The sequence below is a fragment of the Quercus lobata genome, chromosome 8 (genome assembly GCF_001633185.2).
Source record: "Quercus lobata isolate SW786 chromosome 8, ValleyOak3.0 Primary Assembly, whole genome shotgun sequence".
NCBI lineage: Eukaryota > Viridiplantae > Streptophyta > Magnoliopsida > Fagales > Fagaceae > Quercus > Quercus lobata.
The window spans coordinates 47133851-47204313 of record NC_044911.1 but is presented as its reverse complement, the minus strand read 5'-3'; the positions used below and the strand labels follow the sequence as shown (position 1 = coordinate 47204313).

The 70463-nt window shown below is 36.9% G+C and overlaps 6 protein-coding genes across 10 annotated transcripts; 3 read left to right on the top strand and 3 right to left on the bottom strand.

Moving 5' to 3' along the window:
• Nucleotides 1-21380: 21380 nt before the first annotated feature.
• LOC115957706 (granule-bound starch synthase 1, chloroplastic/amyloplastic-like) lies at nucleotides 21381-26546 on the top strand. Its single transcript, XM_031076019.1, has 14 exons — nucleotides 21381-21725; nucleotides 22116-22493; nucleotides 22917-22997; nucleotides 23111-23209; nucleotides 23326-23415; nucleotides 24172-24235; nucleotides 24328-24428; nucleotides 24527-24636; nucleotides 24709-24952; nucleotides 25055-25231; nucleotides 25335-25526; nucleotides 25645-25731; nucleotides 25834-25962; nucleotides 26118-26546. The coding sequence occupies exons 2-14, from the start codon at nucleotides 22131-22133 to the stop codon at nucleotides 26232-26234; spliced, it is 1854 nt and encodes a 617-aa protein (XP_030931879.1). The 5' UTR covers nucleotides 21381-21725; nucleotides 22116-22130; the 3' UTR covers nucleotides 26235-26546.
• Nucleotides 26547-27922: 1376 nt separating this feature from the next.
• Nucleotides 27923-29141, bottom strand: LOC115957705 (60S acidic ribosomal protein P1). Its single transcript, XM_031076018.1, has 4 exons — nucleotides 29032-29141; nucleotides 28794-28869; nucleotides 28299-28514; nucleotides 27923-28189 (listed from the first exon to the last, which is right to left on the bottom strand). The coding sequence occupies exons 2-4, from the start codon at nucleotides 28857-28859 to the stop codon at nucleotides 28136-28138; spliced, it is 336 nt and encodes a 111-aa protein (XP_030931878.1). The 5' UTR covers nucleotides 28860-28869; nucleotides 29032-29141; the 3' UTR covers nucleotides 27923-28135.
• Nucleotides 29142-35442: 6301 nt separating this feature from the next.
• On the bottom strand, nucleotides 35443-36303 carry LOC115956978. The gene has a single exon (XM_031075234.1). It carries the CDS (start codon nucleotides 36301-36303, stop codon nucleotides 35443-35445), a length of 861 nt encoding a protein of 286 aa, XP_030931094.1.
• A 7714-nt stretch (nucleotides 36304-44017) lies between these two features.
• LOC115957704 (WD repeat domain-containing protein 83-like) lies at nucleotides 44018-51436 on the top strand. 3 transcript variants are annotated; one of them, XM_031076016.1, is made up of 10 exons: nucleotides 44018-44235; nucleotides 46166-46269; nucleotides 46421-46676; nucleotides 46774-46876; nucleotides 48890-48997; nucleotides 49076-49200; nucleotides 49430-49537; nucleotides 49638-49683; nucleotides 50028-50159; nucleotides 50896-51436. In XM_031076016.1, the coding sequence occupies exons 3-10, from the start codon at nucleotides 46468-46470 to the stop codon at nucleotides 50977-50979; spliced, it is 915 nt and encodes a 304-aa protein (XP_030931876.1). In that variant the 5' UTR covers nucleotides 44018-44235; nucleotides 46166-46269; nucleotides 46421-46467; the 3' UTR covers nucleotides 50980-51436. The 3 variants fall into 3 exon arrangements, with proteins under 3 accessions (XP_030931876.1, XP_030931875.1, XP_030931877.1); XM_031076015.1 differs by lacking the exon at nucleotides 46166-46269; XM_031076017.1 differs by lacking the exon at nucleotides 46166-46269 and having other exon boundaries at nucleotides 44020-44235; nucleotides 49091-49200.
• A 4095-nt stretch (nucleotides 51437-55531) lies between these two features.
• Nucleotides 55532-60574, top strand: LOC115955833 (crooked neck-like protein 1). Its single transcript, XM_031074197.1, has 7 exons — nucleotides 55532-57054; nucleotides 57151-57216; nucleotides 58581-58725; nucleotides 58814-59032; nucleotides 59480-59699; nucleotides 59821-60016; nucleotides 60125-60574. The coding sequence occupies exons 1-7, from the start codon at nucleotides 55904-55906 to the stop codon at nucleotides 60234-60236; spliced, it is 2109 nt and encodes a 702-aa protein (XP_030930057.1). The 5' UTR covers nucleotides 55532-55903; the 3' UTR covers nucleotides 60237-60574.
• Nucleotides 60575-66238: 5664 nt separating this feature from the next.
• LOC115954922 (probable RNA-binding protein ARP1) lies at nucleotides 66239-69025 on the bottom strand. Of its 3 annotated transcripts, none has more exons than XM_031072922.1 (7): nucleotides 68576-69025; nucleotides 67683-67881; nucleotides 67418-67550; nucleotides 66930-67047; nucleotides 66764-66800; nucleotides 66435-66678; nucleotides 66239-66345 (listed from the first exon to the last, which is right to left on the bottom strand). In XM_031072922.1, exons 2-7 carry the CDS (start codon nucleotides 67869-67871, stop codon nucleotides 66257-66259), a joined length of 810 nt encoding a protein of 269 aa, XP_030928782.1. In that variant the 5' UTR covers nucleotides 67872-67881; nucleotides 68576-69025; the 3' UTR covers nucleotides 66239-66256. The 3 variants fall into 3 exon arrangements, with proteins under 3 accessions (XP_030928782.1, XP_030928783.1, XP_030928781.1); XM_031072923.1 differs by having other exon boundaries at nucleotides 67683-67871; XM_031072921.1 differs by lacking the exon at nucleotides 68576-69025 and having other exon boundaries at nucleotides 67683-68485.
• Between the last annotated feature and the right edge of the window lie 1438 nt (nucleotides 69026-70463).

The window sequence follows — 70463 nt, the reverse complement described above, 5'->3', positions numbered from 1 at the left end:
TCAACTAACCGAACATGTTTTTTATTTAAAAAATACAATAAAATTGTTTTTTCTTTGTATTCTCAAAAACAAGTTTTTGAAAATAGAAAATAAAAACTGTTATCAAACATAACCTTAGTGTTGTCTAATTCCATGTCAATTTTTCTATAAAATTTGCAAAATTTTACTTATATTCAATTTCATTTAAAATTAGTTGTAATGAAACAAGAGGATGAGGGGCTAAATTGGAATTACCAAGGTTGGAATGTTGTTTTAGAGAAAACCCATGTCAGGCGGATTTCGAGCAAACATGATAGATTCAAAAATCAGTTAAGTCATAAAGTCTAACTTGTATATCGCATTTTTATCAAAAAATAAATAAATAAATAAATAATTGATCGCATAATATGATAATACTCACTCAAGCGGAGTTGGTACTTGAGAGAAATTAGAGTCATTATCAATTAGTTGTTTTTATACTGCAATAAATTATCAATCACAAGAATTAAATCATTAGTATATATAATTATTTTTGAAAATAGAACAACACTTTGAATTGTTGAACTTCACTATTATTGAATGGTTATAGATGTACTTGCTCTTGCAGTTTATATTACAACTTTGGACGAACATGTTCACCTATGGATGTTATTAAAATTAGGTACCGCAAGATTCACAACAAAATGGAAGATAATAATTTAATAGACTTTTTGATTTTTTTTATTAAAAGGAAATTGTTATGAAATTTAGTACAAAATTAATCGTTAAAATAACTTCATGTTCCATTTTGATATATAAGAAATTATTGAGTTTGAATTTATTAAGAACAGCTCTTTATGACTTTTATTTTGTCTATATTTTTTAATAACCGAATAAATGCTAGTTTTATTTTTCATCTCAAAAAAGAAAAAAAAGAAAAAAAAAAAAAAAGCTAGTATGCTTGTACAATGCGCAAATTAATTAAAATTTTATACAAGAGATTTTTTTTTTTTTTTTTTTTTTTTTTACAAATATGGTATATGATGTTTGTACGTGACATTCTTTATATTTATTTGGGGGGAAAAATCGATTTAACAATATTTTAAGGAGGGTGTAATTAGAGGATTTTATTCAAACTCTTCATAGAAATTAATCTGAATAAGATATTTGCCAAAGGACACCTAGTTTAGTGGGTCTTTCTCCAATTGGGTCAAGTAGTAGTTCCAATAAATGTTCACAAATAATCTTTGATGGCTAGCCTTGAAATCTCTCTAAATTCATTACTGTAGGGTGAAAGGCCCAAGATCGTATATTAGGACTTGGGCTTTATCCAAGGATATAAATGGGTCCGAGGAGAAGCAAATAATTATTAGATATTTCCAAACCAGGTTCCATAAGTAGAGAGCAAATTAAAGGTTGTCCGAGGAGTACATCTTCCTCGGACTTAATGAATATGGTTCAAAATATATAATGCAGCAATTAAAGTGACCTTCTAGGAAGCTTCAATGACAGTGATGTGCTTTATGGACATATGAGAAGGAAGAAAACCTAAAAATATCTAAGGGAAGGCTGATACCACCGCATTAAATGCACTGCAACTATTTTTCTGACTGTATTTATGTGGAGAAGACCTCTGAACAGTACTACCTTGACTATCGCAACTCACAGAGAGCTAGAGAGGGTGTCTGATGGGACAAGTACTCAAGTAGGGATTCGGATGATCAACAAGTAGAGGTTGAAGATGATTCAAAAGAGGATATATAAGGTGAAAGACTCTTCATGGAATGGGGATCGGAAAATAGAGAGAAAAAATAGTATAGCAATCTAAATCATTTTGATATCCAAGAGTGATTATTATATGCAGGTTTAACTTCCTCGGACTGAAAGTTTATTGATATTAGCATCCTTTATTTATGTTTGATCGTCATGCAATTCAATACTAGCCGTTGTTCAACTCATTAGAACCTAGTTCTTTGATCCATTCTCTACAAATTCATTGTATTGGGCTCATTGGACCAAGACTCCATACATTTTGGGCTTGAACCCCAAAGTACGACCCTACAGTTACTATTTCCAGTAGATGAGTCTATGTATATATATATTACTTTTTTTCATGTAAAAAACAAAATAATATATATCTAGACTTCCAAAGATGATTGTTAAAGGGAAAATGCTTAGGAATAAAGAGTTTCTTAACTAATATAACAATCTTTCTTTTCCTTCCCTTATCCCAGAAAACGCCTTTACAAAAGGGATTAAGGATAAGGAGCTCTACAATTAATAGATCATGAAAGAGTTACTCCAGGAGAAGCGAACTATGCAACTCTAAAAGAAAATAGCATTTCAAATGTATACATGTCTTGGGCTTTTGTGGAGTCCAGTTGTGTTTGATCCGGTTGACGACCAAACCCAACCAAAATAATGTTGCGTGGTTTTTAATGGGAGATTTTTTTAGGTTTAGTCCATGGAGCGGAGGCTTGGGCCCAGGAAAAAAAATTTAGCCCGTTTTGTAGCCCATTGTGAATCCTGTGCGCAGGATGTAAAAACTGTTGTTTTGGTGATTAGGGTTTGTTGTTGTTGTTTTTGAGAGAGAGAAAAATTGTACTGCCGCACTTGTATTTTTACTTGATAATAGTGAAATCCCTACAACTTCGTGAATGTAGGCAAATTGCTGAACTATATAAATACTGTCTTCTGCGTGTGATTATTTTTCTTTGACATGTGTTTTCTCTATTTTTTTTATTTATCACAAATTGTGAATTTCGTGTTAATTTCCTATGACATGGATTGCAAAAAGTTCTGAGCTGCAATATCTCATAAGAACTCGTAAGGTTCTATAATGAATTTATTTTCATGGGAAACCTATTACCTATAGGGTAAAACCATAAAATGCAAGGAGAAGAGCAAAACTGAAATAAAGAAAGACGTAATATATACTTATATCACTGTTACAAAATATATAAAAAAGAAAGCAAATATTTTTTTATTTTTAGTGGGGAAGGGAAAAATAAGATTGAACCAGGAACATCACATAGCACATTGGGTGTCACTATCATTGCACTGCCACTTGAATAACAAAATATAATATTTATAATTTAGACCACGGACTTAACAGTCCATGATATACCAAGAACAACCTCCTCATCTTCAGTTGTTGATGCAGAATTCTTTGTAGAAATACACCTTCCAGAATCGAGGACCACCCAACATTGCAATCGCTAATTCCAAAAATGTTTTGTTGTACACCATATTTTCTTCTTTACTTTTCAATATGCAAAAATTGATTTGCAATGGTAGGATTTATATAGGCTTTAAGATGTGTAAGAAAACCTATAAATAATGTTAATTTTGTGATGATACAACAAATAATTTTAATCATTAAAACAAACGCATGACTCACCATATGATATAATTCTCATTCTATATAAAGTAAACGTAAGGAATACACAACAATACTTTCTATATATTTTTTGTTTTGATATATTTCAAAGTGCAACATCATCCAGATTATTTCCTTAAAAGCAAGACAATGCCAATATCATATTTTTTGTGAAATTAGCAAGTTTTTTCGCCGGAAGTAAATTTAACAAACAATAAATTAACTGTAATAAATTAGCTTTCCTTGTTCGTATTTGAAATTATATTACCAAAGATGCTTAAAGGTTTTTATTTGTACTCCTTAGTGTTATTGAATTTTCTTTTTTGAATAAAAAAGTATCATTATTGAATTTTCATGTGATAGATAATGTGCTATGCAAAAGCCAGTAATCAAAATGTTGGATGATTATGGACAAAATTTAGTTACAAAATTGGTTATTTAATATCTTTTTACTGAAGGCGAATTTTGACAAATCCATTATTGGATTACATTTTTTTCTTATATCCTCCGTGCTTGTAAAATTTCTAGAAAATTAAAATCAATAGCTATGTTATCAATAAAGTATTTAAATTGTAAGTTTTGTAGTTTAGAATTATGCATAAAATATAAGCTTATAGATCATATAATAAATAATATCTTATTGACACAAAATATGATATTTGTATTAAGAATGTAAAAAACATGCAATTCAACGATTAGATTTTCAAAATATGTGGTAATATTTATTTTATTGAGTAAGGTTATAACCTTAGGCTACAATTAATTTTATAGTTAAACTTTGTCTGATAATTATTTGTTCCATCGTGGTCCTAGTCCTACCTAATTTCTTTATTATTGTACAGATCCTTTGCATCTCCCATTCTTATCATAATTCTTCTTATTGTAAGTTACTATATTTAGAGGAACATTCGTGATTCTCAAAATTCTTGGCTGTCCCAATGGGTTGGCACTTTCTATAACACACAAGACCTTCCATTTAACGAATAATGCATGAGAAAGACATCAAAAAGTAATTGTAAGCAAAAGAATTTGTAAAAAATGTGTAATGTAATTAAATTAGAGTTTATTTAGAAAATGCCAAAAGTAATTAAATTTTCTTTCTGAGAATCACCAAAAGTAATTAAATTAAAACTTCATTAGTGCAGGGTTGCTTTATTCTAAGTTTCTAATAAGTAAATAATGAGTTCTAATTTGTTTTAATTAATATGTTGTAGGGTCAGTTTTTGGGACCCAGCAGGTAGGTGATTCTGGCCCAAAGAACCCTAAGCAATGAATTTGTAGAGAGCGGATTACAGAACTAGGCCTTAACGAAGTGAATGTTAGTTAATTTTAGGCCATGCAGCAGTTGAACGTAAGAATATCTCTTTTATATCCATTGGATGTTCGGTCCGAGGAGACGTATGGGTGCACCTCTGTTCCTGATTAAAGGATATAGTCTTTCTATCTCTATCTCTCCTTCTTTCTTTTCTTTTCTCAATCCACTCTTCATGGGGATGCCCTTCTCTTATACAGCCTCCTTAAAGTAATAGGAGTCTTCCACTTGTTGATCATCTGGACCTTCACTTGAGTGTCCGTCCCATCGGACATCCATCTTACCTTTCTGTGAGTTGCAGTGGTCAAGGTAACACTGTTCGCCTATCCTCTCCACATTAATGCGGCCAGAAAAGTAACTTCCTTCCATTTAATGCGGCAGTTGTGGTCTCCCCCTGGACATCCTATACTCTCTTCCTTCTCCCGGCTTTGTGAGGCTCGTCCTTACTACCAATATTCGTTTGGAGTAATTCCTTATTATGGATAGGGTGCACGTTAGGCCCATATTTGGTACGTCCGAGGAGACACTCCTCCTCGGACGTCTTTTTAAATAAGTTTGGACTTATCAGGGTTGGGCTGGAAGTCTTTTTGGCACCCCATTTTCTCCTCGGTCGTGGCTGGACTCTGCATGGGGCCCAAGGCCCATTGTTTGACTTGAGAATTTTACCCTTACAATAGCCCCTCAAAATTCCGGTTCTTTCTTTCTTATCCGAGGAGAAAAGACGGGATTTTGACATTCATAGGGTCATTTATTGTGGATTCTTGCTTCACCCATGCGGAGGTATGCTCCCCACGTGCCTCATTACTGCCAAAGGAGTTTCGTAACCCACGAGGCGTTAATTATTGCGCTTAGCGATTTTATATCCTTTCAATCCAACGGTGGGGCGTCAGATCAATGGTTGATATTCTTTCCATTTCTCTGGGCGGGAGTAAGTCCGTTCAGCTTCTCCCGGGTATATAAGATTTTTAAGGGAACTTACTCCCATTTTTTGGAAAAGCACCCAGAGCACTCCAGCACCTTCTCTTTCAAAGCGTTCAAACCTCCGCAGACATTCCCTTGAGGATTCCCAGCGAGTTCCTCACCCGTAAGTGTTCATTTCCTTTCCGTTGCCTTTCACGACGTCCTTCCTTAAGTAAATCGTCTTCGCGTCACCTAGGATTAGGGGGATGGGTAAGCTTGAGAAAATGGTAGACTCTCCGGCCGGTATGGAAGGTTTCAGGGCTAGATACCGTATTCCGTCAGGAGTAGGTCTAGAGTACTGCTGTTTGGAAGAAGTCCTGATCAAGAGAAAGACGGGGCAGGTCGCCATTCCAATGATAGCCTTTGTGGAGGGAGGAATGACGATCCCTATGGGGAGAATAACTAGGGATTATTTGCGTGGTCATAGGTTGGCCCCCCACCAGTGCGCTGCGAACATGTTCCGAATCCTGGGGTGCATAGACACCTTGAACGATCAGATGAACCTCGACCTTTCTTGGGACGACGTAGTTCACCTATACAAATGCCATAACCTCAACGAGTCGTATTACCTGAAATCCAGGTCCGACGAGGTGAGACTGATATCCTGCCTTCCCAAGTCCAACAAAGGCTTGAAGGACGACCTTTTGATCGTCTCCGGAGCATGGCACGACGGTATTCACTGCCCAGTTAAGGCAGGAACACCAGGTGGGGCATTGTAGGGTCAGATTCCTTTGAGGGAATTTTTGTGTCGAGCTTTCGTTTCTTTGTTTCAGTTTTGATTTTGCTTGCTTGCCTCCTTGGGCTAACGTAACCCTTTCTTTGGACTTTGCAGACAAGGAGCGAACAACTCCTCGGCTGAGTTTGGTTAACGTCCAGGCGCTCAACTTCCTCCTAAGGTCTAAAATTTACGTAAGCGAGGACGGGCAATTGCGTGCTGCTCCTTTAATCTTGGACTACCAGCCCCTTTCGCGCACTCTAGTGGACGCCAATCAAGCCATCAGGGCTGGAAGTCCCCGGCTAGCACGCATCGACGTTTCTATACTGGGTTTTCTTACTCAGAAAGACCTACCTCCCGTCCAGCTGCCTACTCAATGAGTTATTCCCGTGGAAGTTGTTCCAGGAGAAGGAGCTGACTCCTCGCACTCATCCCTCGAGGTTCAAATTGATCAATTCTGCTTCTCCGAGGAGGGAGAGGTATCAACCAAGCTTGTAGAGCTCTCGAACACCGATTCAGATATAGATCGTGCCTCGGCGGCCCCCAACCTCGGTTTGGTGATTGCACAAGTTGATACGAGACAAGAAATTGAGGAAGAAGGAATGGATCTGAAACCGATGTCTGGTCTTAGGGGTCTCCTGTCCAACAGGAACAAGGGGCAATCTTCCAAGGATGCCCCAAAGGAACAGGCTACCTCTAAGGCCCCTCTTCCCCTTCCTCCCACGATTGATGCAACACTACAGCCTATGTCCAATTTGAGGCGAAAGAGGCCCGTGGAAGAATTGGAGGAGGGCGAGGTTGGCCATGAAAAGGCTAAGCATCAGAAAAAGGGGAAAGAGACAAAAGAGAAGAGGACCAGGTCAGTTGACAGTCGAGACGAGGCGGCTATTCGGAGGGAGCAGCGGTCCTAGTCGCCGCGGCTCAAGTTGGACGGCACTCCTGGGATGCGACTCTGTGGGAGTCTCAACGAGGACAGGCGTCCTTCCTGGCGAAGGCCCTGCAACAGCCCCTTCTTTTGCCTCGCGATATGGAGGGTTTCCGGGCTACTCAACAACCGGACATTTTCATGTCGCTGAAGAGGGATATGGTTATGGTAAGCGAAGACTTCACTTATCCAGTTTTCTTATTCCGTATCTGTTTATTCATTATTTTCTTTTAATTAGACTTTTATTTTTTTTGGCGCAGGTCACTCAACAAATTTTTGTTGCTGAGAAGTGGGCCAAGAAGGTTTGCGAGGACTTGAACAGTGAGGCTCAATCCCGCCTCGCTGCTGAAAAGGCTGCCGGAGCCCTTAGGCAGGAAAAGGATCGCCTGAGTAGCGTAATGAAGGAGGCGCAAAAGGGTCGCGCTAGTGCCGAGGCCGGACTTAAAAACACTACCAAGCAGGCTGATGATCTACGCCAACAGCTCCATCAGTCCGAGGCAAACCTTGCGACAGAGAAGCAAACGGTCTCAGATCTCAAGGCCGAGCTATCAACGGTCAAGAAGGTGACTCGCGTGGCCAGGGAGGCGGCCGAGGCAGCAGTGGCGACCTCATATGATCGTGGAGTCAGGGATACCGAGGTTAGGCTGACCGAGGAGGTGGCCGCCGTATGCAGGGATTACATCACTATGTCTTGGGGTGTAACCTTGGATCGGGCGGCAGTTGATCTCCGGAAAGTTGAGAACATCTTTTTTCCAGAAGATATTCACGAGATTCCGGACTTGGTTGCTCCTGAGGAGCCTCTCCCTGCGAAGGCGTTAACCTCGGACTCCCATGTGCCTGAAGTTGAGGAAACGCAGCCGACCGCGAAGGACAAATTGCCTGAGGACAGTCTCACAATCAGGGATGTTGTTGCGCAAGCCAAGGAGGTTGTTTCGGGACCTCAGGTAGGAGATGATCAACCTAAGCCAACTCAAGGTTAAGACTTAGGAAAATAGTGTAGGACTTTATTTGTAGCTGCTTTCTTTACCCTTTACATTTTGTCCTGTCAAAGTTTGTAAAAGAACGCTTTTGGGATTTCAATGAATGATGTCATTTTCCTTTAAATTTTGTTGCATTGCTTCCTTTTCTGCTTTTATCATGAATGAATATCTATTCTGCCACTAACTGTTGAGAACCAAGCGTTGTTAGAGATTTACACAATGTGGGCAAGCATGAATAAATGTGTAAAAAACGATAGTCAATAATTAGATAAGACTGCTTCGAGGTTAATTTCCCCAAAGCCTGTGGTCCGAGGAGTCAGGCAGGACTTGGGTTCTGTTTAACACTTAGCGAAAATGTTAGAGTTGTTAATTTCCTCCAAACCTGTGGTCCGAGGAGCCAGGCAGGACTTGGGTTCTGTTTAACACTTAGCGAAAATGGTAGAGTTGTTAATTTCCCCCAAGCCTGTGGTCCGAGGAGCCAGGCAGGACTTGAGTTCTGTTTAACACTTAGCGAAAATGGTAGAGTTGTTAATTTCCCCCAAGCCTGTGGTCCGAGGAGTTAGGCAGGACTTGGGTTCTGTTTAACACTTAGCGAAAATGGTAGAGTTGTTAATTTCCCCCAAACCTGTGGTCCGAGGAGCCAGGATGGACTTGGGTTCTGTTTAACACTTAGCGAAAATGGTAGAGTCATTAATTTCCCCTAAGCCTGTGGTCCGAGGAGCCAGACAGGACTTGGGTTCTGTTTAATACTTGGCAAAAATGGTAGAATCGTTAATTTCCCCTAAGCCTATGATCCGAGGAGACAGGCAGGACTTGGGTTCTGTTTAACACTTAGCAAAAATGGTAGAGTCGTTAATTTCCCCCAAACCTGTGGTCCGATGAGCCAGGCAGGACTTGAGTTTTGTTTAACACTTAGTCCAAGTAACTGCACAGTAGTGTGGCGCTAAGAATTACGTCTTTCATTAATAACAGTACCTTTTCAGGTTATTTACATTCCAAAGGCGTGGCACTACACGTTCATCCAAATCTTCCAAAAAGTAGGCTCCTATGCCGGCTATGGAGGTGATACGATATGGGCCTTCCCAATTTGGTCCAAGTTTTCCCCACACAGGGTTTCTCGCAGTGCCCAGGACCTTCCTCAGTACCAGATCCCCGGGCGCCAAGGGCCTTAGTTTCACCTTGGCATCGTAACCCTGCTTGAGTTTTTGCTGATAGTAGGTAAGCTGGACCATTGCGCTTTCCCTTCTTTCCTCGATGAGGTCCAAGCTTTTTTCTAGAAGTCCGTTGTTGGCACTGGGGCAGAATGCGGTGGTCCTTTGTGTTGGGAAGTTTATCTCCAGAAGAATAACAGCCTCGGCCTCGTAGGTCATCGAAAAGGGGGTATCCCCTGTGGACTTGCGAGGTGTGGTGCGGTATGTCCACAAGACATGGGCCAACTTTTCTACCCACCTCCCCTTCGCGTCGTCTATCCTCTTTTTCAGCCCATTCACTATAGTTTTGTTGATGGCTTCTGCCTGCCCATTACCCTGCGGGTAAGCCGGTGTGGAGTATCTGTTGGTAATTCCCAGCTTGCTACAATATCTTCTGAAAGTTTTACTGTCAAACTGGAGACCGTTGTCCGAGATTAGTGTGTGAGGGATTCCGAATCTAGTGACGATATTTTTCCAAATAAATTTCTTGGCATCAACGTCCCTAATGTTTGCCAGCGCCTCAGCTTCGACTCATTTCGTGAAATAATCCATGCCGACGAGAAGAAATCTCTTGTTCCCTGCTACTTTGGGGAATGGTCCTAGGATGTCTAGGCCTCACTGTGCGAACGGCCAAGGGCTAGTCAGCGGGTTAAGGTTTCCGCCCGGCTGGTGTATATTCGGGGCGAACCTTTGACACTAGTCGCACTTCTTCACATATTCCTGCGCCTTTTTCTCCATGCTCGGCCACCAGTAACCCTGCGTTATGGCTTTATGGGACAGGGACCTACCCCCCGTAGGACTTCCGCAAATTCCTTCGTGTAATTCCTCCAGGATGAGTTCAGTGGCATCTGGGTGCACACACAGCAAGTACGGCCCTGAGAATGAGCGCTTGTACAGTTTGGAGTCCTCGGACAACCAGAATCGAGAAGCCTTCCTTCTAATCTTGTCGGCCTTGTTCTTATGATCTGGTAAGGTGTCGTGCTTTAAGAACAGCACTAGAGGATCCATCCAACTAGGTCCAGCCCTGACGTTGTGGACCCGTATTTTGTTGGCCCTCGCCGTCGTTGGGCGGTAGAGATCTTCTACTAGAATAACCCGAGGAAGTGGCTGAGCCGAGGAGGTGGCGAGCGTTGCAAGAGAATCAGCATGAGTGTTCCCGCTCCTAGACACGTGCGCCAGATTGAAGTGACGGAAATGGGTCTGCAGGCGCTTAACTTGGATGAGGTACTCTTGCATTCTTTCATCCTTTGCCTCCAACTCTCCATTTACTTGTCCCACAACGAGTCTCGAATCCAAGAACATGTTCACGGATTTTCCACCCAACTTCTGGATCATTGACATGCCTTCCAATAGTGCCTCATATTCTGCTTCGTTATTCGTGGCCGAGAAACCAAGTCTCAACGATTTTTCGATGGTGATCCCTTCGGGGGAGACCAGAACGAGCCACACCCCTGAGCCCTTTTGGTTGGCCGCGCCGTCGATGTGAGCTTTCCACCAACTGGGCTCTTGTTGAGAGATTGCGCTGATCAGTTTTCCGTCAGGGCTTAGTGTTCCTCTCCCCCCTTCTGGTGTGGGCTCCGCAAATTCAGCCACTAGATCCGCGAGGACTTGACCCTTCACAGCGGTGTGAGGCATGTACCTAATGTCGAAGGCGCCCAGAATTGTTCCCCATTTTGCAATTCTGCCCGTGTAGTCGGCGCTCCGGAGTATGGACCTCAGCGGAAGTTGGGTTAGTACAACTACAGTATGTGCTTGGAAATAGTGGGGGAGCTTTCGCGTGGCTTGTACGATTGCCAAGATGGCCTTTTCGAGGGGGAGGTAACGGATCTCTGCCTTGTGAAACGATTTGGCCCAGCAAGTAGGTGATTTTGGCCCAAAGAACCCTAGACAATGAATTTGTAGAGAACGGGTTACAGAACTAGGCCTTAACGAAGTGAATGTTAGTTAATTTTAGGCCATGCAGCAGTTGAACGTAAGAATATCTCCTTTTTGTCCATTGGATGTTCGGTCCGATGAGACGTATGAGTGCACCTCTGTTATTAAAGGATATAGTCTTTCTCTCTCTATCTCTCCTTCTTTCTTTTCTTTTTTCCGATCCCTTCTTCATGGGGATGCCCTTCTCTTGTATAGCCTCCTTAAAGTAATAAGAGTCTTCCACTTGTTGATCATCTGGACCTTCACTTGAGTGCCCGTCCCATCGAACATCCACCTCACCTTTCTGTGAGTTGCAGTGGCCAAGGTAACACTGTTCGCCTGTCCTCTCCACATTAATGCGGCCAGAAAAGTAGCTTCCTTGCATTTAATGCGGCAGTTGTGGTCTCCCCCTGAACATCCTATACTCTCTTCCTTCTCCCGGCTTTGTGAGGCTCGTCCTTACTACCAATATTTGTTTGGAGTAATTCCTTATTATAGATAGGGTGCACGTTGGGCCCATATTTGGTATGTTCGAGGAGACACTCCTCCTCGGACGTCTTTTTAAATAAGTTTGGACTTATCAGGGTTGGGCTGGAAGTCTTTTTGGCGCCCCATTTTCTCCTCAATCGTGGCTGGACTCTGCATGAGGCCCAAGGCCCATTGTTTGACTTGGGAATTTTACCCTTACATATGTAATAAAAGCCAAATAATGAATACTATTTTTAAAAAATTAAATAATATACATTAATATTCAACTTCGGTTAAATTTTTCTTAAAAAAATTAGAAAATATTTTTCTATCATTAAATGGATTTTTTAAATTTTAAAAAATTTGAAGAAAAAAATTAAAAGTTTGGACAAGGACAATTAACCATAACATTTAACATAAGTTAACGAAGAGGCTTTAATTGAACAAACTTAATACATAGAAAACTGAAATAAACGAAAACAAATTAGAGAACTTAATGAATTATGAGAAAACATATAGCATTATATTTTAAAATTGAGTATCATGCTCACAAGTTTGTTCACAAACACATTATTATATTTGTGCTTAACTCCTTTTATAGTTGAATCTAAAACTAGGCTTAATCTTAGGTAGTTGGTTAGATAAACAAATACAAACAAGTTTTTTTGTTAGTCAAACCAAGTAGATTTGACTTATTAAAGTTGTCCGTAAACAACTTAATTCATTTACAACACTAAATATCAAGACACAACTTGGTTTTTTATTTTTTGGCAAACTAACGTAATGCACTAACTCTACTTACTTGTTAAGTTGTGAATTGAAGTTACGATTTTTGTTCCTCCAAAATAATTAGTTATAAAATTTTATCCAATGATTCACTATAAATATATTAAACTATTGTCATATTTTTTTTTAAGTGAAACTGTATTATCAAATATTTAAACAATTAAAATACTACCCAACTAAACTTAATTATCAAATGTTTTGAAAGTTTTAAAAAATAACTTTATTATTTATTTTAACTTATTATATAATAATTTTATTATTATTATTAATTTGGTTCAATACTATATGTGTAGGGGGAGTGCCCACCAAATGAATAGTGGGCCAAGGAGGACCCATTAGAGCAACAACATAAAAGGCTTGGGCCAAACCCAAACCTTAACATTATAAGCTCGAGGACCTGGGAGGGCCATGACTTGCAAGATGACTCCTGCTGCCCTCCGAGATAATTCGAGAATTATTCTACCAAGGAAGGATAAACAGTATAGTTGAGGATCATAACTCGGCCCAAAATTATTGTTAAGGACATGAAGAGAGTAACACAAAACCTAAAGCAATAGTCACCCCCGCATTAATTAGATGTTTCTACCTAATGTCAGTCGCATTGAATGATGAATGACTAACTTGAATAGTAAAAACACCCCCAAAAGTCTTCTTGCATTTTCAAAAAGTAAGGAGAGAGGTGTCTGATGGGATTAGCTTCCTATGTCATCCAACAAGATAATGAATAGCTATAAAGGGAGGAGATGAGAGGATAAAAGGAGGACCTGGACCTCAGGAGAGGGGATCCTAGTTTTTGAAGAGAGAGAGAAAGAGAGAAAACACTTTGTTATAGTTTGAATACCTTTTTTATACCTTGGCTAAGGCCATACTTTAGTGAAATATAGTCAATTAGTTCATCTTGATCTTCAATCTTTCTATTCAATCTTCTCATTGTGGATAATCTTCTCATTTCATATAAATTAGTTATGTCGATCATATTCATTGGGTTTGTTCATCATTCCTGTTGTTTTTGACCCCCACAATATGCATTCATTATGAAAATTAAATAATTTTGTTATTTTAAGTTTAATATATATTTTACTATTCAATTTTGATTATACTATTAAAATAATTTTTGATTTCAAATAATTATTTAATTAGTTATAATTATATTATTATTATTTTTTAATTTATATAGATTTATTTATTCAATTTTGATTATATTTTTGAAATATATTTTTCATTTTATATGCAATTACTCATTATTAATTAGTTATCTTTCAAAAGTCATTTTTATAAAAAATCAAGTAGTTAAAAATAAAAATTTATCTTTTATATATATATATATATATATAAATTCAGTTTTTTGTTTTAACTTATCGCTACCTCGCTAAGAGCTTTATAGTTTAATTAACACTTTCAATAGAGACATCCAAGTTTTAAATTCCCTTCTCCTAACTGTTGATCAAATTAAACACATACACACACATACATATAAATATCACCGAGAGCCTTGTAGTGGCACTACTTTGTTTGATTTGAGAAGATCCTCTCATGTTAGGATATTTACAGCCCGTTTGATACGTGTGTTTAAACAACAGTTTTTATTTTTTTGGAAATAATACATGTAGGTGAAAAAGTGTGTAAAAATATGTGTACTATTGTTTAAAAACTGAAAACATGTGTATAAACACATGATACAACAAACAATTTTCATCATTAAAACAAACGCATGACTCACCATTTGATATAATTCTCATTCCATATAAAGCAAACATAAGAAATACACAACAATATTTTCCATATATTTTTTTTGTTTTGATATATTTCAAAGTGCAACATCATCATCTTGATTATATTTCTTTAAAAGCAAGTCAATGCCTATATCAATTTTTTTTTTTGGGGTGAAATTAACAAGTTTTCCGTTGGAAGTAATTTTAACAAACAATAAATTAACTTTAGTACCCCAATTAGGGAGAAAATGGGCAAATGCCCTTTTCTCCCAAACTAAGCAGTGTTTTGTCCCATTTTCCAAACTAATTAAGGAAATGTCCCTCTTTTGTAATTCGATTTGAGATAAATCGAGTTTAAAAAAAAAAAAAAAATTCCAGAGTCCTATAGCGGCGTTTTTAAGTACCTATAGTGACGTTTTAAGGACCTATAATGACGTTTTGTAACTCGACCTCCATGAAATCGAGTTATAGGCAATTTTTTTTTTTTATATAATTTTTTTATCTATAACTCGATTTCATAGAGGTCGAGTTACAAAACGCCACTATAGGTCCTGAAAACGTTACTATAGGTTCCTTAAAAACGCCGCTATAGGGCCTAACTCGATTTATTACAAATCAAATTTTAAAAGAGGGGTATTTTCCTAATTAGTTTGGGAAATGGGGCAAAGAGCTGCTATTTTTGCCCGAAAAGGGCATTTGGCAATTTTTCCCCCAATTAGTTTTCCTTTTCCATATTTAAAATTTTCTTTTTTGAATAAAAATACAAAATGTCATTATTGGATTTTCATGCGATAGATATTGCGACCATGCAAAATCCAGTAATGCAAACGTTGGATGATTATTTGTCACTCCCACCTAATTTCTTTATTTTTGTACAGATTCTCTAATTCTTATCATAATTCTTCTTATTGTAAGTTTCTAGATTTAAAGGGACATTCGTGGTACTCAACATTCTTGACTGTCCCAATGGGTTGGCTCTTTCTGTGTAATACACAAGACCGACCATTTAATGAATAATGCATGAGAAAGTTATTGAAAAGTAATCATAAGTAAAAGAATTTGTAAAAATAATTGTGTAATGTAATTAAATTAGGATTTATTTAGAAAATGCCAAAAGTAATTTAATTAAAACTTCATTAGTACAGGGTTGCTTTATTCTAAGTTTCTAAAAGGTAAATAATGAATTCTAAATGAGTTTTAGTTAGCTCAACGAGTGAAGTCTCTAATGATTGAATAAGAAATTTAGGGTTCAATATCCCGTCTAGTGTCTACACCAAAAACTGATTGGTGTTTTGGTCTGATGATAAATAGTACAATCATCAAAAGTAGACTGGATATTGAAACTCTATTAAAAAAAAAAGAGTAAAATACTATTTTGGTCACTAAACTTTAAGAAGTTTATTTTTTGTCTCTAAACTATTGAAATGTTTATCTTTCATCCCTAAACTATTGACAATATTTTATTTATGTCCTTAAACTTTTCCAAAAGTTTGTTTTTATCCCTATACTATTGAAAAAAAAAAAAAAAAAAAAAAATTCTTTTTTCATCCCTATTTTTATCTCTAAACTATTGAAATTTTTTTTTAACAAAACATAGGGATGAAAAAAGAACTTTTTAAAGTTTAGGGACGAAAAAACATTTTAATAAAGTTTAGAGACCAAAATAGTATTTTACCAAAAAAAAAACTAGTAAAATTTCTTATCGTCGAATAAAAGATATGAGATTCAATTCTGCCTACACCAAAAAACCAATTGGTTTCTTATTTATTTTTTTTATAAAAGATCTGGAAAATATTTTTCAATCTTTAATTGATTTTTTTTTTCAAAAAATTTGAAAAAAAAAAAAGTAAACAATTTGACAATTAACCGCAACATTTAACAAAAGTTGATGGAGAAACCTTAATTAAATAAACTTGATACTTAGAATGACTGAAATAAATAAAAGCAAAGTTAAAGGACTGAATGAATTCTGATGAAAATTAGATGGTGTATTTTGCATTTTAGACTTAAAAATAATACCCCAAATAAAATTATACTTCAAGCTCTTTTAGAAATGTAACATAAATTTCATTATTTATTCTATATTATATTAATAATCTTTCATAAAAAAAAAATTTAATATTAAAAGTTATTTCATACATGTCATGTTTGCATTATGTGACTTAATATAAAAATTACAAATCGTATAACATAGTTTTACCATATGCTTAAATTAAAACTATGAATTCTTTAACTCTTTTTTAATCACCCACTCAATAATTCTCTATTATTAATTGAAAGTAACAGAATTCCTTTAAATACAAAAAATCATTCCATGTGAAATTATAAGATCTCTTCAATATATGCCTTCAAATCATATTCCTTGGTGAACAAGAAATATTCATTAGTTTTTTTTATTTATTATATATATATATATATATATATATATAATGATTACATTATTTTTTTGACAAGGATTAGACATTCCTTCCACACAAAAAATGTCCTCTAAAGTAACCAAGTTGACCTTCCCATCAAAAAAGGCCAAATAGGGATTGGGTATCCAATAGGAATGTGACACAATTTTTAACATAGACATTGTTGATATGATATTCTCACTATTCTCTGAATAAAATTTACTCATTTCATGGTTCAGATTATAAATTATAGATTTAAAGGTGTATTCAATGTCACAAGTCACAACATTTAAAATTTTAAATGAAAATCACTTTGTCATGTACTAAACATAAAATCTTAATTATAATATGTTTCAAGTGAAATAGAGTGTATCATGTTCTGATACATACTTGAATCCAATCTCATACAATTATTAATAACAATAAAAAGCTCATTAATTACATGTTGTTAGCCATCTATAGGTAATTATGCTTTATCTATGCTATCAAAATTTAAATAAATAAATAAAATGTTTTCTGTATAGCATTTTTTTTTTTCATATCTTTATATGACTAAGATGAAATAAATAAATAAAGGCGAAAATGCACTTTTGGTCCCTATATTTTGGGCCTATTTTCAATTTGGTCCCTAAATTGATTTAGCTCCTAGGTCGGTCCTTGATTTTTAAAAATTGTTTTTAAAATAGTCCCTACTGTCAACTTAGTTACGGAAAATGCTGAAGTGGCAAACGAAATGCATTATTTGCTGACGTGGCTAGTAAAATAATAATAAAAAATATATTTAACATTTTTTAAATGCCATGTCAGCATTTAAATTAATAAAAAAGCCAACTTTTAAAAAAAAAAAAGTAAATTACAATTTTTTTTTTAAAAAACCTTAAATCTAATTTAAACTTAAATCATTTCTTAAAAAATAAAAATTCATAATTCTTTTTGTTTTTGTTTTTGGTTAACCTCATCAGCTTAAAAAAAAAAAAAAAATCTTCTACACTCTCTACCACTAATCTCAAACTCCTTCTCTCTCTCTTCACCCAACACTCTCTACCCCACTAAGCTCACAAGCTCAGCCTGCTTCTCCACCAGGCGTCGAAGCTCACAAACTCACAAGCAGATCATGCCGTGAACGTCGGTGATCGCTGCTATTGTTGGCATCGGACAGCGTGATCTGCTTGTGAGTCCGCTACCGTTGATCTGATTGAGTCGGCACAAAACCTCGGGATGGAGAATCCACTGTCGTTGTTGGCATTGGATGGCATGAGAATCTTCGCGAAGGACAAGATTTTGTCCTGACCCGCAGTGGCGACGTCGTTTTGGCTCTTAGAAGGCTTCGATGGACAGTTGACGAAGTTCTGTTGAGCGTGAATAGGATGGAGGAGGAGCCTGGCGAAAACCTCGTCGGTAACCAGATCGGCGAGGAAATCAACTGTTCTAGGTTTTTTTTTTTTTTTTTTTTTTTTTTTTTTTTTTTTTTTTTGCGGATTTGTATATTTTTCTGGATTTATGGGTTTGATTTCCTAGAGGTTTCAATGTTGATTGTGTTGGAATTTTTTGTGCTGAGATTGATTTTGGGTGGGTTAGTTAATTGGGTTTGTCTTGATTTGGAGAAGAACATGAAGAATGAAGTTCATGTTCTAGGTTGGATGTTTCTGGGTTTGACATTTTTCTAGGTTGGAGGTTTGATGCTTTTTTTGGGTTGGTTTTCTCATGTGGGTTTGGGTTTGATGATTTTTTCATGTTTAGGAGGTTTCGGTGGAGGACAGGGATTTTGTATGAAATTTTGCATTGTTCTGGGTTTGATTGTTCTTGGATTCGGGAAGAACATGAAGAACAAGTTCTTGTGTTCTTACCTAAAAAATAAGGAAAGCAATCATAATAATAATAAAATTAGATTTAAAAGTTTTTTTTTTTAATTTAGTTTGAATTAAATTGAAATTGAAAAATATAAATTATTTTTATTTTTTAATTAAACTAACATGGCTTTTTTTTAATTCAGAAAATGCTGACGTGGCATTTAAAAAATATCAAATAAAATATTTTATTAGCCACATTAGCGATTAACATGCCAACAGTACATTACATTTGCCACTTCAACATTTTCCGTAACTGAGTTGATGGCAAAGATTATTTTAAAAACGGTTTTTAAAAATCAGGAACTGATCTAGGAGCTAAATCAATTTAGGGACCAAATTGAGAATATGCCCAAAATGTAAGGACCAAAAGTGCATTTTCGCCATAAATAAATAGAGGGGAAAAGTCCTAGGAAAGATATTTTCTGTGGTGGGTTCCATCATAGCTGAATATGATAATAACCACAAGAATTCTATTGCTCATTATCGTTTTATCCTTTATTTCAAGACTACTTCATGAAAAACACAAGCTTATTGCAATTTCTTAATATATAAAAAGCGACTATGTCGTTACAATGCTTTGGTACTGTGCACCTAACGTATTTCACTGTACATCACTGTAGTTGCAACAGTGCTTTGGTTTTGTGTGTCCTTTTTTTTTTTTTCAACCCTTTTGTTTAAGTTTTGCACAGTATCTACAATGCCAAGCGGCACTGTAGCTACAGAAGTTGCATTTTTTTAAGTCTTCCGTTTGTATTTTTTTTTTTTTTATATATATATATATTGTTATACTAACACAACAAATTTCACAATATTTTCACAATTATTGAGGTGTCAATTTCTTATAAGTTAAAATGAAATAATAAAATATGAAACTGTGACCAATCACAACTGAAAATAAATGTTTTGTGAAAATGTTATGACACTTATTAGTACTTTTTGCACTGTAGCTATAGTACCAAGCAACAATGTAGCTACAGTGCCTAATATATATATATATATATATATAGGAATCTGTTTGTGTTTTTTTTTTTTTATTTATTTATTTATGTAAGCTGGTATATATATTGTTATACTAACACAACAAATTTTACAATATTTTAACAATTATTGACGTGTCAATTTCTTACAAATCGAAATAAAATAATAAAATACGAGACTGTGACCAACTACAACTAAAAATAAATGTTTATAATAAAAGTGTGAATGCGCGCACAATGTCTTGGCACTGTACATCCACTGTTTTTGCACTGTGCAGCACTGTAGCTACAACAATGCTTTGGTTTAGTTAGTCATTTTTTTTTTTCAGTAATCGGTTTGTGTTTTTTTTTTTTCTTTTAAATATTGATGTAAGCTGACATTTATATTGTTATACTGACACAATAAATTTCACAATATTTTTATAATTATTGATGTGTCAATTTCTTACAAGTTGAAATAAAATAATAAAATATGAGGTTGTAGCCAACCACAACTGAAAATAAATATTTAAAAAAAAATGTTACAACACTTATTGTTATCACAATATTTTCACAATTGTTGAAATCTCAGTTTCTTATATATTAAATAAGAAAATGCTAAATCCACAACATTTTAACATTAATTTCACAACAAATCATATGTAAGCTATTAGTGATGGATAGCACTGAGCTACAGTGCTTTTGGTTTATTCAACTGACACTGTATCTACAATGCCTAAAGTTTTCAGTGACCAACCACAATTGAAAATAAATATTTTGAGAATAACAATAACAATGTTATTAGTTTAAAACCAATAATAACTTGTCATTTAGAATTTGTTCTAAAAATGTTATGAATGTAGTGTAGGGTCGCAATTCGGAGCCCAAGCCCAAGAAGTATGGGGTCTTGGTCCAAGGAGCCCGGAAACAATGAATTTATAGAGAGTGGGCCGTAGAACTAGGTCTTAGTGAGTTGGACAACGGTTAGTATTGGACTATACAACGATTTAACTCAAATAATACATGTTAACGTCCATAGATTTCAGTCCGAGGAAGGTAAATGAATATATATTGTTCTCTGTTTGAATATTATGACCGTTTATACTGCTACAGTATTCTCTTTCTTTTTCTCCGTTCCATTCCTCAAGAGAACTCCCCATCTTATATAGTCTTCTTGAAGCCATCGTGGTCCTACACTTGTTGATCATTTGGATCCTTACTTGAGTACTTTTCCCATCGGACACCCCCTTTCAGCCTTCTGTGAATTATTGTGGCCAAGACAGTACTGTTTACAAGTCCTCTCCACATTAATGGCACCAGAAAAGTAGCTGCAACGCATTTGATGCGGTAGCAGCAGCCTCTTCTTAGATATTTTGTATTTCCTTCTTTCCTGTGGGTTTGTGGGGCGTGTCCCTACTGCTAATGCCTATTGGGGGGTCCTTCTAGCAACCAAAGTGCATGTTTGACCCATACTCATCACGCCCGAGAAGGCATTCCTCCTCGAACCGTCCTCCAAATGCCCCTTGTTTACGAGAGCTAAGTTGAAAATCCCTTTAGCAACCATTTCCTCTCCTCGGACATTACTAATCGTCCCAGGTGGGGCCCAAGGCCCATTACATGATTTGGAGTCTTTGCTCCTGCATGTAGCATTTCTCTCAAATTTAAAAAAAAAATATATATATATATATTCAAATTCTAAAATTAAAGATATTGTGAAAATATTATGATATTTTATTGTATTCTTAAACTTCTTTTTTAATATAATCAAATTAGGTGAGCCAAAATTCACGATTTTACACAGAAAATTTATATTAATTTTCTCAGTACTGGGTAGCACGTGCAGCCAACGCTAGTGTAATCTGTAATGAGCGTATCACTGGACTCAGTCTAAAGTCCAAGAAGATATAAACAGAATGCAAACAATTTCATTGAGCATATTCCACTTTTATTCACAAAATAGTTGGCCCCACGATTTTCGTCTCTTGTCTTGTGATTTTTAAGCCTCAAAAGAATCCTGAGGTGGCTGGGCGTCTCAGAATTCCCAACCGTTGTGTGGTGGCTATGTGGAAAGTGAGACTATTGGCTTAAACCACTACAAATGGTAGCTCACTTCTTCTTCGTAATTCATTCTCAGTAACAGTTCAGTGCAGCGTATAGGAGTCAGGTCTAGGCATTGGTGCATAATCCATTGTACATGCTTGGAGCTGAACTCAATTAAGTCAATGTAAGTATCTGTGTTTGCTTTTGTTAATTGATTGGTATGTGGCTTTCTGTTTTATACCTGTTTTTTAATGTGTTTTCCCTTCCTATTTCGTGTAGTAAATTTGTAATGTTTTCTTAACAAAGTGTAGTCAAGAATAGATGACTTCAGCTTTTCAGCCCGTGAATTTGTTTTTAACAACTTGTACATCACTTGACCCAAAAGTTTAATTGTATAAATCCAGCTATATTATATATATATATATATATATTAGTCATTTACTCTTGTGGTTACTGATTAGTACCCATATGGAACTTACCACACCACTCACGCCTGAATATTTCAATATAATGTTAATAAGCATCAATGGTTTATATCAAATTGCTGTAATTTTCTTGTTTCATTCTTTACCAGAACAAAATATCACCAATGGCAACTGTGGCTGGTTCAAACTTTGTATCAACAAGTTCTCGTGTCAACTATGGATCAGTAACTTCTGGATCAGAGGGTAAAGCAGCACTGATGAAATTTGGTTTAATGAATCACACCATGACTCACAATGGGTTAAGATCTTTGAACAAAGTGGATGAACTAGTGCATGTCAGTACCATGGCAAAATTAACTACCAGGCAAACCAGGAGTAAAACATTCAAGAGTGGGAATGCATGGACTTCACGGACCATTGTTTGCGGAAGTGGGATGAATTTGATCTTTGTGGGGACAGAAGTAGGTCCCTGGAGCAAAACTGGTGGACTTGGAGATGTTCTTGGAGGTCTACCACCAGCAATGGCGGTCAGTTTAATTAGCATTCTCTTTTGCCTCATTCTCTCTTTAACTGATGAATGTATTGGATGGACTTAATTGCCATATATATATAGGTTTCCATGAGAATATGCCACCATTTGGCAATGCTTTAGGAAGTAGAGACTTAATTGTAGAATTTTGGTAGTAGATGTTTAACTATAAAGCTCTTTAGTATTTTGTGTGTTTGACAAATGACAGTAATTAGCGTTTTAAAGTTTTGGATTTATAAAGCATATAAACGGTGAATATTGTAAAGGTTTTTTCTTAAAAGCTTTAGCCTTAATGTTGTTTTCATCTTTAAGGATCCTCTTTAACTTTTGCAAAATTGTCAAACCTTTGGCAATTTCATCTAAAAATGCTTTGAGACACACTCTAAAAATTAATAACTCACTAAACTCAATCCTTGTCCAGGCCAACGGGCATCGTGTTATGACTGTCTCTCCACGTTATGACCAGTACAAAGATGCGTGGGATACAGATGTTGTAATTGAGGTATATTCTAGTCTACATGCATGCAAACTTTATATTTCATTTCCTTCTTAGAGGTTTCGCTCTAATAGGCAATTTTCTATGTTTAAAACATTGAAATGCCACTTGATATGTAGCTTAAAGTAGGAGATAAAACCGAAAAGGTTCGCTTCTTCCATTGCTACAAAAGAGGAGTAGATCGCGTTTTTGTGGATCACCCAGCGTTTCTTGAAAAGGTTGGTCCATTTCATTATCCTTTCATCTTACTTTACAGGTACAATTTTTAATGTGTCAAGACTTTTAGAGAGTCAAACTAACATAGGCTTGAATCGATTGATAACTGAACATATAGGTGTGGGGGAAAACCAAATCCAAAATTTATGGGCCTATGGCTGGAGAGGATTTCCAGGACAACCAACTTCGATTCAGCTTATTATGCCAGGTTCATAATCTCCATCCTTCTAGTTGTATATGATATGCTTTTCTGATCTATGCAGTACTTCGCTGGAAAATAGTTTGAGAGCAACATAATTCGTTGCACAATAGGTTTTCCATCATAACCTTTGCCATACCAAGGGAATGTATAGTAACCGAAGTAGCAAGAAAGAATGGGACTTCTATGGTATACTGGTATTGTTTAAAAAAGAGGACAATAGTGGAACTTTAGCATACATCAAAGATTTAAGGGTTAAAGACAATAGTTTTGCACCAAAATATATAGATCACATACTTGAGCCTTGAGGCATGTATTAACAATAAGGTGACACAAAAAATTTCACAACCGATAAGTTGACATGTTTTGATTGGTGTATAATAAAAGTAATGTTAGTAATGAGTTCATGTTAAAGTGATGTTACACTAATCATAGCTTATCATCTTAACAAGTTGTGAAAAAATTATGAAAATTGTTGTCTCTAGTATTGCTCATGTCTTAATTTCCTTCATGTGGCTCAATAAGGTTGTTTGAAATAGAGGTTGCACAATAAATTAATGAGTTCATAGAACTGTTGAGAATAGTATGTTTTAGTAACAATCACAAATTAGCGTGCATGCAATCCATGAATGTCTATTCTAGTTTCATATTTCTGTATTGATTATCTATCCTTTCTTTAATGTATCATGTTTATTCATATCTGACCCAAAAACACCATTCACTCTGGTTATAGTTCCCTAATTTATCAACTTCTTTGGCTTTTAGGCCGCTCTAGAGGCACCAAGGGTTCTAGCACTTAACAGCAATGAATATTTCTCTGGACCATATGGTACGGACATTCATTTGTGAGGAAAATTAGAATATAAACTCCTTCCATTATATAAATTTTAAGCATTGTTTCTTTGATATTCCTGCGTGCAGGTGAAGAGGTCATATTCATTGCCAACGACTGGCACACTGCCCTGATCCCATGCTACCTGAAAACTATATACAAACCAAAAGGCATATACAGCACTGCCAGAGTTGGTTCCTCGTTTATCTCTCTTGAATTATCTATATAAGAATTCTGGTTAAAACACCTTTTACTCAAAAATGGATTTGTGCTTTATAAAATTTTCAGGTTGCCTTTTGCATTCACAACATTGCTTACCAAGGCAGATTTGCCTTCACAGATTTCTCACTTCTCAATCTCCCAGACGAATTGAAAAGCTCTTTTGATTTTATTGATGGGTATGATTTTGATCTACTCAATATAACAAAATACTATATGATGAACTTCATATGACAATAGCAACTTTGCAGGTATGAAAAGCCAGTCAAGGGAAGAAAAATCAATTGGATGAAAGCTGGAATTTTAGAATCAGACAAGGTTTTAACTGTGAGCCCATACTATGCCCAAGAACTTGTTTCTGGCGAAGACAAAGGAGTGGAATTGGATAACATCATTCGTAAAACTGGCATTCAAGGAATTGTGAATGGCATGGATGTCCAGGAATGGAACCCCTTAACTGACAAATATACAAACGTCAAATATGATGCTTCAACCGTAAGAATCTTTTCACAAACCTGTGTGTTCACATCAATCATTGTCTTTGATTAACATCCCTGCTTCATTACCCAATATTTCTCAAATTTTTGGCATTCATAGGTGTTGGATGCAAAGCCTCTTTTGAAGGAAGCCCTCCAAGCTGAAGTTGGATTGCCAGTGGATAGAAACATCCCTGTCATAGGCTTCATTGGTAGACTCGAAGAGCAGAAAGGTTCAGATATTCTCGTAGCAGCCATTCCCCATTTTATCAAAGAGAATGTTCAAATAATAGTCCTTGTAAGCCTTTTTATATTCCCCGTTTCGTTTTTTGATCATAATAGTGATCATACTACAAAAAACAGATTTGAAATTTATTATGAGCTTTGTTATATTTCTTAAGGGGACTGGCAAAAAACCAATGGAGAAGCAGCTTGAACAGCTGGAGAAAATATACCCTGACAAGGCCCGAGGAGTGGCGAAATTCAATGTTCCCCTGGCTCATATGATAATAGCTGGTGCTGATTTTATACTGGTTCCTAGTAGATTTGAGCCCTGTGGTCTCATTCAATTACATGCCATGCGTTATGGAACTGTATGATGCCTACTCAAAGTTCCCCAATCTGCTACCTATTGCTATATGTTTCTGCATCAAAAACTGAAGTAACCCTCTATTTTCTTACTACTTTACCCCCATTCCAATGACACTGCAGGTACCTATTGTTGCCTCAACTGGTGGATTGGTTGACACTGTTAAAGAAGGTTTCACAGGATTTCAAATGGGAAGCTTCAATGTTGAAGTAATAACTCATTATTCCTTTCACATGCTTCTTAACGGCAACTTTAACTTATGTGCATTTTGGTGTTAAGTTAAACATGAATCCTAACCAATGATCCTCCAGTGTGAAGCTGTTGATCCTGCCGATGTGACTGCAGTGGCTACAAATGTGAAAAGGGCCCTCACAACCTACGGAACTCCAGCTTTCTCTGAGATAATACAGAATTGCATGGCTCAAGATCTCTCATGGAAGGTGGGTGAAACTTCTTGCCAAGTAGATCATTCAAGTATAGTTTAGCATCATCAAGCCACAATAGAACATTTCTCCTTTTGTTATTAATTTTTGTTTGGTTGATTCAAAGTCCATAGAAGATATGCTAATCTGTAAATCATGTTGTAATGGCGCAGGGACCTGCTAAGAAGTGGGAGGAGGTGCTGCTAAGTTTGGGGGTGGCGGGAAGTGAACCTGGAATTGAGGGTGAGGAAATAGCTCCACTCGCAAAGGAAAACGTTGCAACTCCCTAAGAGCTATGGCAGGCCTAAAGCAAGAACTCCAAAGACTAACAAAATATCTGCTACTGTTTGTCTAACAGTCAACAGACCTTCCTTTATCGTTATTCATTCTCGCTGGGAAAAATGTTATAGTAATAGCTAGTTGGTGGTCTTAGATGGTAGTAATAGTTCGACCGAACAATGTGACACCAACAGCCAGTATATAGTATAAGGATTTTAATAGTATACATATTACATGCAGGTAGGCAAAACCAACAATTGCATTTTTATGGATTTTTCACTCAATTCTCTCCATCATGAATAAACCAATCATCTTGTTATAAACAGACATGCCAACAAGATCAAACTATACGATTTTCCTTATACACTAACTTTCCCTGGCTCGTTGCTATAAGGAACAATAAAGAAGTTACATGTCCATGGGCCATCCACTCCACTGAAAATAGATGTCACCGACTCAAATTCGCAGAATTGCTAGAAGTTCTTAACCCGATTATAAGAGACACGTTTGGACAGGAACAATCTTTCAAAAGCTCACATGGCTACATAACATAACAGACACGTTTGGACGTGAACAATCTTTCAAAAGCTCACACGGCTACATAACAACAAGGCATATAGGGCTTTCTACGGCAATAAAATGCTCTTGGAAGACAAAATTTAACTCCGAAATTTGTTATAGCCTCATAACAGTACTCTATATATTTTCATTTGAAATGAATTTTGACAAATTCAATATTAAATTACATCTAATATCCTTCATGTTTGCAAAATTACTAAAAAATTAAAAATCAATAGTTAGTAAGTAAATAATATAAGATTAACACAAAATTTAACATACGTATTTATTAGATTTTCAAATTATATAATAATGTTTATTTTATTAAGATTATAGTCCTGCAATTAATTTTATAACTAAACTTTATCCTTATAAAAGTTCTTTTCTAGTGACAAAAGAGGCATGACTGCAGCTGCAGAAATCTAACTTTAAATTTCTTGGAGGTTAGGTTCTACCTTCAGTATGATTCAGAAGCCAATTACAGAGCATTCACACATCCAAAGTTTAAATAAAAGATAATAAATAAAAAAAAAACATAATTGAAGTAGTTACAATGGAGCCAAGATTTGGCAAACATGGTAAGCTAATGCATTTTTCCTTTATCACTAATTAGATGGAGATAGCATGCAATTTGAAGTAGCTTCATATACACATAAAAGAACCATACACCAGCATTAAAACATCTACTAAGATAAAGCAAAAACAAAGTACAAATAATTCAATCACACAGAGGCATCTTTCACAACATATATCCAGTGTGCATGACATTGGACCATTTAAATACACCAGTGAAGAAACACTACAGGATCCATAGCCCTAAAACCAGAGAACACTAATGTTATCAACAGCAAAAGATAAATTAACTCCCAACACAACAATATATTTTTTTTGACAACTCCCAACACAACATGGTGTAGGAAGCTGACTACAAAGCCCTAATTGAAATCTCAAAACCATACACAGCAAAATGTATGGATGAAGAACAGAGCACACAGCAACCAAAAGATGTACTGCACATAACAGGTCAATGGCGCCTCATTAACAACATTCAGCTGCTAAACATATATCTTGATTAGGTAAAACTATTTAACTACTATAGCAACTTGTTAGCCTCATTGCATACTCAACAACACAAATTCGATGGATAACAGAAAGAAAAGTTAATTATTGTCTAAAAATATTGAAATACTAACATATCTTCAAAAACACAATCGCATAACGTTCAAAAACACACTTCACTTCTCATCACTTCGTCCTTAGAAGATGAAACTTGTAACTAACAAAAAAAAAATAACTACTACATCGATAGGGTCAAACCCTTAAAAATACAAATCCAGTTAAAACAAAACAGCTCCTAATCAAACAAGCTGAATCCCATATCATCATCACTCTCTTCCTTTGGTTCTTCCTGTAAAATCACAAAAGAAAGACGCACAACGATCAGATAACTCAAAGCCCAAAATACTTTCAACGTGGAAAACCAACTCAGCAAAAAATTACTTAATTGCTCTATTTACCTTCTTTTCCTCAGGTGGAGGAGCAGCGGCAGCTGCACCGCCGCCACCACCTGCAGCTGGTGCAGCAACAGCAACTGCAGCACCACCGCCGGCGGACCCAGCGTTCAAAATGAGATCCTCAATGTTTCTCTTCTCGGCAAGCTTGGCAAACAAGCTTGGCCAATAAGATTCAACGTTCACGTTTGCTGCCTTCACCAATGTGGCAATCTTCTCCGACTATTACAAACGATTTAAGGAAAAGAAAACACACACACACACAAACAAACACGCACATCTTCCAGAAACATCCACACTAATAACTATGCTCTGTTTTGGTTTTTCACAGATATCATTAAACAAAGAAAAAGGGTATAAATTTTTTATCATAAGAACACAAGATTATAAATCTAATTGGGTTTAGCAAATATTGAAAACAAAAAATTTATTTTGATTTCCACCATTTTCTCTACAAATAAAACATAGATCCCCTTATCAAATTCGAAGAGAAAAGGATACAGTGATGGGAATACCATCGTCATGGAGGATCAAACAAGCGAGAGTGCAAGCTTGCTCTGAAGCCATGGCTTTTTCTCTGAAATGAATGAGTTGAAATGAAGGTAAAGATGAGGAGAAATAAACTCAACCAAAAAGAGGACTAATCAAACAACATCACAAATGAATAAACATGAGCGAATTACAGTTTTTTTTTTTTTCTACTGAATATAACTGAAAAGAAGAGGAGATGATGATTGACCTGAAATGAGGGATCTGGAGATAGCTGTGTGGAATGCCTAGCGGCTGCTGCCAAGAGATGTGCAAAGTTAGCTAGGGTTTGAGGAATGTGCAAATGGGAGGGAGATAGGGCTTTTATTGAGGTGAAGAGAGAATTAATGGGCTCGACTCACTCGTTATATGGCCCACTTTAGATTAGGCCGTCTATGTAAATGGACTAGGCCCATAACTTAGTTTTATAAAATGCAAATTGGTATTTAGTTTAATCTTTTAATTTTTTTTTAATATTTTATAAATTATTTGATGTTATTGATTGGTAAAAAAAGTTGTGTAAGTTATGAGCCCATATTAGAACTAATAGTAGCTTGTCACTTAAATGAGTATTTGCACTATAAAAACTTTTACCTATTTTAGTATATGAATTTTTTTTTTTTTACACAATCATTTTTCAAAAGTACTCGTCGTCAAATTATTTATTTTAAAAACTATTTCAATAACATATTCATTCTTCATGCATATAACCACTTTCTTAAGACAACCCACATCACTCACACACACCAACAGAAAAAGTAAATTGAAAAATTAATAAAATATGTTTTTACACATTAATATTAGTTGTGTAACTTTATACGAATACTAGTACTATAGTTATGAACAAGATGTGCATAATTTTAGATAAACTAATATGGGTAATTTTTTTGGTTGGTCTGCCAAAATATTGCATTTATACTATTTGATATTGATTGACACAAGTGCTCTAAGAATTGTTATGAAAATATTATGGACGAACTATTAACTAAAAGTAATAGAAATTTACTTAAATTATAACTAAAACTTATCTAAACAAAAACAAATAATTCCATGTAATAGAAATTTACATTAAGTTGTGACTAAACTTATCAAACAAAAAAAAAAAAACCATGCCACGTATAAGTATAAGACCTTTGGTATAATATCAATCTTTTTTTTTTTTTAAAGATTTATAATGTCAATCAATTAGTTATTACTTATTATCACCAATATATTTACAGTAATATTAATATTTTATTAGATCATGTCAAATCATAAAATATTATATTATATACCATATAAAGTTAAATCTTGTACATTATGGTTGTATAAAGTAGTTCTCTCCTTACATCAAAAAAAATAAAAAATAAAAAAGTAGTTCTCTCCTTGAAGCCAAAAAAAAAAAAAAAATTGTTCTCTCCTTTTTATTATTATTATATATATATATATATATTTTTTTTTTTTTTTGGTAAAAGGGAACTTGTATTAAAAAACACAAAAGCTACAAAGCCATATTTGGCATAGTTCTAGCACAGCGCCTTACATAATACATTCCAGCAGCATCAGAATTAACAAAAGAGAAAATTTCAGGCGTTGGGGGATTGTTAAACACTACAAAATTATCCTGTTGTAAGCACCCCATTCTCGCCATGGCATTTGCGCAGCTATTTACTTTCCGATAGGTATGGTTCACTTTGATTTGCTAAAATCTGGTGAGGAGGAACCTGCAGTCAAGTAACAGGGGTGTATAAGTTCTGTTAGGCAACAAGTTAGAAAGCAATAGGTCTGTTACTATCTTGGCATCACACTCAACTTCAAGGAAAGGAATGCCCATTTAGGCAGCCAAGAGAAGGCCATCTCTTAACACCCAAAACTCAGCAATCACATTGGTGGTACTGCCTATTTCCTTACTAAATCCTTTCAGCCATTCACCCCTATGATCACGGATTAATCCTCCACCACCTGCTTTTCCCGGATTCCCTAACGATGCTCCATCTGTGTTTAATTTACACCAACCCGCTTCTGGTTTAGTCCATTGAACTTGAACTGAACTCCATCTTTTGGCATAAGTAGACTTCCTAATGCAGTAAAAATAATCAATAGCTTGCTTGATGCACGTAGAGTGCAACCTAGGATTTAGGACAGAATTTTCAAAGACTACCCTGTTTCTATGTTTCCAAAGATTCCACACAGTGAAGGCAAATAGGATTTTCCATGGCACACCATTGGAAAGAATATCATGACTGCTTAGGCAGTTAGCTTTTAACCACTGAAGCATCTCCAAATTATAGGATGCTTCCATCATGGTTGGGATTCCAACTTTCTTCCAAATATGCATTGCATATGGGCATTCCCTGAAAAGGTGAATGGCAAACTCACTGGCATTTCTGCAGAGAAGGCATGTGGAATCATATTGAATACCTCTATTGGCTAGCATCTCCCTCATTGGGATACTCCTATGGTGACACAACCAAAGGAAAGATTGAATTATAGGCAATGTATCTATTTTCCAAACCCAACCTCCAGTGAAAGAATTGGCTTTACCATCATCTTTACTAGCTAGCCTATAGGCCGATGCAGTGCTAAACTCCCCATCCTTGGTTAGCCTCCAAATCAACATGTCCTCCTTCCTCCCAAACAATTGGATGGGAATGGCTTTAATTTTGTCCTCAATGTCAAAGGGGAGGTTAAAAGATAAGGCTTCCTAGTTCCAGTTATTATCTTGGAGTAAATCAACCACAGCCAAATTGCACTCCATGTCATTAATTGGGCCTTCAATTAGTTTTCTAGGTGCATAGCCTCTCACCCACTTGTCTGTCCAAAACTTAATGTTCACACCATTGCCAACATTCCAACCTATACCATTATAAAACACAGGGAATCCCATTTTAATGGCTTTCCAATTTATGGAGCAAGGCAGCTTCTCAGGGTCTTTGGAGTTCACTCTAGACTGTGAACAGTACTTCCTCAAAATTAGTTTGGTCCAAAGAGCATCTTTTTCTTGATACATCCGCCAATTGAGTTTGGCAAGAAGAGCAATATTTTTTTCTTTTGCAGATTGAATATCCAATCCTCCTTGTTCCTTAGGTTTGATGATTTTATTCCAACCTACAAGGTGCATCTTCTTCTTTCCATCAGTAGAGTAACCCCATAAAAAAATCTCTGTTGATTTTGTCCAATTTCTCACAGAGATGGGAAGGTAGGGCCACTCCTTGCATCACATGGTTAGACATGGCTGACATGACTGATTTGACCAATACAATTCTACCCGCAAAGGAGAGGAGTTTGGATTTCCACCCAGCAAGTCTATTAATCACCCTCTCAACTATAAAGTTGTATTGGTTCCTTTTTGCGTTTTTGTGCTTTAGAGGGAATCCTAGGCATTTTCCTAGGTTGTTAGTGGCCTGAATGTTTAGATTACCACATATTCTTCCTTTCAAGTCAACATCCACATTTTGAGAGAAGTAGACCCGAGATTTGCATGTATTAATCTTTTGTCCTGATTCAGTACAAAACAACTCCAACACTTCCTTGATGGTTTCACTATTCTCCTCAGTAGCAGTAGCAAAGAGCATTAGATCATCAGCAAAAAATAGGTGTGATATGCCAATATTGTCTCTAGAGGCTTTTATAGGATTCCAGTTGCCTTCTATACACTCCTTGTCAATGAGGCTGCCTAAATACTCCATATAAAGTATAAAGATATATAGGGAGAGAAGGTCACCTTGACGAATTCCTCTTGTGGGGTTAAAGGATTCTAGAGTACCCCCATTAAACAATATGGATATGCTAGTGGACAAAATGCAGCTCATTATGACCTTGATCAGCTGGTCAGGAAAATGAAAACCTTGTGGATAAAGCTCCATTCAAGTTTGTCATATGCTTTTTCCAGGTCCACTTTGATTACCATGTACCCCACTTTTCCCTTTTTCTTGTCTATGGAATGTATTAACTCTTGGGCTGTGAGGACATTATCCAATCCTCTTCTTCCTAGCACAAAAGCTGCTTAAACAAGAGATATGAGATTACTAAGAAGAGGACGAATCCGGGCAACAATAATCTTGGTGACCACTTTATATATCGTGTTGCATAAACTAATTGGCCTACAGCTGTTGATAGTCTCCGGATTTTGGTATTTGGGAACAAGGGTTATCAAAGTTCTGTTAAGATATTCTGGCATTACTCCTGAACTAAATATACTACCCACTTCCTTGCAAATTGACTCATTAACTTCATGCCAAAAGATTTGGAAGAATCCAGCATGCAGTCCATCTGCCCCTGGAGCTTTGAAAGCTTTAAGCGACCACAACTCGGCCTTAATTTAATCATAAGTGACATCTTTAATGAGATTATCCTTTTCTTCCTCCGATAGGAAGATACACGAGAATTGTGCCACATCTGAGGTTCTCGGGGATTGTGTGAGGCCAATTGTGAATATGTTAAGAAAGTTATTCTGGATAAGATTTTTAATCTGCTCTTCATCAGAAATCCACTCCCCAAGGGTGTTTTTAATACATCTGATCTTGTTTCTATTTCTTCTTACCAGTGTAGAGACATGGAAGAAGGAGGTATTTCGATCTCCAAAGGCAGCCCAATTTAGTCTAGATTTAAGTGCCCAATATTCCTCTTCTTGCAGCCTAACAAGTAAGTATTCCTCAATGAGCTGCTTCTCCAATTGGATGAGGAAATTATTGGGTTGATCTGCTAATGCTTTTTGGACTCCATTTAACCGAGCCAGAACTTTCCTTTTCCTAGCAAATAGATTCCCAAAAACCTCCCTATTCCACCGATTAGCTATGTTGGTAAACGTTGGGATGGCCGAGCTGAGGGGTATATCCTGGCCCCAGGCATTTTGAACCAAGCTGGGGAATTCAGGGTGAAGCAGCCACATTTTTTGGAAACGAAATGGTTTATTTCTATTAAGTGGAGGGGGGTTGGTCAGTTCAATTAGAATAGGGCAGTGATTAGAGAACACTCTTGGGAGGTGAGTCACCAACGCTTCAGGGTATAGAATGCGCCAAGATGGGTTCGCAAAGCATCTATCAAGTCTCTCCAAGATAAGGTCAGACACTTTTTTTAGGTTAGACCAAGTAAATTTAGGTCCAGAGAAACCCAATTCCAAAAGGTTGCAAGAGTCAATGCAGTCTTTAAACTCAATAGCCCTATTGAGGTTAAGCCTCCTACCCCCAAATTTGTCTTCCCCACTCAGAATTTCATTGAAGTCCCCTAAAACTAACAGGGGGAGAGAGTGCAGTTCGGCCACTTTAGATAGATTAGACCACAAAATTCTCCTTTCAACTAAACGTGGACTAGCATAAATAGAAGAAATTAACCAAGTAGTGTTTGAATTACATACCTTCACCGAGGCATGAATCTCTTGCTCCACTGCTGACAGGACAAAGACCTCGGCTTCATCCTTATTCTAGAGCAGCCACAAACCACCAGCATAGCCTATGGTGTCTGTAGCATAGAATCCATCAAAGGGCAGACCCTCTGCAATCTTGCTAGCCCTTTCTCCACTGACTTTCGTTTCTGTAATTACCATGATAGCTGGATGGTGGTTCACTACCATTTCAAAGATTCTCCTCTTGAAATCAGCATTTAGGGCACCCCTGCAGTTCCACATTAGGATATTCATATTGACTAATGCACCATTGGCACTTCAATCGGGCTAGGCAATAATGCTGCCTCCTCCATCATACTCCATCCCAGTCTCCTTAATATGTCCTTGGAAGTCGCCCAATTTGGTCTCCATACCATCATGTACTTCAGAATTCTAGTGATGTCCTCCCTGCAGCAAATCAATAGATCGCATTTCCAGATTGGGGCCAAGATCTGAAACAGCTTCAGCGTTGGAAAGTTCCCCATGTGTGCCGTTGCTATCCCCCTGAAATCTATGACCTTCCTGTCCTGAAGTAGCCACCTCGATTTGTCCAAGTGAGGCACTACCAATGGCCTCTTTTGCTTGTTCAAGAGCTCGGCTTCCTTCTCCGTTATCAGGTGGGTGTCTGTGAGGAACCTTCACCATGGGTTGGGAGTCAAGGCCCATGCTGGATGATCCAAAGGTAAACTTCCTGACTTGATGCTTGCTGGCATTATAGGGAAGGGGTTCTGCCATGCTGCTTTGAGATCCGGATCGAACCAGCCCATCGTGTCTATGAATGATGCTCTGATTTGGGCAATCATCTCGTCGGGTATTGGAATGGCCTTGTTCTTGAACCAAATAGCCCAACCAGAGCTGGCCAGGTTGTGTGGTGTTGGACGAAGAGGGTTCATTTTCTTTTTTGGTGAGCTTTTCTGGCGTTTTTAGTGAGGAAATGGTTTTGTTCCCTGCTGTGTGGCTGAACTTTTTGAACGCATTTGTGTTTTTTGTTCCCATGGTTTTTTTCCCTCTATGGCCTTTGGATTGACGGCTCTCTGACAATGCCATCTTATCCTTCTCACTGCTCAATGTAGGCACCCAAATCTCCATATCATTTCCTCGCTCCATTCCTACCGTTGGATGAACTGTGATCTCTCTGGCCACAGTGGTATGAGTGGATTTTTCTGAGTCCATAGATATTGATTAGACGTTTTCAGGAGAAGTGGATTGTACCACATCTCCTCCTGATAGTACTAAATTACCCTTAGTAACTCTCTCCCCTTAATGTGTTGGTTGGTTTAGCCAACGGTCCCAGCCATTCCTAACTGAATTTTTTTGTCTAGTTACAATCATCCACGAGGCATAGTTAGACTCTGACATGTCTTCAGCTTTCCTTTCATTGGATGGTGCAGGAGTACTATCCACCCTGACTGTTTCGGCCACCTTAGGAAGGATTTGGTAGCTACAACTCTCTTTCTTATGTCCAATTCTTCCATAGCAGAAGCACAATGAACTAATTCCCTCGTACAGGACCTTCTGTTTCAACCTTCCAATTTTTATAGTGTTGATTAAGGGCTTATCCAAATCCACTTGGATGCACAATCTGGCATAACTACCTTTAGTGCCAGTAGCCGTGAATGAATCAATCCTCAGTACTGGCCCAAGTGCGCTTCCAATCTCCTTCAGTACCATAGCATCATAAAATTCAATAGGTAGCTCTAGGAGTCTTACCCATACTGCTACTGATGTGAACTTTGCCTCTGAGGCCTTAATGTATGGCTCCCAAGGCTTGATAGCTAGAAAATGCTCCCCCACAAACCATGGTCCTCCACGCAGTACCTTATCATAATCTTCATTGTCATAAAATTTGATCAAGAAGAAATCTTTACCTAAGGCAACACAGTCCATCTTTCCCTTAGGATTCCACATGGCATTGATCTTGAAAGTGAGGTAGTTGAAGCCCATAGACCTTCCAAACACTTTCACTATCAAAGCCTTGGACCAAGGGGCTCTAATACGTGATTTTGTTTCTCTGGACAGCGAAACCTCCACCATTCTTTCAGATAACTGCTCTTCTTCATCATTTGACACCTCAGGTGTCTTCTCCACATTAATGCGGCCAGGAAGGTAGTTATAGTGCATTCAATGTGGTGGTGGTGGCAGTTTTTACTGAGATATTTTGTATTTCCACCATTTTCATGTATTTAGGGGATAGACTTCAGTGGCTTGGACGTATCTTTGTTCCGGTTTTTCAGTGTCCAAGGAGGAATTCCTCCTCGGACCTTTTTTCTTTGTCTCCCATGATAAGGCTTAAAACGTGGATCGCTGAGCCACGTTGCCTCCTCGAACGGGCCCAAGGCCCAACTCATTATTTTGGGCCGTAGCCCCCACAATTATAATTGTTAAAAGTTTTTTACAGAATACTAAAATTAAAATCCTCATACCAGGTGTTTTTTTTTAATAGAAAATTGATTATTTATTTTTTAATTTTTAGTAATCTACATCAAATATTATTTTTTTGTTTTAATAATAAAATTTGAGTTAATTATGTGCTCATGTTCATCTCACTTAAACTATGTAACTAATGTAAATTCATGTTTTACAACAAAATTTCATTACGTGACTCACCGTAAGTATATAATATTTTTAACATAGTTTATTTTAAATGAAACTTTATTAGCAAACAGTTAATAAAACTAACATACTATTCTGATTAACACTTAGTTATTGAAAGTTTCAAGAAAATTAAAAGTTTTTTATTATTTATTTAAAATTATTTTATGATCAATTGTAATATATATATATATATATATAGAGAGAGAGAGAGAGATAAAAAAACTTGATCTTTTACAATGTGCATTCACCAATTAACTTAAAGTGATATTTTTTTTTTTAATATCTATTTTATCAATAAATTTTAATAATTTTTTTTTCTTATGATAAAAGATTAGTCTAACATAATTGTGGGGCCCAGCAATTCGTGGACCAGGCCCATTTGCCCTTAGAAAGTCCGAGGGCCCAATCCGAGGAGAACTGTGGCCCAAGCTCCATGACGCCGAGTACGGACCAATTTTTGGGAGGCAGCCGAGGACAGTCTAGTCCTCGGCAGGCCCATAATCCGCCCAGAATAAAGGGATAAATTCGTAAGGAAATCCAAAATACCTTGGGGCGATTACCCTAAATACCCTTCTGGATAAGGCCCAATGCCTGGCAGAACCGTACTCTACAGCTTTATCAAGTCATCCCCAACAATTCCGGGATTAGACTGATGGGACCAATGTCAGTATTTGTAAAGACTGACCCTACACGTGGACGAAGGACATCGAACGCACACTAGTATAAAAGGAGAAGTAAGTGAATCTAGCAAAGGGGAGGAAAAAAGGAGACTTCATGAGGAAGATCGCTGGAACGATCCATGCACAGAACAGAGAAAGTCCTCCGTTGGACAGCCGGAAAGGACCACAAGGGTCCTCGGATCAAGTCCGAGGATCCCATTCTCAGAGGTGGCAGTATGGCGGGGCTTTAAACGTTTAGGCCCAGTCCATTTTCCACAGGGATCTTTCTGAAATCCAGACCGGACCATCCCCCCGTGACCAAGCCCAAGCTTTTCAAGCCCACTCTCTACAAATCGTATTGTGAGGGATCTCTCCCGCGTGAACCCGAAAATGTCACTGGGCCGCGCAGGAACCGTGTCCTTACAATTGGCGCCGTCTGTGGGAAGCATGCGCGCTTGGCGCAGGTGGCGGTGGAGTCAACTCTCTACTAAGCAAAAATCCACGGAGCTTCCTCCGTCTCCTTTGACGTGCAGCTGTTGTTCCGACATAAACTTCTACTAGGGGCTACTCCTTGCAGCGCCCATGGCGTGGGCAGCCCTAGGGGCTCTTGGCCTCAAGCCGGCTCTCCCCGCCCTGATCTAGGGGCTTACATCCGAAAAACAAACCAAAAGTTTTGGACAGAACCAAGGCCTTGCATGGTCCACGGACTCAAGCCTGTGGGGAAACCAAACACAAAAAAAAATAAATCTCGTAAGTTTTGGACAGAACCAAGGTCTTGCATGGTCCTCGGACTCAAACCTATGGGGAAACCAAGTACAAGAGATAAACATCACAAGTTTTGGACAGAACCAAGGCCTTGCATGGTCCACGGACTCAAGCCTGTGGGGAAACCAAACACAAAAAAAATAAATCTCGTAAGTTTTGGACAGAACCAAGGTCTTGCATGGTCCTCGGACTCAAACCTATGGGGAAACCAAGTACAAGAGATGAAAATCAAAAGTTTTGGACAGAACCAAGGCCTTGCATGGTCCACGGACTCAAGCCTGTGGGGAAACCAAACACAAAAAAAATAAATCTCGTAAGTTTTGGACAGAACCAAGGTCTTGCATGGTCCTCGGACTCAAACCTATGGGGAAACCAAGTACAAGAGATGAAAATCAAAAGTTTTGGACAGAACCAAGGCCTTGCATGGTCCACGGACTCAAGCCTGTGGGGAAACCAAACACAAAAAAAAAATAAATCTCGTAAGTTTTGGACAGAACCAAGGTCTTGCATGGTCCTCGGACTCAAACCTATGGGGAAACCAAGTACAAGAGATAAACATCACAAGTTTCGGACGGAACCAAGGTCTTGTATGGTCCTCGGACTCAAACCTATGATAAAACCAACTACTCGTAAGGAAAAACTACATTACGTAGAATTTGGATTCATCTGAGGAAAGCTCCCCACTCGCCATTGGGTCAGTTCCCAAACTGCGGGGATTCGCAAGTCTGCTCTTAGATCTGCAGCACCAGGGGAATCGATGCGACGTAGGGCAATACGTCACCTGAGAAACAATTTGAGTTCTTTACCCTCCGTCAACTCCTTGGACGGTACTCTCATACTTATCACAGAATATTCAATTGTTATTTTTGCTAGTTTCCTGAGTTAAACCTGCTATGAGTTATCGCCGTAAGGTTTGGTAGTGTTGGTACATTAGAACTGATTGGATTATGTTTCAAAACTTCCTGCTCTAAGTATCATTGAAGAAACAGACACAGGGAGCACACCCTTCCACAAAATAATGTTGCAAAAAGAGTAGTATTCAAAATAAGTAGGCAAAATTTCCTTTCTTATTAAAACGAAGAAACAGTACAGCATACAACAAAAAGCTGAAATCAACTTGTGATAAAACTTGCTACATGATAGAAAGGAAAGTTACAAGGAAGCAAGAGAAGGCCGAGGAGGTAGCACAGACGAGACGTGGGCTACTGCTTCGAGGCCTTGTCCCTTCCCCCATGCTTTCGCATGCCCATAGCTCCGGCAGCAAAGGAGCCCAACTTGAGCCTCACGCCGCAGTGGGGAGGATGCAGGTAGCACAGAGGAGAGGTTGGCTACTGCCTCAAGACCTCGTTTCATCCTCAACGCTTTCACGTGCCCGAAACTCAGGCAGCAAAAGAACCTGACCTCAGGCTAACACCATCTACAAAGAAGATGCAGGGAGCCGAAAGTTGGGAAGCCCCCGCAGAAATTTGCCGGCTGCAAGGTAGACAGTGCTGATAGTGGAAATTCCTTCTTCGGACATACCAAAAATCTGGCATGACCAGAACCTGCTTCGGATTTTGACTAAAAGCGTGGGAAACACCCTCTCCCCTCTGTCATAAGGGAATATTTCTTTGAATCTATGCCTTCGTTGCCCGTATATCACTCTTCTGAGCTTGAGGAGAACGTGGCGCCCTTGCGGCGGAGAGAGTTTTTCTTCCCCGACCCTCGTCTCAAACATGACTTGCTGCGGGAGGAAGCTGAAGGAGGAGACTAAGGAGCTGGTGCCTAGGCAAAGAAACTTGCTCTCTTATTTATTTGAGGAGATAGGGTGGTGGCATTTAATTAGCGCAGCTTCCCGAGGAACGCTACAGACAAAACGTCTCCAGCTCGACTTCCAACAAACCTCTGCAACGACAAGACTAAAGGAGCCTCGTCGAGGTGCACCTCGAACATCGGGACACCCAGAAGTACCGCGTGGCCAAAGATTATGGAAATATCTCATGATCCGTGGGCCTAGTAAATCCGCGGCCCATGCCCTTGCTACATGATGGCCCACGGACTAATGCCCACACCGGGTAATAACTAATGCCGAGGACAACCTCCTGCCCGGCCGCGTACGGGATACCTAAGGAGAGGGAATAAAACAGAACCAAGACCTTGCATGATCCTCGGACTCAAGCCTATGGGGAAACCAAGTATAAAAATTATTATTAGTACAAGTCATGGACTGAACCAAGGCCTTGCATGGTCCTCGGACTCAAGCCTATGGGGAAACCAAGTATAAAAATTATTATTATTACAAGTCATGGACTGAACTAAGGCCTTGCATGGTCCTCGGACTCAAGCCTATGGGGAAACCGAGTATAAAAATTATTATTATTACGAGTTTTGTATAGAATCAAGGCCTTGTATGGTCCTCGGACCCAAACACGGCATCAAGCCTCCAGTTCTCTCCTCGGCCAGCATGGGTAATCATTACTTTTCACTGGTCGGCCTTATTGGGCCAAACACTTATATTAGAGTTATGGCAACATCTTTTTATTATCAAGTATTTTGGTCTTAGTTGTCATCGGTTTAGAGACTTTCTCATTGAGTCGAGCAGCATTTACCAATATACAAAAACATAAACGGAATATGCAAAATGAAATAATAAACACTTTTATTAATATAAGAGATTATTACAATGTACGAAAAAGGGCTCAAACAAGCCTATACAAAAGGAGAACTGCTGAAGCAACGATAACACTCGCAGTACAGAGAAGTAAACAGTCAGGCTTCTTCTAAAACTCATCTTCAAGGTCTCTTCAGCCTCTGCCTCAACATTGCTCATATCATGACAAGAACCTTCTTCGGAAAAGGATGAAGGACAAGGAAGAAGAATTGAAGGAGAAGGAAGAAGAATTGAAGGAGAAGGAAATAGTAAGGAAGAAATCAATGAAGAAGATGGAGGAGATGAAGGAGGAAGATGGAGGACATGAGTAAAGAAGGAGGAGAAGAAGAGAGAAGGGACGAAAAGAAAGAAAAGGAGCAAAAGAGGGAAAAGGGAAGGCACCAGGACGGAACTGGTGCTGGGAAGACTATAAGAGGAAAGCGGAGGAGGGCACCAAGGAGCAAAAGAGGGAGAAGCAGAAGCACTTAACCCCTGCCTCAGCCCTGACTCCTAACACGTTGGTGCCATATTAGGTATGCTCATGAGGAGCCGGGTGGTGCTGGTCTTGGTTGTTCTCGACTCAGTCGCGCCGAGAGTTCGACACGACGAGTCCCTGCTTCGGATTTTGGCTGAAAGAAAGGCGAGACAGATCTTAAGTCTGCGCCACCCTTGCCCTGATCGAGCCATTTCAAGCTTTATCAGAATATGGTGTCTAGAGGAGGGGCATGATTTCTTCATCATTTGGTGCGATCTCAGAAGAATAGAAGGGAGTTAGTACGAAAGTGATGGCCTCCTGCTTGCCTTCTTATAGGAAGAGCAGAACGGATGGCATTAAATGCATTCAACCTTCCCAAAGAATCTGAAGAAAAAAGAGGCGTCCGTTCCACTTCTCCACCTTATCAAATGAGCCGCTGGATATAAATGAGCCTCATTAAGGGGAATTCATTAAGGGCGCGTCTGGGACATCCAAGCGGAAGGAGCAGATTCCGAGCGGATTAAAAGGAATCCCTCAAAAACCGCCTGACTTCCTGAGAAACCGCTCACATAAATGCGGGATCAAGCTAAATGGGCCATATTAAGGGCCCGGGTTTGCCAAAACCCTCCTTTCCAATCCGGAATTCGGATAGAAGGGTTTTGAGGGGCTATTGTGGGGCCCAGCAATTCGTGGACCAGGCCCATTTGCCTTTAGAAAGTCCGAGGGCCCAATCCGAGGAGAACTGTGGCCCAAGCTCCATGACGCCGAGCACGGACCAATTTTTGGGAGGCAGCCGAGGACAGTCTAGTCCTCGGCAGGCCCATAATCCGCCCAGAATAAAGGGATAAATTCGTAAGGAAATCCAAAATACCTTGGGGCGATTACCTTAAATACCCTTCTGGATAAGGCCCAATGCCTGGCAGAACCGTACTCTACAGCTTTATCAAGTCATCCCCAACAATTCCGGGATTAGACTGATGGGACCAATGTCAGTATTTGTAAAGACTGACCCTACACGTGGACGAAGGACATCGAACGCACACTAGTATAAAAGAAGAAGTAAGTGAATCTAGCAAGGGGGGAGGGAGGAAAAAAAGGAGACTTCATGAGGAAGATCGCCGGAACGATCCATGCACAGAACAGAGAAAGTCCTCCGTTGGACAGCCGGAAAGGACCACAAGGGTCCTCGGATCAAGTCCGAGGATCCCATTCTCAGAGGTGGCAGTATGGCGGGGCTTTAAACGTTTAGGCCCAGTCCATTTTCCACAGGGATCTTTCTGAAATCCAGACCGGACCATCCCCCCGTGACCAAGCCCAAGCTTTTCAAGCCCACTCTCTACAAATCGTATTGTGAGGGATCTCTCCCGCGTGAACCCGAAAATGTCACTGGGCCGCGCAGGAACCGTGTCCTTACAATAATATTAACACCAAGAAACCACTACAAAAAAATCGTCCTATTACAGCGTTTTTTTTCCGAGGCTTTTAAAAACCGCCATAATAGAGGAGCCTATAGTAGTACTTTTTGAAACCGCTGGTATAGGAAATCCTATTATGGCATTTCAACACTAGCGTTGCAGTAGGAGTAAATTTTACAAAATATCAAAACAAAGTTTATTTGAGCAATCAACATATTTGACCTGATTTGATTATCACCTTTTTTTTTAATTGAAAATACATAAAACATAAAAGACATGTATATCACCTATAGTTCTAAAACGGCATTGCTTGTTATTAAAAGAAATTGATTGGAAAAATATTAGACAATTTATAGGTAAAAAAATGTTCACGAGACATTGGAGGGAATTAAACGAAAAGATGATATTATTAATTCTGAATCAAAAAAAGTTTTTTGGGAATTGGTTTTGAGGAATATGAGAGATTAAAAATTAAATAGTTGTGTTGAGTGACACTCCAAAAGATGATATACTCACTGGGGTTTCAAGAGTGTGCAGACATGGGAAGATAAACTCTTTATTAGAGCCCTAAATTGCTATTTTAGCAACCCACTCGCTCAAATTGAGCTTGAACCTTATCTGGATATGTTGCGAAAAAAAATTAGCAACCTTGAATGGTAAATTTGTGTATATACAAACCATTCACCATTCTTTTCCACAATTCATATTCATATTGTAGCAAGTTCTTGTCATTTGGTATCAGAGCCGACGATCTTGAGATGATCGAATCCATTGCAACTCATCAAGCCTTCATAGAGTTTTATTTTAAAAGTGGAGATCATTTTTGGTGGCTTATCAAGCTCTATGAATTATTTGCTTTATACAACACACCACTGCTGTCTACAACTTCAGATCTTGAGGACGAGGGAGAAGAGATGGAGATGGGTGGTGAGTCTGACTAACGAGGGAGAGAGAGAGAGGTAGAAGAGATAATGATGAGTTAGGGATTTTGGTTGTCATGTGTTTTGGATTTAATTTGATTTTTTTTAAATGACATGGTGGTACAGTACTTGTAGATGTGGCAAAAAAATAATTTTTTATTTGGGTTGTTTGTCACGTCAGTAATTTTCATCCAAAAGATAATGATAAAGACTAAATTAACATGACACTAAAAGATTAGAGATCAAATTGACATAATTAAAAGGTTAGGAACTAAATTGAGATATAGTGTAAATGATAGGGACTAACTTTGTAATTTATACTTAATTTTTAAACAGACTGCCTATAGCGGCGGTTGGAGCCGCCGCAATAGGCCTGACCCGAAAAAAAAAGGAATTTACCACGTCAGATCAGATAACGCTCTTTCAACCTCTCGCACTCTCTCGTCTCAAGCTCTCTCACTCTCCACGAAGCCGATCGTCGCCGCCGCCGAGCTCTGATCCATGCCGTCGAGCTCCGATCCACGCCGCCGAGCGAAGCTTGTGTACAACGTGATTTCTGGAGAAATTTAAACGATCTTTCTATCATTGTTTCAAGGTAAAGTCTTTTCTTTACCTTTCTATGTTAAAGTTTGGATTTTTTGAATCTGGGGTTGTGAGATTTTAGATTTGTAGTTTGGTATTGTTTTTGTTTTGTTTTTTTTTTTTTTGTGTTTTTTGGCATTATTAGAATCTGGGTTTTGGTGGGTGCTGTTTGGTTGATTAGAAAATGTGGGAAAATGAGGAAAGATTAATGTTTTCTCAATGTGATTGTTTGGTAAAAGTGGGACTTTTGATCTTGAATTGTGAGATTTGCGGGTTGTGATTTGTTACTGCTTTGCTTAATTTGAAAAACAGTTAGTGAAGTGAAGATGTTGGTATTGATCTTTCTGTTTGTTACTATTTTTTGTTGTTGGCTTTGTTACATTCTGTGTTTTGTGGAGTGCTGTTTGGTTGACGAGAAAATGTAGGTAAACTGGAATAGATTGATGTTTGTCAAATTCGTACTTTGTTAAAATTGGGACTAAGAAAACTAGAAATCTATAACAGGCTAGATTGTTTTCGTGGTTTATCTGAATAACTTAACTTTAAAAACCAATGCAATAGATTGAAAAAGGTGTTGACCTTTTTGGGTACATATAAGCCGTGGAGTTTCTCAGTCAAATCAAATGGAGGATTATGCTCCATTTTGTGTTAACTAGAGATGTTTAGAAATTGGGGGTTATTTGTTTTTCTGAATTAGGGGATGCATTTAGTTTAGTTAAGTTAGCTGATCCCAAAGTTTTGGGATGCAGGCTTTGTTGTTGTCTTTGTATTTAGTTGGTTAAGTTGTTGTCTCCCCTCATTGATTTAGAAAGTTTAGTTGCATCAAGTTCGTTGACTGTTGAGCAAATTTAGATCACACTGTATTGATTTTGAAGCAGTTATGGTTTTCAAATAAGGAATATGAAAGTAGAACAATTTATGTGCAAATTGTTGTTTCCTTTTGGTGACAGTAATTCAATTTAATAAAAATTAGGTTCCTGTTTTTTGCATCCAATATTTTTGTTTCCTCTTTCCGTGTTTGTGTTAATAGTCTCTATTTTGTTTTTAGAAAATGCTGAAGTTATTACCAATCTTATTACGAAAATCTTACAAACTAACATGTCAACAATTGTGATTGGTGCTACATTAGCAACAGAATGAAATTTCTTATGTACTTTTTCTTTTTGTGTTTGATAATAGATCAGTTTGTATAGCTTATGTAGTAAACGTTGTAGTTACCTTGACCCTAGGACCCTATAAATAAACTGTTATGGAACTTTAGCTCAATTTTATGTTTATAGAAGATTTTCTTGGTGAAATTCACATAGTTATTTGCATAATGTGGTGTCTTTGGAGGGATCAGAATGCTAGAAATTTTGAGGGACGTGTCTTTTCTTAAGATTAAATATTTCTTCTGTCTTACTTTGTTGTATTGGAGTGTTGCTTTTCAATTTTTTCCATGTTTTACTTTTATAGATGTGTTAAGAGCATTGTAGTTTAAGAATTTGATGTATCGCTCCTTGAGTACAACCCCTCTGTAGTTGGGACTGTTAATTCAATAAATTTTCATTACTATTAAAAAAAAAGTAATTTAGTTAATTATAAAACTTATTTGGGAGAAGATGAAATCATACTTAGTTGTAACCTTGCTGGCTGCATTGCAGTCTTTGGCCTCTTTAGATATATACAAATATAACCATAATGGCTGGCCAATTTGCCTCCTACTTTTGCTGGTTCCACATGTAGTTTGGGACGACCTAGAATACAAACAATGAGGATTGTGAAACAAATTGTTATAATTTATATGATGTTGTTCCACATGTCACATTAGAAATGAAACTAGCCAATGCAAATTATTGTGGTGGGCATTATTAATTAATTAATCTAGTGTGAATGTACGTACATGTTTTAAACTTATATATGCATGTTTGTTGTCTAAATAAAGATTAATTTATTTGTTGAAGAGTTGGTTTAATTAAGATGAATGGGGCCCAAGCCAAGAATGAAGAAGTGACTTTTGGAAGATGAAATGGTCATGTGACTCTTTACAACATGAACAAGTGAATAGGTAGATAAATAAATAAACGACATGTCGTTTTAACTACAGTTAAGATCTTTCGTTCATTCTTATTATCACACTCACACACTGAAAGAGTAAAGAGTAAAGAGTAAAGACAGACAGTAGTAGTGTACTTTATTACTTTTTGCGGTGAAAGCAGGACAGCCAGCTGTTCCCTTACTGCCTTAAAAAGAAAGAAAGAGAGAGATGAGCGAATTGGAAGTTCCAGGGAAGGAGGCAAACGTGTTGAAAGGTCATGAGGGAGCAGTATTAGCAGCGAGATTCAACAGCGACGGAAACTATTGTCTGAGTTGCGGCAAAGACCGTACCATACGCCTCTGGAATCCCCACCGTGGCATCCACATCAAGACCTACAAATCCCACGCCCGTGAAGTCCGTGACGTCCACGTCACCCCGTACTTTCTCACTCTCTAAACCAATTGTTAATTCAATCCCTAATTGCTATTTTTTTACGCTAATTGTTTTTTTTTTTTTTTTTTTTTTTTTTTTTAGGGATAATTCGAAGCTGTGTTCATGTGGTGGAGACCGACAAATCTTTTACTGGGATGTATCAACGGGTCGTGTTATTCGTAAATTTCGTGGCCATGATGGCGAGGTTTGTTTTCTTTTTCTTTTTTTAATTTTAACTGTTTTTCAAGTTTATCAGATAATTTTTTGATGAATTTTTAATTTTATTAAATTTAGAAATTTTTAACAACAATAAAAAAAATTGGTGTGCATGTTAAGAAGAACAAAGAAAACCTGTAATTTTGAGGTTGTAGCGGTTATGTTTGACTTTAATGTAAAATTAGCGTAGCTAAAACATGAGAATGTTAAGATGAATAAGTTGAAATAGAAGGAAGAATTGGATATAAAATGAAGAAATTTTTATTGAAGATAGAGCGGCTTCTGTTGATGTAAAGATGAGGGAGTTTGGTTAAGATATTGGTCATGTGCGAAGGAGAGCGATTAGTGACTAAGAGTGATTTGATATAAGTCAAGACTATGGTGGGAATGAAAAGAGGCAGAGGGAGATCTAAAATAACACTAATAAAAGTAGCAAGAAATGATATGTTAATTTAGGAGGTGACAAAGAGTATGATTTTGGATATTATAGAATGGTAAAGAAGAATATATGTGAATGATTAGACTCAAAACTAAGGTTCTTTGGAGAATGATCCCTCACTGTCTAATTTGGGTCGTTTGGAGGGAAAGGAATACATATACCTTTGAAGGGAATGAAAGATCAATTCATGAGTTGAAGCTTCTCTTTTTTCGGACTTTGCTTGATTGTGCAAATGTTTTGGGTGTTTTTACTTTCATTTCTTTACCTGATATGCTTGATTTATGTACTTTCTTTGTTGCCTCTAGCACATTGCCTGTGTGCTTTTTTCCTCTTTATTTTCTTACATTTTTTTCTTTGAAGTTTATTACTTATCAAATATATATATGTGTGTGTGTGCGCGCACGCGATTCCAATTAGTCTGTTGAGAATCCATAGTTGATTCCATAGTTTTGGGACTAAGGCTTTTGTTTTTGTAGAAATTTTAATCATGGGTGTGGTTTATGGAGAGGTATTCGTATGGGTTGGGAGGATTTTAGCAAAAATACCCAGTTCGTTGTTGGGATGGGGAATAGAGTGAGATTTTGGCAATATGGATGGTGTGGGGATCAACCTCTCCAACTGGCTTTCCCAGGGTTGTATGGTATTGCCACTGATAGGGAGGCTTCCGTTGAGTCTTCACTCTTCATTGACAAGATTGGGGTCACGGGAAAGGAGAAGTTGGGATGTTCATCTCATTCGGGATCTTAATGGTTGGGAGTTGGATATAGGGGAGGACTTTCTTTGTATCTTGGTATCCAATATTCCTTCAACGGATATTGGGGACCGGATGTGATGGAAGTTAAAGCCTAATGGAGAGTTTGACATCTGTTCATTTTACAATGAGTTGCTTCTATTGTCTTTCCTTGGAAAGTTATTGGGAAAGTTAAGGCCCCTGGACGTGTTTCCTTCTTCGTTTGGGTTGTAGCTTGGAATAAGATTCTTATGGGTGATAATTTGAGACTTGGGGGTTTTGATTTTGTTGACTAGTGCATTATGTGTCGTCACTGTGGGGAGACTGTGGATCACTTACTGCTTCATTGTGAGAAGGCTCATTGGTTATGGAGTTTTGTTTTTAAATCTTTTTGGATTTCGTGGGTCCTACCAAGAACAGTTCCTGATTTGCTTTTTGGTTGGTGGAATCAGTTGGAGAAGCACTCTTCTAACATTTGGAATTTAGTTTCGTTGTGCTTATTGTGGTGTCTACGGAAGGAGCGTAATAGGCAGATATTTGAGGACTTGGATAGCTCCACAAACCAATTGCTTACTTCTTTTAGTTGATCTCTATTCGACTGGTCTCGATCTTGGGGACTCACATCTAGTGATTCTCTCCCTCCGTTCCTTTGTTCTCTCCTCCTTTGTAATTAATTTTCTTCTTTGCTTTCTTTTCTTCTTTGTTTCTTTCTTTTCTTTGTAATTTTTGGTTTGCTTTGTGCTTTTCTTGCATAAAGTAGCATTTTGAATATACATCTTTCTTACTTGTTTTCTAACTTTCACTATTTTTATTGTTTTATTTTTGGGGTTCAGGTGAATGCTGTAAAGTTCAATGAGTATTCGTCTGTCGTAGTTTCAGCAGGCTATGATCAATCATTGCGTGCTTGGGACTGCAGATCTCACAGCACTGAGCCAATTCAGGTTTATATTTATTTTTCTGTCAGTAATTTTTTCATGGCTGCTCTTTATTAGTTTTTAAGTTGGCTTAATGTTCAAAAGTGCCTTGATTTGCAGATTATTGATTCATTTTCAGACAGTGTTATGTCTGTCTGTTTAACAAAAAGTGAAATTATTGGTGGAAGTGTTGATGGAACTGTTCGAACATTTGACATACGTATTGGTAGGTACGTAGCACTCTAGTGGAAATTTCATAAAACCCACATTTTGATGTTGTTGCAGAATTGTTTAATATCAGGACATTGTTTGTATGTCTTACTTTTTGTGAATAAGATGTAGCTTTTCTTTACAATTTTTTGGTATTTTCTTTTTGTGGTACATCAAACTCAGTCTATTTATATTTGAAGCTTCTTATACTGATATTTTTTTGGTTGTTGTTGTTGCCTTTTCATATAGAGAAATATCTGATGACTTGGGGCAACCGGTCAACTGTATCTCTTTGTCAAATGATGGTAACTGCATATTAGCCAGTTGCTTAGATTCTACTTTACGCCTTCTAGACAGGTAAACTCCTATGCTGTTTTTGATATTTGCAATGATATATATTTACAATAGATATCTTATCTGCTTTTCCTGCCCTTTTACTGGTTCATTCTCATGACAGAACTTCTGGTGAACTATTGCAAGAATATAAAGGCCATACTTGTAAGGTTAGCATGCAAATTCTTAGTTCTCATTTCTTACACTTGACCAAGGTGCCTTCCTAAATTTATTTAATCAAGAAATGTAGTCCTCTTTGGAAACGATGGTTATTTACCAAAGATGTTTACATAAAAGTTTTGTACATTTATTTTTATGTGCATTGATAAGCTACTGTCCATTCATTCTCACGCTTATAATGATTTAAAGATCTTCCTATGTTTCAAATATGCATCCATAATGAGCTTTTGAGGTACCCTAAATTGAATCCACAATGAGCTTTGTAATTTAACTAGTTATTGATTTTTTATTACTGATGACATCTTATCATTTCTATTGTGTGCTCTCATATCAGTCCTACAAACTGGATTGCTGCCTTACCAACACTGATGCACATGTAACTGGTGGATCTGAGGATGGCTTCATTTACTTCTGGGATCTGGTAGATGCATCTGTAGTGTCAAGTTTCCGTGCTCATTCCTCAGTGGTAAATTCATCTTTACTCCCCCATTCCATATCTTTTTCCCCATTTCCTGTGAAATGCCTTTCGCTTTATATGATGGTGCTCAACGGTCATGGTATATCCTGTACTCATACCACTAACATTTTCAAAAGGGTTTTTCCTTCCTTAGATATTGAACTCTTCTATTGAAAGTAGTTGGATAAGCTTATTGAAATGTTTTGGGACCAAAACGTGTTCTTTGCACACATCAATGTGGTTGTGATGCTTAACGTGTTGAAGTAGAGTCACAAGCTCTTGGAGTCCTAGATTACACATATCAATCTTTTTATCAAAAAAAGATTACACATATCAATCTAAAATATCTTAATAGCCCAAAGGTATACATATAATTTAAAAATTAAATTTTGTATGGTAGAGACACAAATTTTGTGACAATGTGCAGATCTTTTGTGAATATCCTCAGGTATTTTTCCCTTTCCCATTCCCCCTTCCCTAGTGGCCAAAATTTACTTATCCAAAAAATAAATAAATAAACCTCAGTTAGTTGACTATAAATTGACACGACATCTAAAATTTGTAGTAATCACCAGTTTCCAGAGTCATGAATTTTCACATTTAGCTATTTTCTTGTCTTCTAGTCATGTTAGTAATTTGCTTAAATTCCACTAAAACTTTATTACTAATATCAATCTTTTTCTTCTGCTAAACAATTAAAAGATTACTGGATTAGGCTTATGAGCATATGGGTTTCATTTTACAGGTGACAAGTGTGAGTTACCACCCAAAGGACAGCTGCATGATAACTGCCTCCGTTGATGGCACCATTCGTGTTTGGAAGACATGAGAACAAAATCAATAAACCTTTCTCAGCTTATGCCAACAATTTGGATTTAACAACTTCCACCTACAAAATTTTGTCCTAAAACCTTTTCCATATTAGAGAGATCTCTTGAAATTCCATTCTAAGCTCCCAACATGCTGCAATTCTTTGGCTACAAGTTATTGATTAATGAGAATTTTAATTCTCCTGTCTTAACTGTTAAGAACATTGCCATAATTCTTTTGGAGTTCACAACTACTAGTGTGTTTTATATTACTTACTGTATTAAATTTAAGTATATCCATTGATGTTTTAAGGGGTGACAGTTTTTTGTTTGTCCAACTCCAAAAGTACCAATTCTGAACAACTCTTGCTGAAATTGAGTTTGGACAAATTCAAATCTGGATTTAAAATTTCAAACAATCCAGTCATTATACCGTATGGGCCAAATGTAGTAATATAAAGATTGTTTGAATTTTGTTATATTGGCAAAGACATGTATTGGGAGTTTTATTTATTTATTTATTTATAAGTATGTATTGGGAGTTTTGATTATTCAAATGCGTTTGATATGTTATTTACGTTAATATGTCATACTTAAATGACTTGTTGGATGATAGAAAGTTCGTAATTAAAAAAAAATGTATAGGAAAGTAGCCTAAGTTGAGGGTTAGATTTTGTTAAACCAAGTTACAAGTTGTCCAAAATAAATCAATGTCAATTTTGGTTTTGGTTATTTGATGTTGTTGCCATCCTTCTCATTCAGTATACAAATTACAACAAATAATGTCAAGCATCAACAGCCATGAAAAAGTGTTAAAAAAACAAAAATAAATATAACATTATGTCTTAACTTATTTTCTAGGTTAAGGAGCATCAATTTTGTTGATATTATTCCATTTTGTAGTCAGTAAAGTGCTTGTTTGGCTAATGCTTATAAGCTCAATTTTTTTAGCTTTTAATTTTTATGTACAACTTTTTAAAACTTCACTTTTTCTTATATTTTTCTCACTTTTTTAGAGCACAAGTATATTTTAACACACTTTTTACAGACTAAAAAACTACTAAATAAGTTGTTTCCAAACACATACTACAAATAGGATCTAGGATCTGTGGTAGCAATTGATACATAAGTTTTGCCTTCTTTTTTGGCTAAGTGGTACTCTTGCTAGTTGTGTTGTGTGTTTGCACATTGCCTCTTTTTATTTAAGGCAACATTACCACTAAAAATAAATCTATCTAATATCAAAAATGAATTCCATCACGTTATAGGTTATTTTATTTTCTAAATTTTGTAAGTAGGGTCTTCTCTAAATAAATAAATAAATAATAATAATAATAAATTGTAAGTAGCTTCTCAAAAAAAAAAAAAAAATTGTAGGTAGGATCTTTTAATTTCGATCCAGTGGACCTGCAATGGTTGCTTCTCATTTATTATGGGTGGTACTGATGAGCCGAGGTGGAGTATGTGTGGGTATATATATATATATATATATATATATATATATATATATATATATAATATAATATAATATAATATAATATAATATATAAAGGAAGCATATTCCACAAGAAGTGGCTGTAGTTTAGTGGTAAGAATTTCACAATGTACACTTTGTACTAAGTTGTTAAGTTTATTATTAACTTAGATAAAAATTCAAAATTTAGGGCGCAAAAAGTGCTTTCGAAAAGTTTAGGATGTAAAGTGTAATATGAGGTATAGTTTAAGATGATAAAGTGTAATTTCTCTTAAAACGAAAGAGAATTGTTGGCAACTCCCAATTTGCTGAAGAAGAAACATAAAACCATAGACTGCAACATCACACCATTTGCCCAAACTCAACACGATGTTGTTCTATAGCCCATTAGTTACACTTTACCGTTCTAAATTATACCTCATGTTACACTTTGCACTCTAAAATTTTCGAATGAACGTTTGCATCTTAAACTATGACTTTTGTTATATTTTGCACCATGCTATTAAGTTTGTTGTTAACTTGGATAAAAATTCAAAGTTTATCGTTAACTTAGATGAAAATTCAAAGTTTAAAATGCAAAGTGTAATTTTTCTCAAAAAAAAAAAAAAATGCAAAGTGTAATAAAAAGTATAATTTAAGGTAGTAAAATGTAATTTACTTTTTGCTTTTAAGGCAGTGAAAAAAGGGACAATTAGGTCTTTTCACGTGGTTTCATATTTTGCTATCCAAGTTATCAATAAACTTGAGTGCAAAATGCAACCAATGTCATAATTTAGGGAGCGTGCGTGATTCGGTCAGTGCGGTTTTTTTCAAATTTATTACCGAATCAATAGAGATTGGTTTTTTCATAATTGGAACTGATGCACCCCACCTAAGGTTAGTTTTCTAACTTATAGCAGTTTTTTGCTGTTGGTTTTGTTGGTTTGGAATATTAAAAAAAAAAAAAAACTGTTTTTTTTAATAATAAAAAATTTGGGCTTTCAAGCCCAATATCAACTATCAACCTGTTCAAGTAAATACTGTAAGGACACAATTCGTAACGACCCGTAACTGTGTTGGGTTCGTATGTAAAAAGGCCCAAACAATATCATTTGTAGAGCGTGGACTTGAAAGACTAGACCTCAGTCACCAGACGGTGGGTTTTTCGTGGTATACATACATGGTTAAGTCGTTTTCGTCCTAAGAGTTTTTCTCCTGGAGGTGGGCTGGGAAGCTCTGGTTTTTGGCCATTTTCCCCAGCCACTTCTTTGGTGCACTAATTTTTACATTATATAGTCCTTCTTGGTTGATCTTAGCCCTCCACTTATGGGTCAAGCAGGTGCTTACTTATGTACCTGTCCCATCAGCTGTCCCCTCTTACTTTCTGTTAGTTGTGATGATCGAAGTTACACTGTTCAAGCGTCTTTTCTCATTAACATGACCAGGACGCTGGCGGGTGCATTTAATGCGGAGGGGACGTATTTTCCTTGATCCGATTTTGCACTGTACCTCCACGTGGGCCCCATTCCATTCACATCCCCTTCAGGGGGCTGTTCGGGGATTGCCTCCATCGAGACGTTGCTCTTCCCATTGAAGTCCTGGAGTGCTGAGGATAGGGTCGTCCTCAGCTGTTCCCTTTGACACCTCGGCCTTTGATCACTCGTCCTCGGCACACTACCTCCTGGGCACGGGCCCTGAGCCCGAATAGAGCGTGGGCCGGATCATAAGCTCCCCGGCCCTACAAATACTAAATACAAACTTTAAAAAAAAAAAAAAAATTAACAGGCCATCAAAAATCTAGTCACGCATAAATCAGAAGCAAAAGAAAAGTTAAATTAAAAAACAAAAAAAAAGTAAAAATACCAAATAATATTTTTCTCCATCCAGCCAACACACAAAAGCATATTCCAACCCATACTTATAACATAATTACTCATTACTCAATCAGACACTAACAATATACATTACTCAATCTCAATATATATATTTACTCAATCTCAATATATATATCAACTCAATAGAGAGGTAGAACCTAAACAACTAAAATCAGAATATAATGCAAATAAAATTAATATGGACTTCCATGTAAAAATAAATAAATAAATAATTTTTTTGATCAAATAAATGTTTTACAATGAACATATACTATAACAAATAAACAAGAGCCAATGCCTAATAAGTAGCTCAAAATCCCCAAGTCAAAAAATATGCCAAACAGAAATTGCTCACCAAGTTTGGGACTCTTTCTCAAATTACCCAAAAAAAAAAAATCACGAATTTTCAGAAAACTCTTATCCAATAAAAAAGAAAAAAAAAAGAAAGAAAGAAAGAAAGAAAAAGACCCAAATGTACTAGAAACTCCCATATTAGTACAAGCCACAGACATAAGGTTCATAGGCCTCCACGTATCAGTTCGACCTTATCAAAAGGTGACAGCCTCCAACAGCAAAAACCCTCAAAATCCCAGAAAGCAAAAAAGCTCAAAACTCTCTCTGTGAATGATTGAAGAGTGATAGCTCTCTTAGTCTCCCTCAAAATCAAATTGCTGGAAAAAAAAAAGATGACAGTACTCGTGAACTTAGAGTATAGAGAGAGAGCGAAGAAACAGATTAATTGTTTGTGACTATGAAACTCACTGGCGGTGTTGCAGCGGATTGGCAGGGGGGAGCACTAAGCAGCAGCTTCAGTGTTACAGCAGCAGAGAGGCGAGAGAGAGAGAGAGAGAGTTCTGAGGTAGGTTATGTGAAAAGAACAATTTTATGCTTGTTAAAATTTGTAACCCTAAACTAAAACGACGTTGTTTTATTATTATTATTATTATTATTATTTTAAATTTTAAAATAGCCCTGTGAAACAGAAACGTTCCGTTTCATTAAGTCATATATTAGGAAATAGGAATCATAGATTCATAAGGCTCGTTTGATACATGTGTTTAAAAACTGAAAATTGTTATTTGAAAACATTTATAGAAGTACATGTGGGTGAAAAAGTGCATTGAAATATGTGAAATATTATTTAAAAACTGAAAATGATTGTTTAAAAACACAAACCAAACACCCCCATAACATCATTGGCTTATAGAACTGTACTTGAGCATTAACATATCGGTTCGGTACAACTATCGGTAATCGAAATTGATTTCCGATTGCATCACCGCACCGGCATCGGAAAGACCACTAGTTTCCTCTTGCCGGCCTCGGCTCCTGCGGTCGGCTTCAGGTGCGGTGTGGTTTCTCGGCTCCGGCCAATTGGAGCATTAACATATCGGTTAGGGTATAAAAAGTGTATTCGACAATATTATTTATTTATTTTGAGAAAGTATTCGACAATATTAAGGGGCAAAGTGTAACGAGCCCATTTAATTTCAACCTATTCCCAAATCAAAACCCCACGAACCTATCAAAGTCATTCCTTTTCCTCCAGAATTTTCCACCAACGCTTTTCTTCTTCTTCTTCTTCACTCTCTCTCTCTCCCCCGTAAACCCAAAACCATGGCCAAAGAAGCAGACCCAAGTTTAGGGTACCTCACCCGCAAAGACACGGAGGTGAAGCTTCCGAGACCGACACGTGTCAAGAACAAAACTCCGGCGCCGATTCAGATCACCGCCGAGCAGATCCTCCGTGAAGCGCGTGAACGACAAGAGGCTGAGATTCGGCCTCCGAAGCAGAAGATCACCGACGCGACTGAACTCTCCGAGTACCGGCTTCGCAAGCGGAAGGAGTTCGAAGACCTAATCCGCCGCGTGCGATGGAATATCAGTGTTTGGATCAAGTACGCGCAGTGGGAGGAGTCTCAGAAGGACTTCAATCGAGCTCGCTCCGTTTGGGAACGAGCTCTCGAGGTGGATTATCGGAACCACACGCTGTGGTTGAAGTACGCAGAGGTGGAGATGAAGAACAAGTTCATCAACCACGCCAGGAATGTTTGGGACCGTGCCGTCACTCTCTTGCCGAGAGTGGATCAGTTGTGGTACAAGTACATCCACATGGAAGAGATGCTTGGCAATGTCGCCGGAGCCAGACAGATCTTCGAGCGGTGGATGAGTTGGATGCCGGACCAGCAAGGTTGGCTTTCCTACATCAAATTCGAGCTCCGTTACAATGAAATAGAGCGAGCTAGGCAGATTTTCGAGCGGTTCGTGCAGTGTCACCCTAAGGTCGCTGCTTGGATTCGCTACGCCAAGTTCGAGATGAAGAATGGCGAGGCTGCTAGGTCGAGGAATGTCTATGAACGAGCCGTTGAAAAACTCGCTGACGATGAAGAAGCCGAGCAGTTATTCGTTGCATTCGCTGAATTCGAAGAGCGGTGTAAGGAATCAGAGCGTGCTAGGTGTATCTACAAGTTCGCTCTTGATCATATACCGAAAGGAAGGGCTGAGGACTTGTATAGAAAATTTGTAGCATTTGAGAAACAGTATGGAGATAAGGAAGGAATTGAGGATGCCATAGTGGGGAAGAGGAGGTTTCAGTATGAAGATGAAGTGAGAAAAAATCCATTGAATTATGATTCATGGTTCGATTATATTCGATTGGAAGAGAATGTTGGGAAAAAGGATAGGATTAGAGAAGTGTACGAGCGAGCCATTTCAAATGTGCCTCCTGCTGAGGAGAAGCGGTATTGGCAGCGATATATTTATCTGTGGTAAGTAATGTGGTTGAGAATGCAGTTTGAAGTTCGATTAATTCGAGTTCATATGCTCAATTTTTGTTGCTGATTTTTTGTTTGTGTGATTTATAGGATTAATTATGCATTGTATGAAGAGCTTGATGCAGAAGATGTGGAGCGCACAAGAGATGTGTATAGGTAAGTTTGTGATTGTCAAAAACTTATTTTTGTGGTTGGTAAAGTTGATGTACTGCATAAAGTTTATGTTTAGACTTAAAAATGTGGCGGATAGCTCTAACAGATTGTGTTGTTTTCAATGTATGCTTTTGCATGATATTGTTCATACTTCACTTGTATTTGTTGCTGTGTGTGGCAAAAATAAATTCAAGGTTGTAATTTAGATGTTTACACGAGGTGGTGTTGTGTTTCACATGCTATTTTGATGCAGTTCTCTTTCATTTGTAGTTCTTGTTTCATGCATAGTATACGGATCCTCTACCATAACTTTGAGTGTCCTTTAGTAGCAATATTTAATATGGTGTGAAACTCAACTCCAAATGAATAACACTAGTGCACTAAAATAATTAATTGAAAATGCAGGTTTGCTCTAAGAAATCTGTAAATTCGATTAAAGGTGCTTTAATTTTGAATTCTTTTCAGTTACTTCTCAAAATGTCAAGTTCCATACCCAAAAATTTGTTAGGTTTATTTTTCTGAGAGTATAAATTGAATAGTACCCCTGATGTGGTCAATAATTCTAATCTGTTTATGTTCAAAAGAAGAATAAGATGGTTTGGTTATGTTAAAAGAGGAGAGCGATTAGACAGGTTGTTAAAAGTTGTAGAATTAAAGTAGTGGAAACATAGAAATTATTATACTGTTTATGTGATGTAGTAGGTCAGTGAAAAGATAGATGAAATGGAGGTGGAAGTAGTGGGCTCCAAATCTTTCTTTGCATTATGAATATGGGCAATTGAAATCAAACACTGTTTCAGCATCAAACAGTAAAAATTTGGGGCTTTTAAGTGAAACCCTGTTTCCCACTGTTAAGGAAAAAAAGATAGCGATTGAGAGATCTGAGACTATTAAGAGGGGGGGGGGGGAGAGATCTGTGTTTGTGCTTCCTAGTTTACACAAATGAGTGTTGAAAACAGCACCCAAAAAAAAAAAAAAAACACTTTACATTTTCAATACTTCAGTTTATCTTTATGGTTATAACTTATAAACGATGTGACTGTTGATTACTTAATACATGATCATAAATTTCAGTTATGTAGGAGATTTTATGCTGTACAATCAATTTGGTTTCAAGTTTTTTTGTTTTTTTTGTTTTTGGTTCCTATGAACAATTAATAAGGAATTGTAAGTGTTTACAACTTGGAAATCTCTCTGATGTACATTCATTATAAAAATTACAGTATGAAATCTGTTAATGTGAATTAAGTTACTTACACAGTCATTCACAACGGCACTTGTAACTGGTTTTCCTATGTATGATTCACACGAGTGGACAAACCCAAGTGACTTTGAAGAGATTGCTCACTTACTGTTAATTTTTCCAGGGAGTGTCTGAAGCTCATTCCTCATGAGAAATTCTCTTTTGCAAAATTATGGCTTCTAGCTGCTCAATTTGAGATCCGGCAGCTAAATCTCAAGGCTGCACGACAAATCCTGGGAAATGCAATTGGCAAAGCTCCTAAAGATAAGGTCATTTACTGATTGAGTTTAAATATGTACTATATTTGGCATGTTCCACATATTCTCACACTGGTGATTTTGCTTTTTAACCCAATAGATATTCAAGAAGTATATTGAGATAGAGCTGCAGCTTGGAAATATAGACCGTGGCCGAAAGCTTTATGAGAAGTATTTGGAGTGGGCGCCTGAAAACTGTTATGCATGGAGCAAGTATGCGGAATTAGAGAGATCTTTGTGTGAGACTGAGCGAGCTAGGGCAATCTTTGAGCTTGCAATTGCCCAACCAGCACTGGATATGCCAGAGTTATTGTGGAAGGTACATGCAATAGTTTTTCAGTAAATTTTCTGTTACTCATAAAAATGAAAGAAGTTATTTCAGGATGATGTTTGTAGATGCTGTTTCTTGATTCCTTCCATACTTTTTCAGTAAATTTTCTGTTACTCATAAAAATGAAAGAAGTTATTGTTTCTTGAATCTTAATCCTGCTATTCCAGAAATAATGAAAAAGGGGCCCTATCTGATAAATAAATGAAGTTCATTCATTTCTTTTTGTGACCTAAATTGGGTCAGTTCTGTCTTATTGTCTGCTTTATTTTGCCACTTGATATCCCATAATTCTGCGGATGTGATGATCACTTTTTTGGTTACAAGTGTAGTAATTTGACTTGATTGTAAGAAAGCTTTGGCATACTTTTTTAAAGCTCGTTGACTAAACTGATTTTTAGATAATTGGTAATAATACATTTATTTATTTTGTGACAGGCATACATTGATTTTGAAATATCAGAGGGTGAATTTGAAAGGACCAGAGAGCTCTATGAGAGGCTTCTGGACAGAACTAAGCACTTGAAGGTCTGGATAAGCTATGCAAAGTTTGAGGCGTCTGCCATGGAGGAGGATGCTAAGGATTCAGACTTGGTAGAAGATGATCTCCAGGAGCATCATCATGAACAAAAGAAGCAATGCATTCAGCATGCTAGAAGTAAGGAATTTTTGGCAAAATCTTATTGTTTACTTCTTTTAATTTATAGTTTGATTGTGTTTAAATTCTATCACAAATAAAACAAGCTCTAACCCTTTTCTTTTGTTTTTGTATGAATCAGGGGTTTTTGAGAAAGCCATTAACTACTACAGAACATCTGCACCTGAGTTAAAAGAGGAAAGAGCAATGCTACTGGAAGAGTGGCTGAACATGGAGAGCAGTTTTGGGGAGCTTGGTGATATTAGTTTAGTCCAGGCTAAGCTGCCAAAGAAGCTGAAAAAGAGGAGGCAGATGGTGTCTGAGGATGGTCCGGCTGGGTATGTTAATTAACTTATAAAAGTCTTATTAAGATTTGATATAATTGTGTTCCTTAAATTCTTTAGGCTTTTCCTTATTTGCCAGTACTAACAAGTTTAAATTGGCAGGTATGAGGAATACATCGACTATATGTTCCCTGAGGAAACTCAGACGACTAATCTTAAAATCTTGGAAGCTGCCTATAAGTGGAAGAAGCAAAAGATTTCTGATGAAGACTAGCTTGGTAACCTGTTTTTGTAGAATTGTAGCTTTTGGTGTAAATACACAATTGTTTTTTTTAATGTTAATTGGGTGAAAATGAAGTAGTTTAGCTGCTAATCATATTTTTCTGGAATGAATGATTGCACCCCCAAAATCAGTTGAGGGAATTTAAGAGTTCTACGGAGTGTCTAGATTAGATTCTGAGAATTTATTATCATAGTGATGAAACAAGCATATCCTTCTAGGCTGAAATTTATTTTATCAATTCCTGAAATGCACTTTGAACTGATTGTTGATTATAGATAGTGTCATGTGATATCCACTATGGAGAAATTTTTCATAGACATTTTATAACTTATGGTGCATTTATTGTGTTATTAGTAATGCCACAGATATGGTAAGCTCTAGATGAATTTGCCACTGTACATGGCATTGGATGAAAGTTTTATATTGCATGCCTTTTTGATCTTAAAATTTTCTTTTATTTGGGTTAAGAGAGTGTTCAAAAATGTAGCCAATAGTATGGCTAAGTGCTGCTGTATATAATTCAGTACTGATCTGTAACAGTTCTTCCCTTCCCCTCTCAGTCTGGGAGTTTTGGAAGGCTGATGTTGGATTTTCTTTTTGAAACCGATGTTGGATCTTTTTCAGTTTAATGAAAAGCTACTAGTTTATTATAGATGAAAAAAAAAAAAGGTTCCCTCCCCAAGCCCATGCCCCATAGGTAATATGGAATCAATAGTTTAAAGGTTTAAAGCTTTATTTTTTTCATAATAGTCTCAGCAACTCATCCAGATGAGCTTGAATTTCCCTTGGATGAGGGAGACAGTAGTCAATCTGGAAAAAAAAAAGGGAGAATGGGTTGTGCAAGTGCAATAAGATCAGGTTGTAAAGCATAAATGTTTTAGTTAGTACCAGACATATCCATTGCACCTTGAATGTTCTGATAAAAAATAATGAATGCGAGAATTTGTTGCACTTTTAGCCATATTAGTCACACAGCATAATTGTCTAAGATCTGCAAACAGTGCTCTACTACTCCAATGGGTCTCCTGGACTTGTTGCTAACTGTTTTTCAGTTCCTTTACTGTTGGTGAGGAGGATGATATTTGAGAACCCCAACTATGTTGCTTTTTTATTTTATTTTTTATTTATGACTGCAGCTTGTATTGTTATCTGCCTAGCTATAGCTTTGGATTGGGCTTTTGTGGTATCACAATCTTCCAAAAAAAGCTTCCCTCCCTATCAATGCCTTGGAATGCAATGCCACTTGTACTTTCTTTTATGTTTAGAACCACCTGCTTTGATAAGGAGCTGCCATTCCTTTCTAAATTGGCTTGATGTTGGAACCAATGCCACTTCCCACATTTGTGTGTGCTTATTGTTACATAAATCCATCATAAGTGGACCTTTTTAAGTGCTACTTAAATGTCCACATGTATAAATTTCTAGGATCATGAATATTGTGAACTAGACTAAAAAGTTACAACTACTTGAGAGTGGCAAGGATAGTGTCCATAATCCATATGATGTATTGTGGTCCTTATGGTGCATCATCATGCATACTAGTGGAAAATATGAGGGGTGGTTGGGGGAATCTCTCCCGATTTATTGGAAACAAGTCAAAGCTATATAGGCTTACAAATTCCTCGCATAAATTTGTATTCTGTAACACCAAATTTTTCCAAATTTCCAATCAACCAAATAAAAAACAAGTCAAAACTAAAGGGTGAAATTTGCAATTTAGATAAAAAAAAAATTATTTGAAAATAGAAATTCAACACATGAAACTTTTTTTTATATATATTTTTATTTTTAAAATCAATTTAAAAACATTTATGAAGTTAAAATAGTTGTGGAAAATTCTATAATTCTAACCTTGTAAAGAGGTCTTCAATTTCCCATTTCCTCGTCTCTAGTGCCTATTGGTAATTTACTAATTTACCGACATACCCATTTCCTCATCTCTATTGCCTATTGGTAATTTACTAATTTACCGACATATATTGCGTGGGAAGCATGACCAGCCATATCTAATACGAGGACATAGTTTAGTAATCACAATTACCTGCACTGTTTGCAGTTTGCACACATAAGAAGAAGAAAAATAAATAAATAAAATCAAAGTGACTTTTGGCAGGGTTTTTTTCCCTATGCATTTCCTAATGGGCTAGAATGCAAGGCAAAAATGGCCCATTACCATCAATTTTGGAAATAATTTGCTCAGAAACACTGTTTCCGAACTATATAGCAATCTACCACTTTTTCGGGCCTATAGCGGCGTTTTCCTGAAAAATTTTTTTATAAGTCCCATAACAGGTTCAAGGGGCCCTATAGTGGCGTTTTTAAGCCCTATAGTGACGTTTTTGGGCCCTATAGCGGCGTTTTCCTGCAAAATTTTTTTGTAAGTCCCATATTCAAGGGGCCCTATAGTGGCGTTTTTAAGCCCTATAGTGACCTTTTTGGGTCCTATAGCGGCGTTTTCCTGTAAAATTTTTTTTATAAGTCCCCATAACAGGTTCAAGGGGCCCTATAGTGGCGTTTTTTAAGCCCTATAGTGACGTTTTCGGGCCCTATAGCGGCGTTTTCGGAAAAAGTGGTATTTCCCTAATTATTTCCGAAACAGTGCTCTGTTACTAAATATTTCAAAAATTAATGCTAATGGGCCATTTTTGCCAGAATGCAATATGAAAAACAGTAGCAGTTCAATTTTAGGGCAAAAATGGCCCATTACCATCAATTTTGGAAATAATTTGCTCAGAAACACTGTTTCCGAACTATATAGCAATCTACCACTTTTTCAGGCCTATAGCGGCGTTTTCCTGAAAAAATTTTTTATAAGTCCCATACAGGTTCAAAGGGCCCTATAGTGGCGTTTTTAAGCCCTATAGTGACGTTTTTGGGCCCTATAGCGGCGTTTTCCTGCAAAATTTTTTTCAAGTCCCATAACAGTTTCAAGGGGCCCTATAGTGGCGTTTTTAAGCCCTATAGTGACGTTTTTGGTCCCTATAGCGGCGTTTTCCTGCAAAATTTTTTTTATAAGTCCCCATAACAAGTTCAAGGGGTCCTATAGTGGCGTTTTTTAAGCCCTATAGTGACGTTTTCGGGCCCTATAGCGGCGTTTTCGGAAAAAGTGGTATTTCTCTAATTATTTCCGAAACAGTACTCTGTTGCTAAATATTTCAAAAATTAATGCTAATGGGCCATTTTTGCCTACCATCGGTTTTCAGGCCCCTTTTAATGTTTTGTTATTCGAATGGAGTCAATGGACTACATACGTCACTTGTTTTATTAAAGTGTTTGGATTTTACATGGGTTATGAAGGTCAGGTTTTTGGGTTGCTCTTTTATCTTGGTTGCATTTCAGTTGATACATTGAGTCAGTCAATGACCCGGAGTAAAAAATAATAATTCAAGTAAAGTTGTCTTTAGATATAGTGCAGTGCCATACCGAATTCAACGTCTTTGACAGTGTCAATAACACTTAAGGTCTGTTTGGATACAACTGAAAATTGAAACTGAAAACTGAAAAACACTATAGCAAAATAATTTTTAAATGTGTAAATAGTACCGTGAGACTCATTTTTAATGAAAAAGTTGCTGAAAAGTGAAATTTGTGGGTCCATAAACAGTACATGATATGCACTGATGGGCTGAAAAAAGTTTGAAAAGTCCAACTTTACGGCTGCTGTTCCTTGAACAGTGCATGAACAGTAGCTGCAAGTCTCAAAAACGCGTGAAAAAAAAAAAAAAAATGGAAAAACGCAGACGCAACCATTTCAGCCGAATCCAAACGTAGCCTAAGACAACATTTTTTTTTCCAGTTGTTGATGACTTATTGTGATTAGAGCAACATTAATTTCACCTAAAGCTAGTCCATTTTTATTTTGCACCAATCAGAACAAATTATGTCAAGAATGGTGAAAAATGTTATATCCTTAAGACTGATTGATGACAACATGCCTCCTCCAACTGGCTACAATAGAGCATTAGATGGGTTTTGCCAGCTTTATCACTAGTGGAAGATAATTCTGAGAGGTATGAGTATCAAGTCATAATTGGGCTCCTCTTGGTTTTGTTAGTGCTGAGGAAGATGACTTGGTTCAATGGATTTTGTCCCCCTAGTAAATAGATATGGTACAGATTCTACACAAGTACTTAAACAAATATTGGCCAAGAGATAAACCCAACCTGGTTTCATAGAGAAGCTCGGAGCTTTTAAGATTCTACAATTGAGATAAGCCAAATTCTCTATCAGTACCCACAATTTATCCTAAAAAATTTGGAGGATATATTCTCTCTATTGTGATGCATGGTACACTCATCTTGCATACTATAACGAAAACGAATTCAAAATTGTTTAAAAGGAAAAGATGATGTTGCATCTTTATCCTTTGTAACAAATAATAGTGAAACTTATAGTATATCAATCAACACTCACTCTTTTCCATGACCGAATAGTTTGGCTTTGGTATAGTGGGCTATTATCATTTTCATACAATGAGGAAAGAAGCTTTATAAGTAAAAGTGGAACATCTATTCGCCATGATCGCTTCTCCTATAATAATAATTAAAAAAAGAGAGCAAAAAACTGTTTTCTTTGGCCCCCTTATCGTCTAAACGGTATACCCTTCCAAACATTTGAATTGAAACATACTTTAGGCATTTGATAATTTCCTAGCTTGAGTTGAAGAGATGCATTGTTTTTTAGAACAAGCCCTTATTTAAGATGTATTTTCTTTTCGTTATGAATAATATATCAAAAAAAAAAAAAAAATTGAGTCCTCAATTACTTAATAATTATAATGATCAAGCCTAAGTAAAATTGTCACCACTAATTCTGTATTTAGAAAAAGAAAAAAATGAGCAAAGTTTTGTTTATTATTTCTATGTAAAAAGTAGCTACTTGGTACAATCAACTTTTTTATTATATAGTATATGATAGAATTTATTTAATATATGATATTATTATACATGACAAAGGAAAATTTGGTTTGTGTATCCATCATCACTTCTTTAAGGAGATATATCTACCGCAGGATAACTTTTGTTATAAATATTCTTATTATATGATATTATTATTATGTCATGGAAATCCAACCATATCATAGCACATGGAATTTCAAGAATCACAAGCATACATGTGCGGCAAGATCTGCAAGCCCAACTTTGAAACAGAAAAAGGGCCATCACCCATTGACCCACTGTGAGATCCCCTTGGATTCTAAACACATTCTATAGTGCCCAAAAGATGTGACTATGCCAACGAAGAATCACAATGAGTAAAGAATGCCAACTGAAAGCGAAAGATGAAAGATAAAAGGAGATGATTGTCTGTAAGAAAAAGAAACCAAGAGAGACACAATCTTCTTTTTCCCAACTAATCCTATCTTAAAAAGTGCCAATAATGAAAAATGAATAAACAAAAAAATTACAAGTTAAATGGCTGAGCTATCCGAGCTCACCTTTTCTTCTTGACCAACCAATCGGGGTTCAAAGATACAAAATCAATCTTTTGAACCCATTACTGCCAGTATAAACAAGTTAATGTCATTGGATGCTCTCTGCGTCCGAGACATTACCATCTAGCAATTAGTCTATAAGGAAGAATCCAAAGCCAATATTTAGTTTCTACCTTATGCCAATACACAAATGAATATGGTTGTCCTAATCCTAACAACTACTTAAAAATTAAAAAAAAAAAAAGACTCCCTACAGTTCTAGACCAAACATGTATATGATGATGAAGATGGTAATATTGGGGCATGAATTGAAAAACGAAGCAAAGATGGTTAGTGGAACAAGCTTTAACATAGCCCTATATGCCTGTTCCATGTATGAATGGATCCCCATGCTGAATTCTTGGATTCCTTTCCCCTGTTATGCTAGCTGATCAGACATCCTTTTGAATCATATCAGTAACTTAATATTCTTTCCTTATTCACTTTTTTCTCCTTTTGCTTGTGACCCTTTTCACCATTTTATCCATGTTGTTAGTCTTGTAAGAAGACATTGTTTTTTTTTTCCTCCAATGGAATTTTAAGTTGATGAATTCTGTTCAGAAGCTGTCCCAGAGGCTTGTGTAGCACCTGCAGCTGTTCCATTCACCCCTGCTGTTGATGTTGCACCTATTGCATTTCGTATGCAAATTCTATGGTAAGAATGGATTGTATTTTACTTAAAAATGAACACTGGAGAATGGTTTAAGATATATCACCTGTGCTATTAGTTGTTGGCATTGAAGAAGGAAGAGAAAGTATCCCAGTAGAGCCATAGTTCTGAGGCAAATATGGGTACTGTATCATTTGGGGATATTGAACTCCAAAACCCTGAGCCTGGCTACTTTGTGCGTATTGTGCATAGAATGGGTAAAAATTGTGGTACATCCCAGGTGGTCCTGCTGCCCCAGAGGTGGCATAATAAGGAGAGAATTGTTGACCCCCATAAACACTGTAATAGTTCTGTAATATTGACATCAAACTCAAAATCAAGCAATGTAATGTAGTATTTACCATTTGCAATATATGCACACACAACTGTACTAACCATAGGATACATAGCATCTTGGGAATATCCAGTGTACCTGAAAGTTGACCAAAAAGATTTTTAAAGGGTGAAAAAAACACAGATTGACAGGGAATAATAACAAACCAATGAATAGAACAAAGTATTAATTAGTCTAAGATTTTTTCCTAGGACCTTTCTAGCTTACCCATAAGCTGAATAAGGAAATGTGTATTGACCAGTTGGTTGATGGTAATATGCAGATGAGGATCCATGATAAGCAGGTGAAGCTGCCAAGCCAGTTGCCGGTCTAAACCTTCCTGAACCTGACATTTTAATTTAAAACAAAATCAAAATTTTTTTTTGGGGAGTACCCTATGGCATTCAGATCCATATATATTTATAGCATCAAAATACATATTCAGTGAAATCCATTTGCAATAGCTTGCTAAGGTTGAAATAGAGACTGGAATGATAATGAGCATGTTGTGTTGGATACCTATAATCCAACATTACTCATTTCGACATTGTCTCATGATCCATATCAGATGAATACTTAATGATCATTGACCTTGGCTACAAAGTTGATATTGGAGGTGTCCATTAATTGTCTATATGTCATTTTCTCAACAAAAAAATAAAAAATAAAAAAAAGAAAAAAAAAAAGGGAAAAAAGAAATGAGAAAGATGGGAGACCATGTTGAGGAGTTGGTGGACGAGTCTTCTGGGCACCAAGAGATGCAAGATTGCAGTTTGCTCTCCTTCCATCAATCACGGGAGATGGGTTTTGACATGCTCTCATGGCTGCCTCTGGATCCTTAAATGTAACCTAAGAAACCAAAAAAACAAAATAAAGACCCGGTTTTTTCTGATCAGACAAACAAATGAAAAAAACATAGATATAGGCAAACGCCATTGGAAAGCTTATAAAGGATCCAAAGAGGAAAGGAAATGGGCTTACAAAACCGTAACCCTTGGATCTCCCAGTGTTTTTATCCGTGATAACAACAGCCTCCAAGATCTCACCAAACTGCTCAAAATACCTTCTCATTGTATCCCTTTGAGTCTCCCAAGCCAACCCACCAACAAAGATTTTGGTTAAAGTTGTGTCATTGTACTGCCCCGGATTGTTGTTGTTACCACCCACCATCTGAAATTGCCTTTGTTGAGACATGAAAAATATCAAACACACACAAAAGAAGCAAAGCAAAAGTGGCAAAAACCCCCCAAAGGAAAGGCAAAGATAGAAAAGAATAAGAATGAAAACCCAGCAGAAGAACAAAACCAAATGATCTCTCTCTCTCTCCACAACCCAAATATAGAGAGAGAAGAAAGAAAAAAAAAAAAAGAGGCAGAGATTTTGGTAATTAAAAGCAGAAAGAGCCAATTTGTTTTTTTGAAGATCACATCAATGAAATCACAAACACTCGTGCACTTGCGATTCCGTTTGTTGTTGTTGTTCTTCTTCTTTTAACTTCGTATATATATATTTTTTTGGGTTTAGAGAGAGGCCTATAATAACTGCCACTTTTTCCACAAGCACAACAACAACAACAACTCCTCAGATTCCTCAACGATACTCCGTAACGAGAATATGATTACTGTTGAGGTTGGAAAGGAAGGGAAAGAAAAAGAAAAAACTATCTAAGAAAAAATATTTATATACAACACAATTAATAATGTTATATGACACAGAGAAAGAGATTATAAAGAAAGAGAAGGTGAAGAAGAAAAAAGAGGAGAGCGACAAAAAAGATAGTAGTGGGCACCCACGACAATAGTAAGCATAGAGATAGAGAGAGAAAGAGAAGGTGTCCAATGAACATGCACTGTATTAAAGACTAAAAGACGAACCTTTTTTGCTGTATCACCACTTTCTCTCCGCTATAATATTGTTGTTGTACATGTTAAATAATAACAATAATATATATATATATTTGTGGGAGGTGGGTCTGCTCAGTGCTCACTGCTGCCTCTCTGCCTTTGCATTTGCATTAGCATTAGCGCTAGACAACAACTACTACAACATTTCTGTGCTTCGCTGTATTCAACCTTCCATTTTTTCTCCTCCAACCTCCTCTTGTTATTGCCTGCCTCTTCTGTTTATGGCATCTGGTGGGGCTCAATGCTCCAGGATATGAATGATGCCCCTGATAGACACACACACACGCACTCTCTTTTCTCACTCTTTCTCTGTTTGGTCCTGTTCAACTTCCTCTCTGAATCTGCAGCAATTCTCTTAACCGAAAAAGTACAAGAAATGGGGTTATGTTTTGGTGGGCCAAAACTTTCTGGCACAACCTTCTAAACTCTCTCTCTCTCTCTCTCTTTTTTTTTTTAGTATTAAAAAAAATGATGGGTAAATAAGTGAAATTAAGCTGAGAGTAATTCTGGGGGCACCTCAGGTTTTGATAATTAAGCAGTGTCATTCCCTGAATTTAGCACTAATTGAAAACTCAAAACTACCCTCTCTTTTTTTTCTTTCTTTTTTCTCACTAAAAGTCTAAAATGGGTGTAAACTGTAAGGCATTTACTCACCTTAACCTATCTTATCAACGTCCTAGATACACCAAAACATCAATCGTGGTCCATGGCCCTCCTGCCTTTTCCAAATTTGTCCATGGGGGTCCCCTCTCTTATCTCTAATTAATGGTTTTCAAAGTCCTCCTAATCTAACTACGTACGTTACATACATGACACTCACTTGCACTGCATTATCATTATTATAATTAGTTCTGCAACCGCGTGAGACAGAGTTGTCAACAGCTGACCTTAAGCTTGGATTAGGATTTAAAATTCGAGTTGACATGTATAGAAATATGACTTAATTAATTATGAATAATGTTAGAGATATAGACTATTTTACAATTTTTTTTACAAATTACTGACGTGTTGAGTGATTATTAGTAAATGAAAAAGTAACATTAATGGTGGATTTAGATGAAAACTAATAAGAAGTTAACCATATTAATATTTTATAAAAATGTTATGAAATAATTTGTGATTTTTACAAACTGTTGACGTGGTGGGCGATTATTAGTAAATGAAAAAGTGATATTAATGGTAGATTTAGATGAAAACTTATAAGAGGTTGGTCACATCAATATTTTGTAAAAATATTGTAAAATAGTTTGTGGTTGTAGTATTACTCATTAATTATATATCATGATAAAGAATATTAGGGACATTTGTGGTGCGGTTTTTAGCTAATTTAAGCACCGCACTTTTGTAGTGCAGTTTGGGCAAAACTATAACCGTACTACACCTCAATTTTGTGGTCACATGTGTAGTGCGGTGTGGTGTACAAATACAAAAAAAATACTATTAAACTTTTGAACTTTTGATTTTGTGAGAGTGAGAGTGAGAGTGTGAGATGGAGCATTTAACCAAAATGAAGTTTTTTTATTTATTTTTTATTTAACGGAGTTCGAATTTGGTAAGGACGGGGTGTAAAACCCATGTTTTCCACCATCCAATAAGAGATTACTATATCATCATTTTACTTAAAATTCAATACATCCTACCATACCTAATAATATATCAATAAACTCTTAATTTAATTGGATTTATATATGAATATTATAATTGATTGGGTATGGTTGTATATATTCTTAAATATGTGAATGTGATAAGATGATGTGGTAAGTTGAGATAGGAGAGGTAAAATATGAGTTTTATACCACATCCTTACCGAATTTAATTTCCTTTTAACGTGAAACGTTTTTTATTTATTTTTTATTTA

Bases quoted from the DNA above. Each gene is read 5' to 3' on its own strand.
- LOC115957706 (XM_031076019.1), top strand. From the start codon at position 22,131: ATGGCAACTGTGGCTGGTTCAAACTTTGTATCAACAAGTTCTCGTGTC. The intron at 25,527-25,644 runs GTATGATGCCTA...ATGACACTGCAG, and splicing joins ATGCCATGCGTTATGGAACT to GTACCTATTGTTGCCTCAAC. The intron at 25,732-25,833 runs GTAATAACTCAT...ATGATCCTCCAG, and splicing joins TGGGAAGCTTCAATGTTGAA to TGTGAAGCTGTTGATCCTGC.
- LOC115957705 (XM_031076018.1), bottom strand. From the start codon at position 28,859: ATGGCTTCAGAGCAAGCTTGCACTCTCGCTTGTTTGATCCTCCATGAC. The intron at 28,515-28,793 runs GTATCCTTTTCT...CGTTTGTAATAG, and splicing joins ACGATGGTATTCCCATCACT to TCGGAGAAGATTGCCACATT. The intron at 28,190-28,298 runs GTAAATAGAGCA...GTGATTTTACAG, and splicing joins CTCCACCTGAGGAAAAGAAG to GAAGAACCAAAGGAAGAGAG.
- LOC115956978 (XM_031075234.1), bottom strand. From the start codon at position 36,303: ATGCACTATAACTACCTTCCTGGCCGCATTAATGTGGAGAAGACACCT.
- LOC115957704 (XM_031076015.1), top strand. From the start codon at position 46,468: ATGAGCGAATTGGAAGTTCCAGGGAAGGAGGCAAACGTGTTGAAAGGT. The intron at 49,538-49,637 runs GTAAACTCCTAT...TTCTCATGACAG, and splicing joins ACTTTACGCCTTCTAGACAG to AACTTCTGGTGAACTATTGC. The intron at 50,160-50,895 runs GTAAATTCATCT...TTCATTTTACAG, and splicing joins TCCGTGCTCATTCCTCAGTG to GTGACAAGTGTGAGTTACCA.
- LOC115955833 (XM_031074197.1), top strand. From the start codon at position 55,904: ATGGCCAAAGAAGCAGACCCAAGTTTAGGGTACCTCACCCGCAAAGAC. The intron at 59,700-59,820 runs GTAAGGAATTTT...TGTATGAATCAG, and splicing joins ATGCATTCAGCATGCTAGAA to GGGTTTTTGAGAAAGCCATT. The intron at 60,017-60,124 runs GTATGTTAATTA...TTAAATTGGCAG, and splicing joins TCTGAGGATGGTCCGGCTGG to GTATGAGGAATACATCGACT.
- LOC115954922 (XM_031072921.1), bottom strand. From the start codon at position 67,895: ATGTCTCAACAAAGGCAATTTCAGATGGTGGGTGGTAACAACAACAAT. The intron at 66,801-66,929 runs GTAAGCTAGAAA...GTCAACTTTCAG, and splicing joins TTTCCTTATTCAGCTTATGG to GTACACTGGATATTCCCAAG. The intron at 66,679-66,763 runs GTTAGTACAGTT...TCAATATTACAG, and splicing joins AAGATGCTATGTATCCTATG to AACTATTACAGTGTTTATGG.